At 42.0% G+C, this 72089-nt stretch overlaps 1 protein-coding gene across 1 annotated transcript; it reads left to right on the top strand.

The window, feature by feature from the left end:
• Positions 1-45367: 45367 nt before the first annotated feature.
• Positions 45368-50040, top strand: GMNC (geminin coiled-coil domain containing). The gene is made up of 3 exons (XM_034063792.1): positions 45368-45739; positions 47744-47860; positions 49399-50040. Exons 1-3 carry the CDS (start codon positions 45368-45370, stop codon positions 50038-50040), a joined length of 1131 nt encoding a protein of 376 aa, XP_033919683.1.
• The last annotated feature ends 22049 nt before the right edge of the window (positions 50041-72089 follow it).

The following is a 72089-nucleotide window of genomic DNA, read 5'->3' as shown; positions in this document are numbered from 1 at the left end:
ATACCTCATCTGATAGCTTTCCCTTAGGCTTAGCAGTTCAGTGAGAAAATACACTCAAGAGAGGTTCTTCTAAAATATGAAATTAAAGTCCTTTTTAATTTAAATATACTGATTCTTCAAGCAAAATAGCTGAAAAAGAAAAATGTTTCTTTTTTTTTGTGAGAAAAACTGTGCTGACCGTTACACATCTCAACAGAGCAACTCTGAGACAGGCCTTGTTTTCTGCAGAAATTCCTGTGCTGGCAATGGGGAGTGCCTGGTACACAATATCCTTTCTCTGTTCCATAGGAAGAAAGACAGGATAAGGTTTTACTCAGCACTTCCAACAAGACTCGTCTTCTTCCCACTGGTGTTGAAGAAAGCTCTGGGCCTCCAAGACACTGATCCTGCTGTATCCAAGAATCTCAGGAGCACAGTGCCATCTGCACCTCAGACCCATCAGAACTTCCTCACCAGCAGGGATCTGCCAGTAAAGCTCACTGTCATGAGTTAACCCTAAAGTGTAACAGCATGGGAAACACCTGACACATCAGTCTTAAAGCAAAAGAAAATCAAGCTAATGGAGAATAAGGAGGGATTATTGTGGCCAACAGAGAGAGTTCAATTTGGCACAACAGGCACAAGGAGCAGCTTTGTGTGATAGAGAATAATGGAGTTTTCCCCAAACCAGTGATACATGAGCAGCCCCTGGAGCCAGATCTAGGGAAGGTGCAGTTTCAAAATTAAGTCCTTGAATTCCTGGCTCAGAAAGGGGACATTAACTTGGGGCTGCACATCACAGGGATAAGACCAGGTAACATGACATGGACCAGCTCAAGCCAGCACTATCTCCAGCTGTTGAGCTCCCCCATACACTGCAGAAACCTGCAAACTGAAGAAAGGGCTCAGTGAACGCAGTAAAGAGAATCAGAGTCACGAGCTGAATCCCATAGAGCTGTAGACAGATAGAGACTTGAGGAAGTCATACAGCACTTTACATCCATGGATCTCACAACATTTTGCAAACATTCGTTAGCCCTCCATGCTGCTGGGCTGCACTTTCAGGTGCTCATTGCCTTTGAAATTCAGGGATAAGGAGCCTGCTGGCAGAACAAACCACTGGCAGAAGCCAGGAGACAAACAGCAGTTCAACTCTGTGCTGACCAAATGCCTTTCATCAGAATATCATGAGGTAGAATGCAGCTTACTGCCAGCCTGGAAAGGAAGCTAAAAAGGTTTCCAGTGCCTCTGCTGCTTAAGAGAAGCAAATGCAAAGGGCTGGCAGATGCACCAGGCAGTGGGCAAGTGTAATTAATAGCAAAAAACATCCCTCTATATGGAGATGGGCCTGAGTGTGCTCCTTCCTGACAAAAGGCCACAAACTGCCTTCAAACATTTCAGGAACAGTTAACAGAGTTTCTGCTTCCATTTGCAAATTTTTCATTTTTTTTTCTGGCTTATCTTCTTTTAGACTGTAAACTTGTGAAGCAAGAACCAAATTAAGACTAACTGTGGAATTCAGTGTATCAGGGGGATTAACAACAGTGATCAAGGTAGTCCCAAACAGCAGCTCATTTATATTCTGGACAAAAAAAATCCTATAAACTCAGCAATGAACACCCAGTAACTTAGAATAAAATGCCTTAGAGACATGGTAATGGTCACCTAACCAGGTGCCAAAACAACAGAAGAAGTGGTATAGTGGAAAAAAAAACAAAACCTCCAAATGTATGGAAAGCTGAAATGTGTGGGTCAGGGGAAAACCCCCCCAAACATACCACATTAGATTAAATGGCAAACGAATCATCATTTTTCCTTTTACTGATGCTGTAATTTAAAAAGGCCTGTGGATCGAAAGGGAACTGACTAGCCAAATTTTGGAAACAAAATTTAATAGAGGCAAATTGACCACAAAAATGGCCAAGACTCAGTGAGGCTTAAAGAGAAAAAGCAAAAGTGGCATATTTTAGTCATACAGGTTAGGAATGTTAATGTAGATATAGATCTCCAAACTAAACATATAATGCTTTTTCTCATTGACAGCCTCTGTGTAAAGATAACTTTACGCCTATTAGCCAAAGGTTTGGATAAGCATTATTTGGCCCTGTAAGTCACATTACAGAAACAAACCATACTCTTTTGGGTTACTTGGTGCACATGACAGTACACATGCGATTTTAGCAAGGCTGGCTCTATCTTTCTAACTACTCTCTCCAGTGCAAAGCTGACATCTGCTAGTGCCAGTCCTCCTTAATGTTGGTCAAATCCCTCTCAGAGCAAATGCTGACAAGCAGCAAATTCTTATCTTGGTGTTCCCCTCTTAAAATGTTTCTTTCCTCTGCCTGATAGGCTTAAGTTTCACCTATGAGCAAAGGGAGAAACCTAAACCTTCCAGCTTCCTTGATCTTGCTGATCTGGTAAAGTGCTCCATCACTCTTAAGCACCAGCAGATCTAACAAGCAAAGCAACACCAACCCCCCAGTGCCATAGTAACCATTTTTCATGTAGACATTTTCCAAGACTAGTTTTTCCATTAGGTCCTTGATCCCTTTAGCATGAATTGTTAAGACTTACAAAATCTGAAATACACTGCCTCTTAAGGAAGAAAAACATTCTGCACACAACACTAAGCATTGTTCCTAAGTGGTACATGTGGGTATCTGTATGCATATGCACCATTTCCCTCTGCCAGATGGTATTGGGCATCCAGCAGGTAGTAACAAAGAGAAATATCCAAGCTATCTACACACTTTCTGCAGCTGAAGAACCTGTATTTTACTCTCTCTACCCCACTGAAGTTTTAGGTGTAATATCAACATGCACAGATGCGCAGAAGCAAAGGTACCTTTTGGAGCCTGAGTAGCAGCTTTGAGAGGAAGATCACAAAGGACTGTCCCAGCTTTCTGCAGGGTGGTGATCTGGGAACTCCAAAGTGCATTCCTGGATATGGTAGGAAAGGAGTTGGAACCAGAGCCAAGAGCACCAGGGCTCCCAATTGTTTGGTGTTGGCACCTTCTTGTAAGAAAAGCAGGAATTACCAGATCTGATCATTTAAAGGGCTAAATTCAAACATAACTAACAAGCTGGGTCAGGGTCCTCTGTTGTGGACAGTGAATCACTAACCAGACTAGAGATATTTCCTTCCATTAGTCAGAGAAAAGCCTGAAGAACAAGAGTTTATTTGCCTTCTGTTTTTCATTTTCACTTTGCGGTTAGCCTTGAAAAACTCATAAACATTTAGCATGTCTACCACATAATTCTATATTTGCCTGCATGTATAGTAGCTGTAGGAAGCAAATACAATCACTCACCACAACAGACCTTAAATCAAAAGACAGTCCTTTGCTTGCACTACAGAAATAACTTCTTTTTCCTCCTGTGACAGTTTTAAATCCCTAATAAATTACAAATCAATCATATAAACCTGAAACCAGAAAATAAATATATTTGCTAAAATATATGAGTATTCTTATAGATGCAGATTCAATAAAGAGAGGAAATCTTTCCACAGCTAATTCATTCTAAATGTTTTCCAGTTTTTAAGAATGCCCCACATCCTCTCTTCTGGCATCAAGTCCAGCCGCACAGCAGAAGGCTCCTGGCATTACACCAGCCTATTTCTGGTCACTTTACATGTATTGATACTAATACTTTCTTAAATTATTAAGATGCTGCTATTTTAAAGTAGCCTATAGGTCTAAGGCCAGCTTAACAGCCTGCCATTCAAGTGATTTATGCTAAAGCCCATTATCAGCCAAAAGCCCAGGACACGGTTTCCCTTTGCTTAAAACCCTTTCTCATTTCCAGCACTTCTCCTCCTCCATCACTCACAAGCCTAAATAATGCATGGCAGTTCACATTAAGCTGCCTTTGTGTGACAGTCCTGAGACAATTTGTCACAAAGCTGCAAGCTGCAACTCGCTTTGTGCAGCAGGCTCTTAATGAGCTTTAGGAAGGGCTTTATAACTTCTCAGAATGAATCTGAGCCTTTATAAGCACTCCTCAGTGACCTGCTTTTCAAATAAAAGCTTTTGCTTTTTTGGCTAGGAAGATACAGGGCCGTGTCAGTTATCCAAGCATTTGCTGCAGACAGAGAGGAGGGCATATAAACACTGCCCCAGCCTCAGCCAGAAGCTGTGCTCCCTGAAAGGAACACCAGGCAAACCAGGCTGATACAGAGGACTCTGCAGGGTATAAGGCCTGAACAAGGATGAGCACATGAAGGAATGTTACTTGGCAGAGATGTTGCTGTTACCTCCAGTTTCTATTGAAGAGGTGCTGTGTTTGTACATTGAAGGATATTCCAAAATTATGACACATGCTGCATGGGGAGAGGGGCTGGCACAGGAGATGAGTAATGGGATGCAGAACAGTTTGTTCTAGAGTCCTGGTTTGTGTCTATCACATCTTGTTGGGGGATTTGGGTGAAATTACTACTTTGCTGATGTCAATGGCAAAACTCCCACTGCTGTTAGCCTGGGCCAGGATTCCCCCCCACAGGCATTTCTGGCACATGGGAAAAACTTACTAACCACACAGGTGGGCCTCTGCAGACAGTTCACTATCATACCCAGTGTGACATAACCCTTTGCTAGCTGCTGTATGTGTAAAAGGCTGAGGTGCAAGGCTAAACTGCACTATGGTACACCAGAGGGGACAGAGCATGATAAAGTGCATACAGACAACAAAACTGCACTGTTGATGTTATTGTGAGGAGGACATTCTCTAGAGCTGGTTAGAGGAAAAATCTGAACAAAACCCAGTGCCAGCTGAGTGAAAAATACCACCAAAGGAGCTTGGTTGAATAAACACTGTGTTTTATGCACTTGCAAGAACTAGCATTCAAACATTTCCCCAGTAAATGACCCTTCCCCCTCTTTTGAGCAACATTAACCCTCTAAAGCACCTAAGCAAATGTGTACTTTCATCTGATTTGGGGCATTCCTGCAAACATAAAGAACAGAGGAGTCAACAAATGAACCTGCATGGTCCTACACTGTGTGGTGCTGCACTGCTGTTTTTCCTTGGTCTTGTAGAAGGGAGAGATGCCTGGTAGAAAACTGGCTGATTCCTAACTAGATAAAAGGTATTGAACCTCAATACCCATGCCTTAGTATCGTAGGTCTTGGCTTAGAGGTCACTATCAGGAAAAAAAAAAAAAAAAAAAAGAAAAAAAATCACAATTAGACCAAGCTCCTTGTCTTTCTGTAGTGAGCTGCATAGGGATGTGGCAAGGAAATGGGCATGGAGCTTTTTCAGTGACACTTTTCCAAGCGAGACAAGCAAACCAAAGCCACTCCAGCAACTTTGACAACAAACCTGTTGTGCTTCTGTTTCCCACATTGTTACACTAACTGTTTGCTTGCTACTATGTGCTTCAAGATCTAAGGTGCAAAAAAGCAACCCGAATGTTAACACCAATTTGTAACACTTGACCAGGTTTATAGTAAGTCACTGTAACAACCTAAATATAATTACAATAATAGAAACCAACATAATTGTAAATGATGTTGCACATTTACCAACTAAACATGCAATAAAGCATCTGCACCCCGTCCTGGTGCTCATATCCTGCCATTCACTGGAGCTGGGTGCCAGCAAAATCTTGATTACTCTGTTGAATTAGACAATCTGCAGGTGCCTATTTTGCCAAGAACACGCATTATGCTTTGTGCTATTGAAACTCATACAAGAGACACAAATTATAACAGACTATTGCCACATAGAGAAAGGCCAAGTTACTCACAGCTGTAATGACTATTCCATTCTGGAGTAGGCTGTCTAGCAATGCAGCAGGAAAATAGGGCTGGATATTTAACCAGTCCCCAGTTGGATATATTTACATGATAAAATACCCCAAATATTGCTTGCAGTGTTAAAGCCACAGTCTCCTTCCCACAACTCTGATGATTACTGTTGGTCTGCATTAATACACAACTGACGTGTGCCCCTGGCTCAGCCTTCCTCAGTGAGACAGCTAATAGTAATGAAGCTTCTTATAGACAAAATAACAGTGTATGTATTCAATTGTTGCCTGATATTTGTGTAAGCTTTAACACTATGAATATCTGAAATCAGTTCCCAAAACAAACCTGTGCATTTATGTTGCATGAGATTACTCACTGCCTGGAATTTTTCTTTATGTTATGTATGCTTTATGTTATATGTATGCAAAAGGAGTACAAGTTAAGGACATAGTTTGAAAGGTTGCAAAACTGTTAAATGTAAAGCAAAATGATCCCTGAAGTATGCTTTTCCTACAGAAGGTAGTTACAAGAAAAAATGATTCAGGTTTGAGTACCAAGAACATCTAACACAGTTTAAACCCGTAGGCAGCTCTCAGCCCCATAGGATTCTCTCCACCCCTTTCATGCACACATACTCTTTACCATGGAACTGCACAGTAAATTTCAGCCCCTGGATTTCCACTTTCAGAGTTACTATCTGAGATCACTTTCAAAAGATATACAGAGGAATTAAACTACACTTGGTGGGCTGCTCCAGGAATGTTTCTTTCCTGACAGCTTCCTGTGAACTAATTGAAAACCTGGGATAACCATGTCTGGTCTTGTCACACTCGGATGTGGCAGATTTAACTGTTACTGCACATGGTCCCATTGGCTGGGGGATGGTGAATCCCAGGGCTCTCAGTTTGGATTCTGATGGCGAAATGCACCTGAACTAGCAGCAGAGTCTCTGCAACCTCTCTGGGATTACACAATTCCTGCATTTCTGATTCCCAGATTACATCAATTGGAAATACATGAACCTCGGTACTCTACGCCCAGTAAAGAATAAGCATCGGAAGAAACACAGCAAGGGCAATGGACAGGAGCTGCGCAGAGCAAGGTGATCTTCACACTTACATCAGACAATTACATAAATAGATATCTTATTCCACTGCAGCTCTGCCACTCTCAGAGAGCCCTGGTGATGTGTTCAAGAGTAGTCAAAAGTAATATAAAATAACAGCAGAAATTAATGCAACAAAGCATGTTTGATAGCTAGCACACTGAGGCAAGAGCAGCAGGAAACAACCTACATCAATAGACTTCCAGCATTCAAATGCATTTATTCTGTCCCACTAGATTAAACAATTACATTATGTAGCACTCCAACAAGAAGGCGTCAGTGTTCCATAGTTGTTACAGTGTCCACTAGGACTCACATGTATTTCAGTCATTCCTGTTGATACTTAATGATCCAGCATCATCCAGACTGCTTCCAGAAAACACATTTCTGTTTCCCTAACTGCCCACAAATTAAAATCGGGTCCCAGAACAAAAGAAACCTGATTTATGAAGAAGTTCAGTTTGAGATCCAGATTTGGATCTGCACATCACATCTGTCAACGGGAAAAAAAAAAGAAACAAAAACAAACAAAAACCAAAACAAACAAAACCCCAAACAAACAAAAAGAAACCAAACAAAAAACACTAAAAACACAATAAAAAATAAAACCAAACCCAAAACTCTCAAAAACCCCAACAAAAACAAGCACACCAAAAATAACCCCACAAAACTAAATAAAATAATCGTGCACTCATTAAATGCTAACAGATCTGTGCTCATAGGGTTCCGTACCAGTGGCTAGAATCTATTTTATCTTCAACCAGTGGTCGTCTTGGATAATATATTGTCTATTCATTTCGTTCTTTACTCACAATGTTTTCAAAGAGAATGGGATGTGTGTTACTTGGGGAAGCAGCACAAAGCCATAGTGGGAGAACTCATTACGCTACAGCAAGGGCTTCCCCCGCTCCATGCGCTGCTGCCGGGGTCCGAGGCGGGATCATTGCTCCCAAGACCGGCAGCGCTGTTCCCGGGAGCGCTGCTGCTGACTGCGGCGCGGGCTCCCGGTGCGGGCCGCGAGGTGGCGCTGTCGGCGCGCTGACGGCGCAGGCCGGGGCTCGCCCAAGGGAGCCGCTGCTACATGCCTGCCAGCCGTGCAGCCTCGCTGCCCAGGAACGGGGCACAGCGCCAGAGCTGCCGCTGGGAGACCCGCAAGCGCCCCCTCCGTGATGAAGCTGTGACCAGGGAGGCAAGGTTCACCTCGGAGGAGAGGTAGACCTTCCCGCCGAGACCCTGGCAAGAGGTGGGATGCTGAGCCGGCAGAGGTGCGCAAGGGCGTGCATCAGTCCGTGACTCACAGCAGAGAGCTGAGCACGAACCTTGCCTGGGTGTGTTTCGAAACAAGAGAGAGCTTCTCGCTTTAGAAACAGAAGAGCATATTCATCCGTAGCGAATCTTTGACCGCCAGTGAGGGTGCAGCTGGAGTGAAAGGAGATAGAGACTGAAGAGCCCTGCAACAAACAGTAGCACAACAGAAAATTCAGCAAGAGAGACACAGTATTTTCTCACACCGAGGTTGAGCCAGTAGATGCCTCCCCAAGGAGAGAGGGGAGGACTAGTCAGGGTGCTCCTTTTCCCTTGGCAGCAGAGCAAGCACATCTGCTAATGAATAGAACCCTTACAAAAAGCAAGGAATTTTTTCCTCCCTACACATATTCAGAGAAGCAGAGAAGGGTGTTTTTTCGGTTTTTTGTTTTTTGTTTTTCTTCTCCCTCCCCTCCCCCCTTTGGGATTCTTTCATTTGTGATTTCTAATCATCATTCCACTCTTCTTTCACCCTTTTTCTTCACTCCCCATTCTCAAGCTGCCCCCCCAGGTCTGGCGACACTCCAGACGAAATGAATTCCAGGAAGTTTTTTTCCCCCTCTCCTTTCCCCACCACCACCACCTTCCCTTCCCTATTTAAACTGAACTTGTGGACAAAATAAACGCTGGCAGTAGGTCATTGTCCTTCCCCTCCCCGTCAGAATACTCTGAGAGAGGATTAAAATAATCTCATGCATTGACTCACTTCTGGGTGCTGGCCTGGACTCCCGCCATGCAACAAGATGGCATAAAGTGCAACGTCCCAGCAACATGTTTCTGCAGCAACTTCCTATGCAAGAGGCAGTGAAAGGCCCTGATACAGGAGCGGGTGGTTCTATATTGTGCAATGTCAACACAGTCACCACAGTTAACACATTGCCTTGATTTAAAAGAAAAAAAGAAAAGAAAGAAGGGGGGGGAAAAACCAACTGAAAAACCTAGAAGCCTTGATGGAATGGGCAGTCCAACCAAGCCAATTATTTAAGTGTTTTTTAACTAATACTTAAGCAAAGAGTATTGGAAGTTGTGCCATGATGGGAAGGAGGCTACTGGGAGTGGGCCTGCCTGGGATTTCTTGGACTCCTCTCCCATTTCTGATGCACGTACATGATCAGTACCTGCAGAGACCTCCTGGGAGCTGGCAGTGCCTGCCTGCAGGGAGCATCAGTGGTTTCTGAGGGTTTCACAAAAGAAGACAACCACTGTCACTGCCATTCAGTAAGTGAGGAAACTGAGGCACTGAAAGATGCAGTGATTCCTGCAAGACCACACTAGTAAAAAAATTGGTTTGGTGGTTTAGTTGCTGAAAATACCAGCTTGCTGCTGGCACCTTTGGAAAGATACTGCTAAGGTTCATCTGTTTGGATTGCTTTAATGGAATAAATCTGCTGAGCTGTGTGCGCAGCTTCACTGACTGGCACAAAGCTGGTCCTTTCCAAAGATGTCTATACGTTCAGTAGATATCAAGGCACCAGCTCAACAGAGCACTGAAACATGCCTTTGAGTCCTATGAGACAACATGGCTTGACTTTGATGCAGCACATTTTTTAAGTGCTAGCGATTTTTAATTTGTAAAATTAACTCAAGTTCAAGGCTTCCAAAGAAGCAGGTAAGAATTAAAGACAGAAATGTACAGTGATTGAGGATCATATTTTGCTGTCAAGTATACATAACCTATTTCTGGCATACAGTGACATTCATTCAAGGCTTGGAACACCAAGGTGTATGGATATTTATGAGTTATCCTCAATAGCTACAGTGGATGTGGTAACAGCAAAATACACAGGGGTATAGACTTGAGAGAAAGCTGTAAAGCTCTGGGAGGCAGGTTATGTTGTAGCTGTGTTGCTGCTGAGCTAGCTAGCATAAAGCTCAGGTGCATGGCCAAGCCACCCTGGTGCCTCCAAGTCAGGGACTGTGGCTGTTTCTCCTTCTGTCACAGATTATCTCTGCATTCTCCAGCAAGACACTAAACCTCTCAGTGCTACAGCTTCTCATTTTAGGTGAAGCTAATTCAGTACATCTGCCTACCCCATCCACCGCTACCCTTCACAAACAGGCTGGCAGAAGAGGAAAAGTTAATGGGAAGAAATAACTGGAGAAAAAGAATGGAAGAGGCAAGACATGACCAGAAGGTAAAACCTGTCCTGACCCATCTCAGACAGCAGGTGCCAAAGGAACAAATTCTCATTCCTGCCTCAAACTCTTGGTTGACAGCTGAACAGCTCTGAAACAACACACAGATAGCAAACAATTCCAGGCACAAACACCCAGGCACAAATGTCTAGGTGGTTTGTCTGTGAGCAATTAAATCTTGTGCTGAGCAAAAATGTTAAAAATGCATCACATTGTGGCTTTAAATAGCCTTTTGTTGGAGAGACTGCTCTCACTGCCAACTTGCGCTTGGGTAAACTCTGTTTTTGCCACTGCTGGGGTTCTCTGAATGTCCATCAGGCAGTTGCATCACACACTAAATAGTTCGGCATTACCTTATGCCTTATGGGAAAGGCAGAAGAAAATGAGCTAGCAGCTTGTTTTCTCTGTCTACTTATTTATTTACTTTGGTGAGGGGCTTTATATTTGCTTTTGTTTGGGGGTGATTTTTTTTTTGTCTTTTTCCTTCTGAGCTAAGGGTAACTTGAGTGCACTGTAGTAAAAAAAGAAGTGGTGAGGAAAGTACTTTGGGAAGTGTAAGTGGGGATGAGGAAAGCAGGGAGAGAAGCACAAATGTGAGTCAAAGGATCAAATCCAAATTCCAGTCTGGGACTTTTTAAATGAAGACAGAATACTGACTAGTTGAGCAAATTAGGCTTTTTTCATGCGGGTCTGGGGAAGTGATTGGTTTCTGTCCAAGCAGAAAATGTCATTCTTCCCCATCGATACCACTGAAAATGAGAAAAAAAGAGACAAAACACCCCAAACCCTGCTCTGGGAAATCTGAAAGGGTGGGATAATAGACAAGGACAAACAACCAATTAAAAGGAAATTGCTTCTCCCACACCCACAAAATCTTTTCTTTCTTCCCAAATGAAAGTGGAAAAAATTGATTAGGGGGTCAAAAAGAGGAAGGACTGAAGAGCTGCATCAGATGCAGTGCCATGAGAAACAGTCATTCTGCTCCAACATGTGGGCAGGAATATACTGCAGTGATGGGGCCAAAGACCTGCAGGAACAGACAAAAACTCCCATCTCAACCTATTTTGGTTGAACCTTCTTCCTGTCTCTGAGCTTTACTTTGACAGTTACAGTTTCTCTGACTAAACCAACCTTGTGAAGACATTGAAAAAATACTTTCATACATGTTGTTACTGTCTCATGAAGCCACCAGGCCGGTGGTTTATTCTTTGTCCTCTACCACCTTTCTCCCTGTGGTTTCCCAGAGGACAGCCGCTGTCCCAGCAGAGGTAGCACACACTGACCTGCAGCTACTCAGGTCTTCTGCTGGAAGTCACTGCCTGCATAGCAGGTCAGCACAGGGGAAATGTGCCCTCACCTCTGTCACTGCAATAGGTAGTCAGGTGTTCTACTCAAATATGGCTCAATCAGTGGGTTAATTAATACTAGGCTGGCAAGTGGCTGAAAGAAATGTTGAACACTTGTTATCTACTGCCCTTCTACTGTGCACAGTAGTTTTGTTAACTGTTGCTGTAGAGTTCATACTTAGAGCCCAAGGCATAGCAGCCACAGAGGAGAGAGGGGAAGTAATTCATGGCACAGTAAGTACAAACACTGGTTTTTGCATTAATACAGTACCCTTATAAAGTAAAAAACTTGCATTAAATCCAGATTCACTTGCATGCCCAATGGTTTTCATTCAGCTGGAGATGATAGCACTATCCTGCTGAGATGAAAATATCTCAAGCCATACCACATCACCTGAGAATTCACTAAAACTAAATATCATGGCTAAGAAAAATAAATGGTTATGAGAAAAAAATGGTTAATAGAAAGAAGTTTTATACAAAAACCTAGTAAACCCTGTTGCATTGGATCAGAATGAATAACTATCTTAGCAAGCACATAGCCTCAGTAGTGACCATGACAGTTACTAGACAGAGCACATAGATGTATGATACTTCTCCCTTGAATTCTTCCAACTATTTCGAGCCCATGAACTTTGTGAGTCAGAGGAATGCTTTCTGTGGTTAGTATGGCTAGTAACACTGGCTGTATTTCTCTTTTCTGCACTTCTCCAGTCTTCCCTTGAATACAAGTTTAGCCTCTACAATATCTTTTATCAAGGAGACCTTCAGTCTCTAACATGTAAGGTCTTTCAGGTAGTAATGTGCAAAATAATTTGGTGGTTTGTGGGGCCAGCAGAATTCTCAGCTTATCTCTGTTAAAAACAGTCCTTAACACTTTACATGCAGGGAAATTGGAACCATCTCTCCTGAATATTCAAGCTGTCTCATACAGTGAGCTGCAGCAACACATATTAGGCAGCTCAGATAAGCAAAACATGTTATCAGAGCTCACAGAGTGTATTTTGCTGGAGGAGCTGTAATCCCTCTCTAGACACCTCCTAACTCCACTTTACACTAAAATAAACAGCTAGGCAGAGCTTGGACCATGATATCCACACAAACAAGTCAACTGAAAATTTCAGCAAAACACTATGAGAAATCACATCAAACCCACCAGATTTCTTTATAAACATGAAGTTACATGTCTGTAACTGTTTGGTAAAGGTTGGCACATTTCCAAGGAAACCTGAAAGTAACTTTGATTTGAAATACAACCACTTAGAATTTTGTTGAAAGTGAGAAATTCAAGGCATTTCGTCAAGCTCCACTTCAATATTTCAAACTCGTGTGAATCCAAAACTGAAGTGACAAATTTGTTGTGAGAAACACACAGGTAACACAAAGTGAAAAGCCAGATTAATTTCTACAAAGCATGAAGGATGTTTCTAACATCTCTCCTGTTTGACACATTTAACCAGAAAAGCTTTCCATAGTAATTTAAACTGAGCCAGAAGACCTATATCCAGCAGCAGGGCCCCATCTTTCTGACCCTTTTCTCCCCACTCACTCTCTACACACATTGGTGCTGGGAGATTTATCCTGATAAATTCTTCAGACATAAGACATTACTGACACCAAATGTTTACAGGAGTTCTTGCATAGAGTAAAACACAAATGTATTTTTATATTAGACAAAACAAACTCTTAAAAAGACCTAACTGCCTGTGTGCCAGAACAAGCTGAGCACTCATTACCTCCAACTGAAACTTCCCTTGAGGATGTTTGAGACCACATTATATTTGATTGCATTCTTAACTAAAGCATTTGTTATTGATCTTTGCAGGAGGTAATACATTTATCCACCTGAGATATTCATCCTGTATATTACCGATGTATATAATTAAGTAATGTCATTAAATACAAATGGCTTCACAATTCATTTGCAACTGCCATTCCAGGACAGGTTTACAGAAAGGTAGGACTGTCAGTCTACACTTGCCTTTCATTTTGCCCTGCAAGCCTTCTGCTCAGAAGGGCCAGCTTCAGTAACCCAGAGGTCCTGGGTAACCCAGAACAATGATGCCACGTTCAGATGGCCCAGGCTTTGACTGGTACTACGGCAACAGCTAAGCCTGGCAGGGACATTTTTGTTATACTCTCAGTGCTTGAAAACAAACAAATTTGTACAATGCACACAAACAGCCTTTTCTAATCTCTATTAATGGCAATCTGAAGACCAGACCATCAATTGTCCACTGTGTTCTCAACAATTTACTAATGATAATTGAAAATGCTCAAAGTTTGCCAACTATTTCAACTCTCTATTTAACCAAGGAGATAATGGTTCATAAGGAAAGCAAATGAAATTAATTTGATCCAAAAAAGAAGTGTTATCTATGGAGGAGACCATAGGGGTATAAAAATAGCAAAGACAGAGTAAAATGTTCTCTAAGATGCACAACAGATACACAGAGAGATGATGCCAAATCCCTGGAATAAGATTACAAAAGTAGGAGTGTGAGTGGATTCTTTTTTCTTTCTCCATATAAGATTCCATCCCAATGAAGTTGCTTAGACAACAGCAACCCCCTACCATGCAATCTGTGTACGGAGAAGAACAAATCTGTGCTGTAGTAAAAGGGGAAGATCAAAATCTGCTTGGTCTGGGTTTTTTTTTTTTTCCACTGAGAGAAGTGAAATGCTCCTTGAGTGCCCCTTTCTGCAGGGAAGGGCCATATTTCCTCCACAGACTGGGAGATATCAGGCATGCAGCACTCAGGAAACAGAAGAGAAAACAAAGAGTAATCAGCTGTAACTGGAAGCACAATGGGAATTGCTGCTTTTAAGTTCTGCTGAATTAAGTGTCCTGTATAAAGTCTTGATTCCAGAGAATCATGTGAGACCAGTCAGCCACCAAAGCCATAATTCTGTGTGTTCATTTTTAGTAAGTTCTACTGTGGCAAATGATTGGGGCTATAAACCAATAATAGGAGACTCTTTTTAAGTGTTGACTTTATGTCTGGCCATATTAATACTCAATAAGCTCCTGCAATTTGAACTACTACTATAAAATACATTCCTAATAAATTTCAGATAATAACCATATTTTTTAAATAATTCATTTTTTTTGTAGAAAGTCCTAATCAAATAGCACAAATATGAAGCAACAGTTGAAAGTAGGGGAAAGTCTACTGCCTGTAAATGTACATTTCCAATGTGGTTCCATTTCTGGTGTCATTTTAAAAATCTTTATATTTATTGTGCAAATTTTCAAATTGGCAACACTTGCCTAAGCTGTTTTACATTTACAAACTTTATCTCATCTACTAATAACCCAGGAAGTGTTTTGTGTAAATATTCACAGATTTGAAGACTTGCAATATTACATTCACAGAGTTTGATGTTAGTGGTTTGGGGCTGAAACTTCTTTGGCTTTGGTTTGGTTTTTTTCCTGCTTTGATGCTGCCAAACTCATCCAAAGTAGGAGCCAAATATCTACCAACACACCAAACATTACACACTCATTCTTGCTGACCAAGTGCAAGTAACTCCAGAAAGCAGGGGGAACTCACTCCACAGCGCTCCTTGCTCATAAGGCATTTGATCCGAACCAATCAGGCTCAGCAGTGACAAATCAGGACATAAGGTGGCATTATTTCCCTTCCTTAACTGTCTGCAGGGCCGGAATCCAGATCTGCATGTCAGTAGGGCTACAATTTTGCTACAAACAAGCTGTTTGGTATTCTAGAAACAAACAAAAAAACCAATAAAAAGGGAGAAAATCAAGTCTGGACCATGATGCATTCAGAATACTAGACAAAACAAAATCCTGATTCCTCTTTTTCCCTAAACACTGTGTGTAAAGTGGTCTGATGGAAACTTCACTATTGGACTAATAGTGCATTAACTGTAGAGAACTTTCAAAATAACATGTTGGAAATCTGGACTTCATTTGTATTCTTGCCTCAGCATTCATCTGTGATTGCCCACAGCAGGAGCTCCTATCACATTTATACAGCTGCTGGGAAAAAGAAATGAGAAAACAGTTGCAAAGAATACAAGAAATACAAGAAAATGCACAAAAAAAAAGAATACAAAAACCAAAGAAATTGTTTTTCACGTTCTTCTACTTTCAGTTCACATGAAGGATTTGAAACTTTTGGGTTTGGTTTTGTTTTTAAGAGAGCACATAGCTGTGCATTTCAGGTACAGACCTGAAACTACAAAACAGAAAACCAATCTTTCCTGTGTCTTGCCCAGCATTTGTGCTGTATTTGGACTGAGAACCATCTTTTTTGTCTAATAACACACTTGTAGTCTGATGTGACTTAGTTCAAACCTAGAAACTAGAGGAATAAGCCTAAAAGAGATACAAGAATGCAAACAGCAGTTCAAGCACTGACTGCTGGGTTTGCAAAGAATACACCATCCCAAAACCTGGCAATGCACACGTATTTGAGAGTATCCTAGCATCCTGTAGAGCATAGGATCAGTACTCAGCATTTTTATCAATAACCTGGTAATAAACATAAAAGCTCTGATAATAAAACTTACAGATCCATCTAAATAAAAAACATTAGGAAGTGGCCTAAACTCTCTGGGAGCTGGGCTCATTCAAACAGAATTAATTTTACTACCTGCATATGCAAAACTGAAGAAGGGTACAATACTCTGGACAGCAGCAGTGCTTAGAAGGAGCTGGAGAACACAATGGGCAAGAAACTCAACATAATTCCTCCCAGTATGTTGAGACAAAAGGGAAGAAGGTTAACATAAAGGATGTGTGGAGAGAAGGAGGGTGAGCTGTGTAAAAACAAGGGGGCTGTGGTTTGTAGAGACACTGGTGGGTTAAGTATGAAAGTAATACCAAGTGGTTAAAGACACAGGGGACTGAGACCTGGTGGAGGCGGAGGGGTCAGTCTGGTCAGTCTACATAAAAAAAAGAGCACTGGGATAAGACCAGTAGCCGTGTGTGAACATGCTTCCAGCTCCAGGTACATACAGGACTTTTCATTCAACATTTGGAAACTGCCTCTCACAATGGAAAGAAGGTGAAAACTTTAAATAACAATGGTGGTTAAACACGGAACTGCCTTGCTCACAGTGACCCCCACCCCTAGTAACTGAAAATCAGGGCAGATGCCTCTTGGGAGATGGTTAATCATATACAAAACCTTTGTGTAGAGAGAGTTGACACAAAAACTGACAGATTTTTGTCTGATATGGTGTCAGAGGCAGGAGAGTCTCTTTTGGTTTTAAAGCTCTGTAAACGTGATTTGACAAACCACAAAATTTGCTGCAATGTCCCCAAGTATCCAGACACTTTCAATCATTTCTCCTGATAAAATCCTCTCATGTTTAAGTTTTTTAATTATGTATTTGGCAGGAAATTCATAAATGTAAGGTCCACGTGTGCATGAATACAGGCTTAAAGAGGAACAAGCTTGCCAGGTGTAACAAACTGCTCTCATCTGCAAATCTTGTGCACTTGAACACTGAGCCATGGAGTCCAGAAGTTAGCTAAAGTGGGAAATACTTAGTGAAAAACCATCAGAAATTCAAGAAAGCTCTGAAAAGGGTTTGTTTGTGTCTGGTTACCGGGGTGGTGGCAGTTGGGGTAAGCTCTAATTGCATCTGAGCCATTTCATCACTTCACTGAAAAGGGGCTCATCATGGTCCAAGAAATGCCAAACACAAAGGCAAATTTAAACAAATACCTATGTCTTGTTCCATTAATCATGAGCTACTGACAACTTCTGGATCCTCCTCTCCTCTTCCCCCATCTTGCACAACTCTGAAGGGCATCTTTTATCAGGTTCATTCAGCCAGGACTACCATCTCCATGAAAGCACTCTGTGTGGCACTGGCTCACTGTCAGACATGGCTCGATTTCATTTCATTCCATCACCAGAGTCCCCTGACATGGTTATTAATCATGGCCTCACTGACAGGGCGCTGTACTGTCTGGAGATGAAACTTCACATTCCCATCCAGGACTCCCCAGGTAGGACATGGAATTTGTTTCATCTTTGTGTAATCAAGAAATGGAGCACATTAGGGGAGTGAATTAACCCCAACTTTAGGTTCATAAAGGTGTCCCTACTCTGTTTAATTAAATCTGTCTTAAAAACTCCTAATCCCAAACTAAAGACTTAATAATGTTCAGGAACCTCTTTTCCCTTGCAATATATTGCTATAATCTGCTGACAGCTTAATATTGAAATAAACATGCTGCTCCTCTACCTGACCTGGCCAGTACAAAGACCAAAACCCACATGACTAAGACCAGCTCCTCCTAGAATAGCAAGTGCACAGCTCACCATGGCTGTTGCATGCCATTAATCTAAAAACCTTCTAAGTTAATGCCACAAAGTAAGTGCCAAAGATGGCCCACAAAAACAAAACACAAAAAAAAAAAAAAAACAAAAAAACCCAAGCAAACAAACAAACAAAAAAAAAAAAACCCAAAAAACAAAACCACCACAGAATGGAAGAAAAACAGGGTGGGAGGTTTTATTCTTTCTGAACATACAGAGATCTGTTCTTTGAGACTGAAGATGGCAAACCCTTATCCATGTGTTTTACACATTCTTTGAGAGAGTCCAGAGGCATCAAGTATCCCCCAGTTCTGTGTTTCATAGCAGCCAGAGAGAAACTCCTCTCAGGCTCTTCAAATTGGTGAGAAACCTGCTTTTGTAATTCCTTCTTTTAAAAAGTGAAAAATATTTGTTTCAGATTACAATTAGTAAAATTCAAACCTAGATCACAGTTTCCTTGCTTCCATCAAAACACAGGTGGCTGGATTCAGGATTTTGGTACCAGAACTGAAATATCCTGGAATACTGATCTTGGCATTTTTTTTTTTACCCAAAGAGATGTGAAATAATCACCAGAAGTGTAGAAGTCAGCTTGTGGCAAACAAAGTGACTCTGCGTGAGATCTTTAAGGAGGCAATCATATCAAGAGGAAAGCAGTGTGATCCAGCATTGGAAGAGAAAGACAGGATGAATAACACACAAGTGTACAGAGGCAGCAAGGCAGGCTGCAAGGGTTGCCAGCCCATACTCAAAATGATTAATGGAATGTAGACCAGTTCCTATTGTTCTCTTTCCCATATCCAGGTCCAAATGAGGCACACTACAACTTCCAGTGCTTCTCCCTTCCAAAGATTGCCTACTATGCCTCAGAGACAGAAGACAGGGAGAAACACAGAAGACTTGGACACTGCAAACGCTGCATCCAAAGAGAACGTGCAGCAGATGGAAACGCTTTCTACTCTTTCTTTCCATAAGAGGATTATTTCAGCAGGGCCTGGCTGGCGTCTACACCAGAGCTAAGCACCAGTGACCACGCCAGCCAGCCTTACCCTCCTGTCAAAGGGCTTCATTAAGGCTTTGGTTCCCTGTTGCTCTCATGGCGGCTTGCACGTGCTCACTAAATATCTTGCATCCACTTCTAAGGTATTTGCTGATACAGAAATCTCTTCCTTCCCCCTTGCCCCTCCTCCCAAGAACCTGGGGCCACAGCACAAGTCACCATCCTGCTGAGAAATTTTCATTACACAGGGATGGGACAGAGACCTCAAGCTGAATGTGTATTATCAAAGAGGCAAAGACCTTACAACTGTACATCGTGTCTATCCCTCTGACCATGCCAGGGTGCATGTAAGCCACACATAGGAGAGCAAACAGCAGTGAACCCCTTCTTCTCATGCATTACTCATGTGGTGGAATAACCAGATGAATTGCTGCTCTTGGTCAGCTCTGGGTGCTACTGTACCAGCTGCAGAGCTACACAGTGGTTGGCACCTTGGAGGCCACTCTCTGGGTTTTCCTCCTTGCTGAAGAGGTGTTTCAGACCTTAGAACTAAAAAAAAAATCCCATATCGCAAATACTAAAGACAGACATTTTGGTGAGGCCCTGGCATAGATTGCCCAGAGAAGTTGTGGTTGCCCCATCCCTGCAGGACTTAAAACCAGGTAGGACGGGGCTTGGAGCAACCTGGTCTAGTTGGAACTGGATGAGCTTTAAGGTCCCTTCCAATCCCAAACATTTTATGATTCCTACTCTTCCAATCCTATCTTGCCTCCAGGCCTGCCTCTGCCCTGCTCTCAGACAGCTAGAACAGCAGACCTGAGAAGGTGAGATCCATTTGGCTCAAGACAAGGAAGTTAGTAAACAGACCCACCAATTTTAAGTAACACTACAAATATTTAACCTAGTTTTGAGATGAAAGTGGGGGATTTTTTATCATTAAGCTCAGAGAGGAAAAAAGTCAGGATGCTTCAGTCACACAAGTAAATCCACTCAGCTGCAGAGAATAACATTCTGTGGTTAGAATCATTTAATCAGGATCATTCCATGAATCTACGTGTAAAACAACTCATTCCTTTAATCTCATTTCTGTTACCAGCTTACATAAAACCAGGGGAAAGTCTTGTCTCTGACTGTACAGATAACTTAAAGGCACTTACATTACAAAATGCAGCATATAAAAATCCACATGCTCTTTCAGTATAATCATAATTTCCCAAAAATCACTTCCAAATCTCATTCAATTAAAAGCATAGATTCTGGCTTCAATTTTATGCTCCCAGTTTCTACAGCAGCAACTACAACTTGAGGCAGGAACCAAAGCATGTGAAATGTGAAGACACCATCTGATGTGAAACTTCCAGTGTTGGGGTTTTTGAAGTATTTCACAGCCTGCCTCTTCTACAGATACTCAGTAAGAGTTCCAAAGGTAAATAATATATTGTGATATTTTGAAAGACTGTTTTTTCTAAAAAGGAACATTTGATTTATTTTTGTGTGTGTGTGAAAACCTCTCAATCATTTGGAAAAGAAGAACTAGCTATACTTCAGTGTCTTCCTTTTCTTCTGTCCCAATTTGCATTCTGTTACTGAAGAAGCCATACTTTATTGCTTTTTATTTTGAGGACTCTTTTAGTCTTTTTTTTAACTTCCTTCCAAAGATTAAAAAACTTGAAGAACCCAAAAAAACTTTAGCAAAACTGTTAATTTTGGGGAGAGATGAGGAAAAGTGGTAGCCTGTAAATGCTGGATCAAGTCCAGTAAGATAGCTTTGAGTTTCTATGTTGCAATACACATGTGGAAGTTAAAGAGACTGTAAAAATATTTACATTTCTTATTTGAAAGTCAGAATATTGAAAAAAAAAACAACCCACCTTCTTTTCATTTAAACCAGTTTATATTATATCGTACTTTTCACTTGAGTCTTCTCAAAGGTTTAAAATTTTTTATTTGCCAAAATGTTCAAAGAATAAACCCTTCTAGAATAACTTAGGAAAGTATATATTTGTAAACCCAACACTGCTGAACTGTCACAGCAGTTACGCCACTTACACTGTTGCATATCAATGGGCTAACTTAAGTGTTGCTTGCTTCCATAACAATTCAGTCCTTTACTAAAGGAACATAAAGACTAAATAAGCTAATGCTTGCAAGCTAGGATGCAAATTCTGAACTCCAGAGTTAAATTCAGAATCCAACATTCAGCAAAAACAAGAAACCAAGCAACAGGAATATATATGATAATCTGAAATATTTATATACCTATACATGAACATACATTCTGTGGATAAGCATATGATACAAACTGCCAACATAAACTGTAATTCAGAAATGACTGTATGTTGCATGCCTGTAATCTAAGTCTTAAATACAAGAATATCGCAGTGACAAAAAGGTATTTTGTGACTAGTGACTGCCTACAACAGCTTAAGGCACATTTTACTTGTGTCTCAGATGGCACAGAACATTTTTAGAGAGCTCAGATTAATTCTATCATCTCTTTTGGATGTCCTCATCTGCCCCAGATGGCAAGAAGCCCAAGCAGAGTCAATCAGGACTCAGTCTGGATGGGTTCCATAAGCACAACAGGTCTAGCCACAGGGTTGGGGCAGAGCACATCACTAACATTTGTGAATGCTGGCCCCTGAGCTCTTCTGAGACTCAGACCATTAATTCCTGAGCATCCCAGCTCCCCAACTCTAAAAAAACAGACAGTAAATAATATTTAGAAAGGTCACCTTAAAATCAGCACTTGTCATTAAAGAGTTGTTTTCTGATAAAATCTTGAGATGCAAAACTATTAATGTAACTCAGACATTCTTCCAGCCCTCTCCTTATGTATGTCACAGCATCTTAACTTCCTGAAAATCATTTTTATGACCTCACATCCACCTCTCCTTAAACATTTATTTTGTAAAGTCACTATGAAAATCGCCCTGGAATATGGTTGGCCAGTCTAATAACATTTAAGAAACAACCACAACAGCTGCTCCTAATTACAGCTCAACCCCACAATGGGGATAATTTTAATACAAAGTCATATATGGTTATATGTGTGCAATATATGTATAACACCTTTGTCTAATTCCATTGTATTGTAAACAAGTACCTGGGCCTTAATGGAAAGTCACCACTATAAGCCCTATATTCTGCTTTATATGCACAAATCCCAGCATAAAGGCAGATGGAGGGGGCAGTTGTGTTAAGCCCAGGTGATTATGTCACAGGTTTGGGGTTTTGTTTTGTGTTTCCTTTACCAGCAAACTGTCCATTAACTCTTCTGAACGCAGAAAGCAAAAGGAGAGGAATTTATGAAGTTGGTAGTCCATATGGCTGGTAGTGAGTTAATCTGCGTCTGAGCAGCAGGTAGCATGAGCCAGGCTGTCTGTTGGAGTTGTTAGTAACCTTGGGGCAGATCATGGAACAGCAGGGAAGAGGATAAGCTCGGCCTACAAATACAGTCAGGAATGTGGCAGGAAATTATTTTTGAAAACATACTCTGAAGCGTAATAGCAACAATCAGATGGTCAATGCATGTGTATGAAACCTATCTGGACTTAAGACACACAACAGGAGTGCACACAAATGTGTGATAAAGCAGACTGGGTATATACACCTGTGTCCATGTGTGTGTATATATATCTAAAACATAAACTGATCAAATAAAAAGTATATGCACATCAGAGTATAATTAAACATTGTTTCCCCCTACAATGCTAAGCAAACCAAGAATAATTTATTTGCTTATGCTTTATGCAAGCCATCTGCTAAAAAGCTTTATAAAATTATTAATTTTGCCAACACCAAAGAACAAAAGGTTGAATTAGCAGAAACTGAGACATTCAGGCAGTGAGATAAATAATTTAAAGAAAAAAAAAATAAAAGAGGAAACAAGGCACAGGTCACAAAAGCAGCACAGGAGAAAGCCTTTGAACCCCCAGTACTCTGACACTGGGCAGGGAGTAACGTGAGAGATAGCCAAGAACCAGGTCGCAGAGAAGACATAGATTAAGACAACCTAAAGCAGATTTGTAGGGTAGAGCAAACCAAAGCAAATAAATTTTCTAATTTAATTTTGAAAATGTCATTCAATAAGAATTTTGATACTTTACGTTTTTTCACCATTCACGATGACAATAAGATAGCAAACATCTGCCTAGGCTAGAATATTTTACTCTAGTCATTTTTTCTAACCCATCATTGGCAAAACCCCAGATAACATTAACCATCCATCTAGCATCACCTTTAGGAACAGAAGTGGCAAATGTTGGACAAATTAAACAGCATGATACCACACAACTGGATAATCTGTCCTTATTTTGAGAAGGGGTAAAATTTAATCAATTAACCTTTATGAATCTGTAGATACAACAGTACCAATGGACCATTTAGCTCTAGAACCTGTCTTCTATGGCCAGTAGAGGATACCGAGGAACAAATGAAAGATCAGGGTGATATATCAGCCATATATTTTTCTAGATACAATGAGTTTGTAGCTCAGGAACTTATAGAAGCATTGCCTTTGTATTTAGAACTAGCAAATAGTGCATCAGTGGGGCTTCTGTTTCGCTTCAGTGAAGAATGGCTGTCTTTACTGACTGTAACAAATTTGCAAGATAGTCCAACATGGAGTGAGATACGCAAACTTCCCATCACAAGTGAGAGCTGTTCTTCCCCAGACGTAAGCACCAGAACAAATCAAACATGAAAGATGTCATTTGTATTACGTTTTAGTGCCCTACAGGAAAGAAAGCCAGAGCCACTAGTAATGTGTGCCTTATAAAAAGCTTCAGCACAGACTGTGTAGTTAATAGAAAAGGAAGGAAGAGATAATGAATTGTTTTAATCCAGTGATTCTGATTGTCTGTACAGCCATTTGGAAATACAGCATTTTTCTGCAAGTGGCAAAATTTTGAAGCGTGGGTACAAAAGAAAGTTGCTCTTTTAAACAGGAAAAGTGTCACCTTATCTGCAAGATATCTGATCCCTGAAAATGGATGCTTCTGGCTCAGGTGAGCACCAGAACACTGTGCAGGTCCACACACATAGTCACGTAGCAGGGAAGTTTTGACAGAAATAATATAGGAATTAACTCATGTCCCTAGAATTGCAGGATGACAGCAAAAAGGGAGAGAGAAGAGCTTCTCTCAAGAATATAGATGGGCTTTGGAGGGGCATTAGGTGTACGCCAAATCTTAAGGGGAAAACCAGGTCAACCTAAGTGTGAAATAGTATCAAAAAAGGTTCTCCTATGAGAGGCTTGAAGTCAGGAAATTACTGTATTTTACTTAAAGCAAATAGTCAGTAGAATAAAGAGTCATAAAAGTTGGGCAGAAATACTGCATGCTCAGTGTGGTACTTCTGCCCTGGAATGGTATCTCTATCTGGCTACCATGTTTCAGAAGTGCTTGTTCTAGCACAGAAAGACCTTATCAGGCATTTTATTGCATCTCAGCCACCACTTCTCTCTTAAGAGTGGAAGTTCTGCTTAGTGGGTAAGAATCTTATCACAGATATCCTAGTGAAACTCAAGAGGAGAAATCTGTCTTTAGTGGATGGAGTAGATCCAAGGTCTGTACACCCTGAACCCTAGCAGCTACAGCACATTGCCATGTCTTTCACTGCCATAGACCTGCAAGCACTGCCAGTCCTGTTGTAAAGATCAGTGTCACCAGTGATACAAGTTTCATGAGTGGAGCATCTCAGCAGCTAATTAGCACAACTACACACTGTCTGAGGGTGAACACAAATCCTTTTCCTCATCCTCAACCACCAGGCTCCACTTCTGTCACATGGACAACATGCCCTCAGAAGACTACATATTAAGTCCCACCTGAATTTCATGTGGGACTCAGAGTAAATAAACTGTTGCTGAACATTCGTTGTTTCAAAAAGGCTTTCCACTAGTCATGAAGTTCTGCTTTTCTCCACTTCTTCAGATTCAAATGTCCTACATACACCTTCATACAGCCTCTGCAGCTGGTTGTCTTAAATTTGTACAGTCTTTCTCCAGCTGCATCCTAGACTTGCAGAGTTGATCTGAAAGATGCCAGCTCTTACAATTACTGCTATATTGGTCTTAGATTCAATGCAAGATTTATTCTAACACTTTAGCTCATGTATGAGAAAATTCCTTCCCTCCTGCATTTGCTCCTCCCCCTTAACTCTCAGGTCCTGCAACAGGTCAAAATATTTCTCTCTACTGAGGTACATTTGTTTAATGTAAGGAGGAGAAAAAGCAGAAGCAGCTCTTCATAGGGCTGATCACAACTCTGTGTGCTGGTCCTGGTATCACTCAGGCATACACAGGCAATTCAGGGGCAGAGTTTAACCTTGTAGAGAAATTATTTCATCAGACATCTCAGCTGAACAGCTGGCACTGCCCAAAGGGAGACAATGTTGAGATCAACAAAACTTCCATACTGACTGCACAGCTCCCATCTCTGATGGGCAGAGAGCACTTTGCACTGCTCAATTCTTTAAAGAACAAATGGAAAACTGCCCAGTTAATGGGGAGGTTTTGTGAGTGCTAATTATAGCACACAAAACCCCATTGTCTGTGTCCTAGGCTGGGTCACACTCTATTGCTACAAAGCTTTTGTAACTCTACTAATGCCTTTAATATAAGCTGCTATTAATTGTATATTCAACTTAATTCCTAAACTCAGTGCTACTGGATTGCACTAGCCAGGCAGCTGACCGTAATTATAGTGCGCTTACAGTGTGCTTAACCCACATTTATAAAGCATGTTAATTCTCCTGATTCTGTTTTAATTTCATGCAGGATTGACAGCCTTTTGATTTTGCTCCACAGATCAGATCTAGCATGAGCAGCAGCCAGGTAAATACAACATGCTACCCAGCTAACATGGCTTTCTTGCTCTGGAAGGTGACATAATGCTTCATTCTCCCTTGGGTAACTGGAATTACACTATTCCTTCAGCTCTCTGTAAGTTGTTGGGTTATTTCAAGGTTTCTTATGAGCCACTATGTGAAAGATAATCTCCAAAACAGTCAACCTGTTAGAAGGCATAAACAGGGTCCAGGGCAAAAAGGATTTTCTATGACTGTCACAGCCACTGAGGGATCTACTGTCTTCAAAATAGAACTTCCCTTGCCATGAAGTCCTATACTTCCAGGCCACTATGCAGTATTTCAGCAATTCTAGAAACTAGATGAAGTATTTCCTCAACTACTTCAGAACAGCTTTGGGCTATCTAGACATGACTACATCAAGGGAAGCATCACTTTGTCAAATTGCTTTTTTGCCTGTACTGAAAACCTCAGAGAAGCACTGATAAAATCCAGCACGTTGCATAAATCTGGAAAGAAGCCAACACCTCATTTACTCAGTTGGCTGTCAGCCTGTATGAATTGCCATTTTTGAACGACTTAAGAGCACTGAGGCATACAGGTCTTCCTGGTGCTATTGCCATGAGTTATAATAGGATCAGGGTGCACACTACTTACGTGCTTTAAAGGACAAGATGAGGGTGGGCCACACAGAACTGAAACATGGTGAAACTCTAGGATGACAGCTGTGGCTTGGCTGTATCCAGCACCACTTCACCAACACTCTAGCAGGTAGCTTCTACCTACAGAAGTTCTCCTGGCTAACAAATTCTCTTTGCAGCAGGTCTTGTTTTATCTCCCTCCCTTCTCCCATGCCTCTCTTCTCTTGATTGTTCAGGAAATATAACTAGCAAATAGGGAAAGTCCTGTGGGAAGACACTACAAAGATCAGTGATCTCAATACCATAAACAAAGAATATGGTGTTTCCTCTGAAGAAGATTTAAGGCAGGCATTAAACATGGAAAAGATTACTGAAGGAGGAAAAGAAATTAATTTTTATGTTCAAGGAGCATAGGACATGAAGCAACGGACTTCTGTTGCAACAAGGATGGTTTAAACATCAAGATAAATCTCTGCAGGTAAGAACAGTGGCCTGCTAGAAGTGGTTGGCAAGGGATCTTCCATTCTTCTCTTTTTTTTTAGAGCTGGCTAGGCAAACACCCATCAAGCACAGCGCAGATAAAGTGCAGCTTTTAGGGCACACATTCAGGCCTAATGACTTCCCAGAATTTATTAGGGCCACCTTTTCTTTTAACCTTTATAGTACCTTTCTTTAGTGTCTGACCACTTCTTTCTCTCACTCGTGTTGCCATAACAAAGATATAAATGAAAATCCCTCTATTCATGTAACTACATTTTCAATCAAAATGTTTTTTGAAATAACATGAACTTGTACAGAATGCTAACTTCCAAAAGACTTCACTTTTTTTTTAATGTTAGGTTCTCAATGAAAAGATGATCTTAGAAAACAGTTTTCAGCAAGATGGACTTTCGTTGGCTTATATTTTCACAACAAAAAAGTCTTCTAACTTGAAGTAGTGGCTGCAGTGTTCGTTTTTGCCATTTCCTGAGTGAAACTCTCCATTAATATTTCATTTTGATTTTACTTTTAAAAGATTATGTATTTTTCAGGAAAAAAAAAAAAGCAACCAAAATATACAGACTGAAGGTGTTTATATTGCATACTAGTCCACTGCCCATGCACACGAGCACATGCTTAGATACACACAAACCAAGAGTAGTATCTTAATTTCACAAATTAGAAACTTGCTTAATCTCCGCTTAATGAAACCCAAAGAGGGAAGCCCTCAGTTCCCAAATGCTGCTCTGCCTTTATCCCAACAGGCAGGCTCTGGGCTCCTCTGTAGATGTGATTATTGCTGTCCAAATCTTTGCCTTTCTCTCAGGGCCGTTTCCTTTATGTGGGATGGCTCATTAGCCTCCAACCCCGGCAGGGAGCTGACATCCAATTAGCTACCTGATAGTCCTCCGGTGACTCCCACCACTCCTCTTAGGCTCTGTTTACAAACACAGGTTGCTGCGCCCATAAGGGAGGGGAAGTTGAAAGTCCCCCTGCCAAGCCAGTTTGTTCAAAATCTCCAGAGCTCTTTAAACAATACCTTTGTAGGGTAAAGATCAGACATATTGCTTGCAGCAGGATGCAAGTCATCCTAATGGCCACATCTGCGTTTGGCGGGAAAGGGAGCAGCAATCGGTGTCACAACGGGAGCATCGTCACACAGATCTGGGTTTCAGCTGGGAAGCCAAAGGAAATCAGCAGATGGGGAAATACCATTGAATTCTGTATGGGAACACATCCTAAGAGTTTGTAATGATGCAAAGCTCTCCGGAAAGAAATAGGGTTTTGAGTATAAAATTAGAGGTGTAAAACGTTTGTACAACATCTGCACCTGCGGACAAGTAATTTCATTAACTGAGCAGTAAAGAAGCTCCAAGTCCCCAACAGGCTTCTGCAGGAACACAGTGTTACTTGCAGAGAACACAGATTTTCACTTGTAACAGCTCATTACAGTCTCTGCCTTTGGTCTGTATGTCTCATTCATTAGCGATAGGACTTCTGCTCACTTTTTTCCCCTTTCAGCCAACTCCAGAGAAAATAAGGTGTCCAGAAAAATATGATCACTGCTACCCAATTCCCATTTGGCACCAGCTAAACCAACAAACTGTTCCTACTCAGATACAGATGTGTCTTGTAGCAATAACTTCAAATTAAAGCCACAAAAACTCCTCCTAACTGGGGAAATGCATCTCCCTGACAGCAAATCTGAAATTGGACTCAAATTCACATGTTCCTGAGTGTTTACAGGATTTTTGGATCATCATCTAAATCTGCACCCACATGTCTCTTTTGGACTTCGGTATAAAACCACCAGCTGATCCAGACAGCCTAGTTTGTTTGAATTTTCGAGAACATGGTCTCATCTTCTGAAATGACCTACACTTGCCACAGACCAAAGCAGTGTCTGCTTTCTGAAGTGAGGAGGGTCGACACTGCTTTATAAAGGTCTCCACTGGTCCATGCTGCTTTGCTGGATAAAGAATGGATCAGAAATGGATCCTGAGAAGAAACAGGGAAGCACCAAATCTGCACCATACAGACAGGCTTATAAGGTGCTGCACTGGGCTTAAGTGCTGCTTCCTTCAGATCTCTCTCATAAACTATTATGGTGACACAAATGAGAATTTAAGCCTAAATATTTCATCTCAGTTCTTTGTTTAATATGTATATCACAACAGAGATGCTGACATAGGGATATCATTAAAAAGTCACTATCCCTATTTGGTTCCATAGCAGGCAAAGCTTTCATAGAAGATCCCCACAGGCAAACAAAAAGCAAGGCTTTAGTCAGAAATCAACTGTAAAAGCAGCTTTAATAGCCTGAGAATTTATCCTTCCACCTTGTTTAGGTGACTTAACTAGAGATTAACATCTCAACATCCTGAACTTCAGTACAAGTTACATCAGTGCTTCCAACCTGCAGTGTAGTCAACCAGGTGAGTTCAAACCACCTGCAGCTGCAGCATGAGGTCTCACAGGGCCCCTCACATTCTGATTCCCAACTCACATGCAACTGCAACATCTTCTCACAGGAGGCAATAAAAAAATAGCTGAGGGACAGGCACTTAGCCTCAAAAGTCATTTCTGCTCTAATCAGCCAACCACAGCTTAAAGCACAGCCTCCTCTAAGCAAAGCTATTGCTTTATCTGGGTGATAATGTTACAGACTGTTGTGTGCAGATCAACTTTACCCGCTAATCAACTGTCCTAACTCATTTCATTATAGGAGAGACAATGATAATTGCCATGCGCATCATGGTATGACACTGGAGCTGTGAGCCAGCCAGCACAGCAGTGCATGACAGGATGACTGCAGCCTGGTCATAGAAAAATTCAGAGTCCCTTTCAAATTTACATCACACTACCCAGGATCTAACCAAGGCAAGTTATGAAAACTTCCAGGGACAGCTATTCCATAGCCTCTCTAGCTTATCATGTTTAGCAGGTTGGGGGGCGGGTGGTGGGATGTGATTGAGGTGGGTTTTTTTCCTCACCTCATATCTAGTTGGAATATAACTTGTGTCAGATTTTGACCATTCCAAGTTCTTTCAGTCTGCATGTCTGAAGAGCTGTCCTGTCCTCTCTATACTCCCCATGTCAGTGGAAGATTGCCATCTAACTCCCTTAGCTCTTTCCTCCAAGCTCCCCAGCCCTTACGTGCTCCAGCCTCCTGACCAGCATTGTGACCCTCTTGATAGATTCTCCAGTTTGTCAACGACTTTCTTGCACTGTGAAGACCAGAACTAGATGCAGTATTTCAGACACAGCTTCACCAGTGCCTAGTAGAAGTCGCTAAACATCTCCCTCAACCTCCTGACTGTGGCCTTGCCAATATATCTCAGTATAGAGATAACCAAATTTTGCTTTGTCTAGACAGTCAGAAAATAACCCATTCATTAATTTTGTCAAATCACTCATCCCCGGAGTTCTTTCTGCTGCGTATTATTTAAATTGCTACCTCTCTATGCTCAGCATTTCCAGTTAAGCAAACTGTAAGAACCCAAAAGAGTCCAGACAGCAATAAGCTCGTTCCTCCTGGAGACAATGTCTGTCCATGAAAAAAAATAGCCTCTAACTACACTGTTTTGAATCCTGTGCATAGCTCAATTCATTTGTGAAAGACCAACAGATGGACAGAAAGAGACACCCTCCTCCCCCCTTTAGATGGTATCAATTCCCATTAAATACTCTCCTGTGTCCAGACAATGCATGCTGACCACTCAATGCAAACAAAATTGCAATCTACCTTGATAACTTCCTAACAAGTTCTGTGTGTCTCCCTCCTTGTTCTTCCATCTCCCTCTCTCTCTCTCTAGATTTTCCTCTAATTAATTCCATATTAATCACTGAAAATCTGCAGGGTCCTCTCAGATATCCCTTGTCCCTTTCTGTATGGACCCTCCGGGTCCCCAGTGGTAAGTCCACCAGTAAAAAGCTGACATCTGTGCAGCAACTCACAAGCTGCAATTTCAGGTATAGCATGTGTTGCACCTTGAACTACCGTCTCATTTCAGACCCCACCATTGAGACCAATTAAGTACAGAGCATACAAGGAGCTGACCGAGTGTCGCATGCTGACTATAACCACAAGGACTTAGAGGCCACAAATCTGTTATTACCAAGCTGTTCCTGACAGCAACATGCTGCCTCCTAACAAAAAAAGAATAGATTAGGATCAATCAAGTCTCCCTCTGGCTTGCCAGTGGGACTTTGGACCACACCTTCCACCCAAAACTTTCCTCTTCTCCTGCTCCTGAACACCTAGGCAGCTGCAGGCTAACAAGGTGGCTGCTGAGTCAAGCATGAGTTGAACCATATGTTCATAATTAGTTAACTTCTTGCTTTGTTACTAGAGGCACTATCAATAAATCAGTGACAGCCCGTAGTGGCCTTAGGAGATGCAACGACCCACCCCCAGCCAGCACGAAGCCCTCCCCTCCACATGGGCAACTGGCTGTATTTCATTCCAGCTGCGGCATTGTGTGGTGAATTAACTTTATCCTCAATTTAAAAAGCCAGCATGAAATCAAAAGAGATTTGGGAAAGAGAATAAAGAGGGAAAAAGAGAAGAGGAAGGGGTGGGAGAAAAGGGAAAAATCCTAGCAGGTCAACTCAAAAATACGTCTGATGAGTGACAGTCTAAGGGATGGCCCTGCTTAACCCATTGCTGCAAGGCTTGTTGTTGGCAGCACATTGACTTTCAAAGACATTCTGCCTCTTATTCCCCAGTGTTGTGGTCAAAGGTTACACACTTAAGGTGGGACCAGTGGTATAATTGTTTTTAAACCAGTCAAACATATTGAGTGACGGCTTAAATAGTGGGTAAAGTGGAGCAAAAACCAACAGTGCCAGGGTGAGACAGGCTAGCTAAAACACCATTTCAAAGTGAGCATGCTCCACATAGCACTGGGTTCAAATGCATACTTTAGCAGATAGTGGCATGACTAGGGTATATCTCGCAAACAACCCAATCTCCAGAAGAGGACATGGTGGTCACCTCTGCTCCCTGCTCCACTGAACCTCAGGAGATGCAGCTACTAAAAAATTACAAAGAAGCAAACAAAAAAGCCCCAGCCAAAAAAGAAAACCCTACTACATTTGGGGCTGGTTTTCAGGGTTATGTTTTGGGGGGGTTTCTGATATGTTGTGGGTTTTTTTTGGTTTTTTTTTCTTTTAAACATGAGTGAAAAGAGCAAGTTGGAGTAAGTCCAGCAATGGTCCAGACCTGGGTATGTCACACTAAAAAAAAGTTCTTGTGTTTTCAGTTTGCTGATACCAGATTGAGATCAGATTATTTCCCCTTACTTGGGAAAGGACATGGCAATAGTCACACTGCCTGGTATTAAACCAGGCTCCCTACAGGCAATGGAGAGTGCTGGAGACCCCTACAAGGTGATCCACAACACATGAATCCAGAGCTAGCCCATCCTAAGGTCTTGCACCTCCATGGAACTACAGAGTTACTCAGGCAACCTGAGTATCACCTACAACTAAATGCTGAAATACTTGTAGTTAACTGCTAGTGCAATCACTCTGCCTGGAGGTTTAACTGGAACAAAATCTGTGTTTGCAGTGCCTCCTCTGGCAACTTTTATTTGGTTATAGATGCACCTGAAAAGGTTGTTGCTGTAAGTTGGAGGAAGTGCTGCTGTCCTCCTGGAGCCAATGGAAACTGTGAGAACGCATCTAAGAAACAATTCCTTTCCCGTGTTTTTCTGCTCTTCCTGCACCAGCCTCTTGCCTCTGCCAGCCCTGGCCCTTCAGCAGCCTTCTCAGGCTGCTTCACTGCTGTGCTTATCCCTCGTGCTTTCTTGCTACCTCCCTTAATGCTCCATCCTCTAAGAAAATTTGTTGTTGCCCTGGCTCCTCTACTCCCCTTTGCAAGAGGAACTGGCTGCTCTGGCTAGCAAGCTTCTCTCTTCTCAGCCTACTCTCCATCACTGTGGAGTCACTTTGCCACTGCACCTCTGCAACAGAGATGCTCAGGTTTGCCATTCTCTACTATGTATGTGCAGACACAAATCCTATGAAATCAAAACATGCCTGAAGAGCAACTGAGGCTCAGAAGTCTGTATGAAGGATGTGATGACCAGTCCAGCCTGTATTCTGAAAGGGCTTGAGAGCTGCTGCCTAATCTTGGAAATATTCAACTCCACAAGTACATTTTCAGGATTCATTAGTGCTCCTAGCTGCAAAGCTACACTCATGCCTCGAATCTCTCGCAGAGGCTGTAGAAAAAGGAATTAAAGATGCTTTACAGCAAAAAGAGAGCAAGAATAATTTCACAGCCCAGTGGTCAGGATACAACTCCCACAGGAAGAGAGCGAGACAGAACTCCTGTCCTCTGTCCAGTTGTTTTGGATTTTATAGTGAACTTTAACTCAATAAAACCTACAAACTGCTGCTACTTCAGAAAAAAAGCCCAGTCCCTCTCTCGGAGACAGGTGCTCTGAGAGCACAGGCTGGAGCCCTGGTCCTAGTTTGAGTATTCACTCTTTCTTCTTCTACTTCATTTTGATGCATTCAAAAAGCCCCCCAAAACTCCCACCCTAAACCTACACAATTTTAGCAAAAACTTCTAAATCTTAGATCATCTGTCAAATATAGCTACTGAAATTTCCAGTTCAGTCCAAGGAAAGGTAAAAATTATTTCAGAACTTTTTTCTTCACTGCTTCCCGTTGCCACCTCACTAACACCAATTCCTTCTCTAACCCAATCTCTTCTGTCACTTACATGCCCAAATTCAAATCAAACAGATTTTTTTCCTGAAAAAGGTTGAATTTTAGAAACTTGGACATAACTAAAAATCAAGTCTTCTAAAAACCACAAGAAAATGTAAGAGACACTGTTGATTATAATGGGGTTCCTTATCTTTTTGTTACATATTAAGCAGTCTTGTCAAAGGTCTCTTGCCCCTGTAGGTAAAACAAAACACAGCCCCAAAGAGAAACAACGATGAGGGAAAATGTTAAACCTGATTATCACAGGCAAAATCCCATGCTCAAAAAAAAAAAAAAAAAAATTCAGTTTCAATGCGTACATATTCCAGCAGTAGATGTTCTGCTTTCCTGCCCTGTGGTACAGTGTTTGCTTGCTCTTCAGCAATAAACACCATTTTTTTTTCTTCTCCAGAGAAAAATTCATCTAGACCACAGAGTTTGGAAAGCATGTGGAAAGGGATGCTGATATCTCAAGAGTACCTGACTCCTAATAATGATCTTTAAGGAAGGGGTAGCTTGGCATCTCCATCCTCCTCAGTCTGAACGATAGCTCAGCAGGTATATCAGGGCTAACATGGCCAAATGACTACATTAATGTACAGCAGCTGTAAACAAGCGATATTAACATCACAGTTGCAAAGTAATCATTAATTGCTGACTCTAAACCAATCTTTAAATGGAAGGAGAGATCCTGGTATAAAACCACACACACACAAAAGAAAAAAAAAACAACCACAAACAACAAAATAAAACAAAAAACCAACACAAAACCCAACCACCCTCTTAGCCTTTTCCTTTATTTTTCTATGTCATACATAAATGAACCGTTAATGTTTTTAATAGTAACAGCTAGTAGCTTCAGAAGACAGTGAAATGTAGATGCAGACTTCCATGGAGTTGTTTTTCAGAACGTGATTGAAAGGTAGTAAATCTTTATTATCAAAATAACACATTTCAGAACCTAGTTTTAGAAACCAAGGCTGCAGAATCTGAGTACACAGCTCTGTGCTACCTCCATGCTACAGTGGTTTTATACTGTCGTAGAGATACTTCGGAGTATTAAAGAGCTGTCTTAAAGCTCTGGTTTCTGAAACAATACTTTCCTAAGAATGCCACCTCAAAAGGTCTCAGAGATGCAGGAAAAAAAATCCAATCTTTTAAAATTTGAACCTTCATAAATCTAACAATAGTTTCATGTATATTATTCTATAATAATAAAATTTAAACCATATATATTGTTTTACAGTATTCAAAATTCAGGGACTATGATTTCTACTATTTTAACTCCTTACATAGACAATACTGATTTTAGTGTGTGCATATATACATATAAAACAAAACAATTCAAACAAACAAAAAAAACACAACCCACTTTAAATCACTTTTCTGGTTTTGATTCAAAAAATAAGCTGACAGCAACACTGAGAGCAAATGCACAGATCTACACCATCAGACAAAATTAACCAATTCTTTTGGATTTGGAAAATGCTGGTGAAAGAACATAAGCTGGGGAGAAATGGGAGGAAATAAAAAAATAGTAAAAAGTATAGTCCTGGACTTATTAAGGGCAATAATCTGGTGAATAGCTGTGTTTGTGAATAAATTAAGATAATTGTGTGCTGTTCCCAAAACCAAACTTTCTCCCAGCTTTAGTATTTGGAATTACCTGAATTTTCTTACCCAGCACCATCTGAGATGGAGGGTGAGCAGAGCCTTATGCCTCTGTTTCTCAGTACCCCTCTCCAAACTTAATACAATTGTAAGAACCTGAGTGAAGGCTCCCTGATTTACTCTGCTGAACAATCTCCTGCATGCTTCTATAAAACACACTGACATCCAGGAATGCATGAAAACCAAAATGTTTTCAGCAGTAAGCTACCCCTCCAAATTCATGGCACCAAACCGTATCTTTGAAAGAACAGTCTACAATCAGTGTTACTCTTGAAACTAAAACCACCAGCAACCACTGAGGACAACTTCTAACACAGTATCTTCATCACACATTTGGGGTAAACAAAGAGATAAGTGAATTACTGAAGGCCATTTTGCAGGGCAGCAGCCAACCCAGAAATGAGGACTGTAGAGCCTTTCAGTTTCCCAGTGTTTTGTTCCATGGGGTAACAGCTCCTTTCTGCCTGATGTATCAATGTGCTTCCCCAGAATCTTCCTTGTAGATTTGCATCTCCTGATACAAATGCTGATTACAGGGTGCTGCAGATTACGGGTAGGCCTAAACCCTATCACTGAACACAAGCTCCCTCGAAATGTGAGGAGTCACAAAACAACATCCAATAACTAATAGTGGCATCCCAGGTTAAATTAGTTAACTTCAGATGAACATGCTGCTTTTTAAGCAAAGGTACACCTTTCCACCTCTAAGAGGGAAGTCAGAGAAGGCTGCATGTCAGGAGACTGCTGAGCTTCAGTGCTAGCCATGGATGACACAGAAGTCATTGGGGTTCTGTGGATGTCAAGAGATCACATTTCTGTCTGACTAGAAAGAGGAAAGAAAGATTAAATGGAAGCCATGGGAGCTTCTGGGCAAATCTATAGCTGTCATTTAAGTTTCTGTTCCTTCCAGTCACACCAGGAGGCTAGGACACAAGAACCTAGAGCCAAGAGAAAATGTCTCCTCTGAAGCCTACTCTGTTGCACTGTACTAACCTCTTCTTTCTTCCCCTGCTGTCCTATTAAGAGTTTGCAATGGAATTGTAAAAATACAGTAAGGCATCGATGAATCCTGGTCTCTTATCCAGGGGCAGTTAAAAACCAAAGACTTCTCCTGTTTCTTATTCACTCCAAGACCTTTTTACACTGCTTTGGCACAGCACAAGGCTACCAAATGGATGTAAACCTCCCCCCAACCCCTTTTACCTCCAGGATAGCATACAATATGTGACCCAAAAAAATCCTGTTCACAGTTATTCTCCACTGCATATCATTGCTGCAAGGGAACCCACACTGCCACTGAAGTGTGTAAACTTTTGCTTAAAATTAAATTCCAGCAAAAATTCAGGGGAGAAAACAGCTCTGATGTGTTTTGAATGGAATTCTTCTTTTAAAAGGCTTTGGGATTTGGAAGACATTTACTCTTTTAATCCATTATATCAAAATCATTGACAAAATCACAATGAAACATTTTGTTCCTTCCTAAAAACAAAAACCAAAGAGGGGGTGAAAAAAATCTCTCACAAAGAATTAAAAAGCATTCAGGTTTCATTCCAACGAGCTGGGCGTCAGGACCTCAGCATTCTTCGAGAAAAGAGATTATTGTCACCAGCCAGCTCTGGTGTAAGCCTGCAAAATCCTCTGCCAATCTTTTAGATGAATTACCAGCCAACTAATTCCTTTCATCAACAGTTCATCGAACACTACCTGCATGGACTAGGAGCTGGAAATTTTACGTACACAGACAGATCTGTTTTATTAGAATATCACCCTAGTGACTTACTGTTTTAATTCAATCTTTCAATAGTGTGCACAAAAATCCTGATGTCTTTCTCAGCTTCTGACAACAACATCCTTCACCTTCTGACCCCTGACACATTTCCACACATCCTACAATCTTTCTTTATTGATTAGGGAAAGAAATGCCATACAGCTCTGCAACGGAGAGATGCCCTCACATATATTTACTCAGATCAGAGATCTCTGCCAAAGCTCCCAACTGCCAGCCAAGAATGGAAAGTGCACAGCTCTACACCCAAAGAGAGATGGAGAGGAGCCAGACTGCCAACTCCTGAGCACCAGCCAAGAGGAAAAGCACTATTAAATAGGTGAAGCCCAGTACATAGGTACTGGTAGCAGAGTGTACATTCAAGAAGCTCACAGGACAGGTTACAAAGCAGCAGATGCTTACATCAGGGGCTCACTAGACATAGGACCCCATTCAGCTCTGTATTGGGTCCCACGAAAATTCGTCCTAATTTGGACGAAACCTGTGAGCTAAGCTTTTCTGGCAGGTCTCCCTGCAAAATAGTTTGACTTAAACAGAAAACACCATGGAGAAAAACATGGCTTTTTAGCACATCGGTCTTTCGCTCATAGAGTCAGCAATTTCCCTCAAACCATGATGGTCAACATTAATAACATAGTCAAGTGAAACTGTTTTTATCATTTGCTATTTAACCACGGGACTACCTCAGTGCATTTGTTTACACAACTGAATCACTATTCCGTGATGAAAAGGTTTCTTAGCTGCAGCATGCCGACTCAGTTGGCTGGTAACCTCTGGATGGAAGAAAATCAATGTAGAAGCGTGCTGACCAAGAATAAGCTCTGGTTCCAAAACAACACCAAGGTTTATGTTAAATATCCCATCCAATTAGCCCATAAAACTCATGGAAAGCTTTCTGGTCACAATTAGTATTGTTTTTGTGGAGCCCAGTGGTCACAGACAAGAACAAAGGGATGCATTTGACCAGAGGCTATGCAAGTGCATTTTTGATTATAGCAATGTGAAATCTAAGCAGACACACCACTCCTGATTAACAGATGAGGAACTGAAACACAAAGATGCAGAGACCAGTTTGGGCCTATATAGTAAATAGGTGACATTCTGAGGTTTCAGACCTTATATTTAAGTGCTGCTATAAAACTGAAAAACATCAGACCCAGGAGGAGAACACATTTCTCTTCCACACACCAATCAGATTGCAATAGTAAGATTCCCACCTGAAGTTTTAAAAAGAAACCATAATCTTGTTAAAAGCCAGACCTGAGATCCGTATCTCCTTAGGACCTCAATATTTTTTATGATACAATTCCAGCCACTCAAAAGGAAAGGGCAAGACACATGTGGGCACAGGACTAGGATGCGTTCTGCGATGACATGCCCATAAACCAGTGCAATTGGCGTCCTCATCAGACAGAGGATCAAATACCCAGTAGAATTAACAAAAATATTCAAAATAAAAGCCCAGAATGATAAATAACATTAATACTCCAATATTCTCACTCTCAATGGCATTCTGTAGTGAATTCCATAAACATAGTCTGTGCTACATAAACACATCGCTTTCTCTATTTGTGGATTCCTTTTCAGATGACTCCTTATTACTGTATCTAGAGCCGTAATGAACTGCAATATAGAGGGCTGTGAAAAAAAAAGTCACCCACACTGATGAAAGGCAAGGTTTATCTACCAGTGGTGTGTTAAATGCTCCTCAGGTAGTCAGAAAAATAGAAATTACAAAATTTGTAATTACAAAACCAGACAAAACCAGCATAGATTGTTTTTATATCAAAATTGTAAGCACACAGGATAAAACGAAAAAGCTAAAATCCAAAAATGGCACAAAGCCCCCATCTCTTCATGAATAAATTTAGATCAGAATTTAGAGTAATACTTTAAACATTCAAGGAGTAGGAAGCAGTGGTATCAGTGTCACTAGAGAAAGCATTGGAGGTCTGGCATTGACGTTTTATGAACCGACTGCCTAACTAAAGTAGAAGATAGGACAAGACAACTCAGAAGTCCCTTTTAGTCCTAGATCTTCATGAGTAATTATTTGTGCTTTACCTAGCAAATTTCTCTTTGAAGAAGGAATCTTCTGTCCTTTGTGAAACAATGGTTACATCTATAGGAGAGAACCAAGTTTAGCTGTTAAAGGAACAAGGGTAATGACAGATGGGTGAGCACCTGTGCACAAAACACATGGCACACATACTGGCCACACAAATTATTCAACCATACTCCTTACATATTTTGTCTACAAGGATATTCTAGGGTCACTATTTATGTATAAAACAAACATCTTCACGCAAATCAGAAGCATGTCTGCAAACCTATGGTACTCCATTTTCACACAAAAAATATAATTTTAACATGATACACCAATTCAAAATTAATCATGTCCAATAAAGAATACCTCTTCAAAATCTTAATGGCTGCATGGGGAGATAATGAGTTCCTTGCACAGTTGCTACCCAGAGGATAAATGTGGAAGATGACCACAGATCTGAAGGAATATAACATCTCCGCACCCTGAACACCTTAAGACATTTTCTGAAACCCCACAAATAGTTTCAAAGCAACTCAAGATTAAATGGATGTGACAGATTGTGACAGATACTAATTTCTATCTACACTATTTAATTTGAGCCTATATAGTACCACACACACAAATCCAACAGGCAATATTCACTACTCAAATTAAGTTTCCAGATCACTATAAAATATTACCCTTTTCCATACTGCTGCTAAACCACAACTTATTTCCTTGAAAAAAAACAACTCTTTTCTGAACACAGACTATTGAGCGCTAGTAACGCCAAATTCCCTTCTAGATGTCCGTGAGGGATAAATCTCATCCAGTGTGTAACAGAAAACACAGAAACAAAATCACATATACTTAACTACACTGCATGCCTTCACTGCAGGTCAAAAGAAAATACTGAAGTCACCATGAGAATCACACCCAGGAAGGATGTCCTCTATCCATTGACTCACCACTTTTGCATTGAGAAACTGCAGTTAAACACAGAAAGGTCTAGAATAGTTTTTCCAGCTTGAAGTCATCTTTTTCTTTGCTCCTTAATACCTCTGAAACTCCACAGTACTAGACAGTATCAGCATTAGAAAGCTGGAGCCCAACAGCATTGAAGACTCAGTTTGACTAATTGCATTTCACAGCAAATGAAGTCCACAGGTGTATTCACTGCCAGTTGACAATGATTTCAAAACTAGTAGCTGGTGTGACAGAGTGATGGAAAAGGTAAACATTACCCTAAAATGTACTAGGAAAAGATAAAAGATAAAAAGATTGGCCAGTGCTTTTCTCTAAAACACTGGTTCACTACACAGCAAATCCAGTAATTATGGTCATCCATCTGAGAAACGGGTTAATGTCAGGTGAAATATTCTCTGAGATGGGTTCCTGTAGTCCTTATGTTAGGGAAGACTGAAAAAGAATCTGCCTTTTTTGACCTAAAAAGCAAAGGAAAAGACAATATGTGACAACATTCTGCAAGGACATCAAGGCTAAATGCTTCAGAGGGAGAAGAAGTATCTAAAGTAAAACAAGAGTTTGGCACAATGACAAAAGGGATTATACCTGCTATGAATACAGTCAGACTGGAAACTAGAAAGTGTGAGAGTCTAGCTGTCAGAGCTCAGAGTATGGTGTAGCCTCACAGTAGGGATAACAGAAGGAAAATAACCTAATTAGTTTTAAGAGGGAGACTGAAAAGTTTAAGAATGTCTCAACAGCAGGGGACTGGATTTGGGAAGTGCCTTTTTAGTCCTGCATTCAAGCAGGAAGACTATCAGAGAAAATCAGAACCTCTATCTGCATGAATTTCCATTCAGAAGCATTCTGGCAAATTAGTCTCATCAAATTTAACTAATCACACCTTTAGATCACAAATGTTATTAGAGACTTATGCAAGTGGCAGATACCTGTGTGTGCCAGACTATGGATTAATATCTGGAGTTATTAAGTAAGCCTCTATTTTACCACTGATATACTAATCTTTATTAAGAGGGGTAAGAAGCAATGCAACAGCAATATGGCAGGGTAAGTGAAGAGGATTTGGGGTGGGTTTGGACACCTGTGGCAGTGTTAGCATGAAAAGTAACACATTGTAGTAAGTCTGGTATAAAAATTGAATTCAACTATTTGTAAATATTATTTTCCTTCTGTGTGCCATCTCTTTTGACAGCCAGTTCACAATGGTTCAAATACAATTTTAGGGCCATTTCTACATAAAAATAAATCAAACAAAAAAAAAATCCAAGTTTGATATTTGGTTGGTTTAGGTTTTTTTTTTTTTAATCTGAAGGATTAGCTTCACCACTGTCATTTAAACATGAAAAATCATTGATATGACAAAACATAGGTACAAAGAACACATGGGAATTGACACACTGCAGTGCATGTTAGTGTGTTCTCAAAACTTCAGAACGAAGCTCCTATAACACTGAAGTGAAATCCTGTCTCCACTGAAGCAATACTGTAGTCTTGATAAATACTTCATCCCTGAACTTTATTTCCAATGAAAGTGCATCAATGACTATAATAAGTAAGAGTTCTGAGAGGGGCTGACTCAGATGAACAGGAAAAGGATTATCAGATGCTTGATGTGTAATTGCTACTATGACTTGAAGACTTTCTACCACTGTGTGTGACATCCATGCATGATTTTGCAAAATTAACCCTCCTACGTAAGTAGTATTTGTCTTTCCTTGATAGGGACCCAAAAGTCCCCAAACCTACAAGGTTCATGGGCTTTGATTTGGTGGCCTTTTACCCATGTGCCTTCTTTCACTCCCCCAACACAAACCACGGTACAGTGAGCTGACATGAATTCCTTAAGCTCAGCAAGCAAAGCTCTCTCAAAACCCAAACCAACACAGCACCAACTGTGCAAAAGCAACAATGGAGTGACCACAGGGGTTTTTCATACCTGCTTTCACTCCAAGAGCGTGCCCATACTCCTCCCACCACCTCTCAGAGGCAAACAGCATGCCTGAGCATACAGCTCTCTGCCAAGAGGAAGCAGAGACAAAGCCACCAGCATTGTACCAGGCAAAGGGCCCTGTCTAGGAGCAGCCAGGAGCCAGCAATGCTTCTCTCCACGCCCACATTCACACAAAGTGGGAATGAAACCTTGCCCACCCGTTGTCCCTCCCTAAAGGTGTTTTTAGATGCTCGACCCTGCTCTCTCTGCAGGTACCCTCTGTCCCGAGACACAATCCATGAGATGATCCAGGGGTTCCACAAGGGGCAGCCTGGCACCCCGTGCACCCACCAGGCCTCCCCACTGCTCCTGCCTACCCCAGGGTTCCTGCCTATCCCCAGGGCTGCCTGGGGATGCCAGGAGCGGGACCATGTGTCCAGGTAACGACGCTCAGGACAACCACGGCCCAAGCGGGACAGACAGTTCAGACTATCCCCTCCCCGCAGCCACCATTCCCTCCTGCGGCTGGCGCGGCGTGATGACGTCGCCGTGGCCGCTCACCTCCCCCAATGGCCGGGCTCAGCGCTCCCGCGCCTCTGAGGCAGTTCAAAGATGGCCGCTATGTCGGGAAGCCCAAGGCCGAGGCCGCTCTGTCCGGAGGGGCTTTTGGGGCTGGGAGGGTGCCGTGGGGATCTTGTATCTGTAGGGTGTTGCTCCGGGCTCTGAGGGCTTCTTCAGCCTACGCCGGATTGTCTGCCTCACACCGCACAACCCTACAGAGGCTGCCCGGCCCTGAGCCTCTGCTGGCAGGCGCCTGCAGCCTCGGGGCTGTGGCCTCTCCCGGGCCCTTCCTTGGTGAGATACGGACGCTCACGGTAGCAGTGCTTGCGTGGAGTGTGTGTCCTGGGTGAGGGAGCCGCTGCTGCCACAGCACCCTGGAAAGCACCCTGAGACTGCCCAGTAAAGGGCGAAGAGACTAAACCAAGCCAAGGATGACTGTGCTGGGGCTTGGCATTTGCTGAAAGTGTTTCATGGGGCTTGTGTTTCATGCTAGCCAGCAAGTGTCCCCCTATGCTCCATGAAGGAGACAGATTGGCAGCTGGAGAGTATAGGTTGTCACAGCAGTTGTCAAATGTACTGCACAGTGCTGGTGTTTGGAGAGCTAAAGGGTGACATAAAGCTGGGTGTAGGGTTAGGGTTAGGGTTTACCCTAACCCTAAGCCCTTTCTAAAATGTCTCTGTTGGAAAAAAAGGTAATGCAAGAGGGAAAGGGCACTGATTTAATTTGGTATAGCTGCAAGTTTACTTTGGGCAGCAACCTAGGAAAATACTCCAGTAACAAAAGAATGGAAGGAAAATGGATCTCTTCGTTTGTATTGTCCCTCAGCCTTGCTAATGGAGTAACAGCACTGAACATCCTCTGAGAGGGAAATAAAAGACCATCCCATATGCCAGCACGGCCTGCCTTCGGCCCAGCCTCACCCTTGGCTGGCTGCAGATTGTGTCTGCAGGCAGGTCAGGTTACCTCCTTGTATAGCCCTTGCCATGGCAGGAGGCAGGATCTTGGCTGAACAACTGCTCTGCTGTTAGATTTAGTCCCACCATCCCCTACACTATTAAAAAATGGACCCTTAGTGAAGAGTTGTTTAGATTTTATTTCCCTGAGAAAAAACTGAAGCCTATCTATGGATTTTAATTGCTGTGGAGATCTGATGCAAATTAGAGGTGAATATATGCAATCTGCATCTTTCATTCACTTGCTTATGGCTTTTGCAACATTACCCTTTATGATAGTAAGTCTGTCACAGCATTTATATCCTGAGATATTTTTCTGGAAGCCTGGGGCTTGACAGGAAACCAGTTCCCAACATTGTGAGACATTTGCAGGAACTTGTTGTTGCACACTGTATTGTTCTGAAACCTGCACTTTCTTCCACAGAACTGTCCACAGAAGTGCTCTGAATCATATTTGCCTCTACACACTCCTGGGAAGCTGTGGAAAACCCACTCCCTCAGCCAGGCATATTGGGGAAACCTGCCTCTTCCTGCTGGATTTTACAAGCTCAGACAAGGCTTGAAAACAAAACAAAAAATTCATCAGCAACACCAGCAGCCCTGCTCTGAACATGTGGGATGCTTCCCTGGATCCCTGCTCATTTTCTGGAGGGAAACCCAGACACACCATTTCAGGGCTGTCCTGAAGTGTGTGGAGGCTTTTATTTTTCCCCTCTCTCTCCTTCTTTTCTTTTCCCTCCTTCCTTGTGTTGATTTGTGGGGCCAGAATGACTTTGATTTCAGCAAGTTTGCTGTTTATTCACGTCACAAGTTTGACAGCTTTACACCAAATCAGATTGCTGGGTTTCAGGAGAGCTCTGAGGCGTCACTGGGAGCTCCTTTAGATTAAACTCGCCTCCCTGGTTTCCCCCCTCTCCCCCTCCTTCAGAGCCATTTAAACCTCTCTGGGGCTTTAACAGAAACGTGCTCCCAAGACCTGCATTTCATTCTGCCACTAACATGGTAAGTGCTCTTTGCATTTCTCTCGACCTGGAGGCAGGAAAGGAGATGGTCTCTTTGCCTTGTGGGCTTGCAGTAGGTTTTGTGCCTTCTTTAAGATGGTGAAGGAAGACGGTTCTCCTCTACCTGCAAGAGCAGTTTCTGCTGCTGTGCCTTCCCATGGGTGAGCAGATTCCCTGCTTGAGGTTCCAGGCTCTGCCGTTGCCTTGCAGAGATTTAGAGCTGGTGCAGATCGGGTTTATAGGGAGGAGGGAAAAGCGTGAATCCAGAGACAACTCAGGGTTTGCCACTGTACGGGCTGGGACTCCTGCAGAACTGCAGGGGCAGAAGAGAGTACGAGCAGCCTTAGAGGTGACACTGCTGGCTTTGTGCTGCTTCAGAGCTGAATCAAGCCCCCAAGGTGGGAGGAACGCCCTGGCCGAGGACAGCCTGGGTCCTCCCTTCCTCTTAAACCCACTCAAGACTGTAGTATTTCCCAAGGGATTGCAGGAAACTCAGCCACCTTCCTGGCATACCTTTGCTTGGAGCCCTTCTGTGGCGAGGGGTTGCGGCGTGGGAGCACTGGCCAGCGCAGGCAACAGGGAGATACGGTGCCACCGGGCGGAGGGTGCGGGGGGAGAGCGGGCACCCGGGTCAGGGCTGGGAGCTCCCGCGCCTGGCAGAGGCAGCCGGAGCGGCGGGGCTGTCCTGCGGCAGGTACCCGAGTAAACCCCGGCTGGGACAGGAACAGGCGGGGAGCAGGGACCAGCCCGCAGCGCAGGGGTGCCTCTGGCCGGGATGCGGCGGGGCAGGAGAGGGGCTGACACCGCCTCCCATCTGGGCCCGCTGCAGCCCGGGGGCTGGCCGGGCGGGAGGGAATAACCGTCTGCCGAGCGCCCCGTCGCCATGGTCCCTTGCCTCCCCAGAGCACCGGCCGGCCGTGCCCGGAGCCAGGGTTCGCCGGGGTCCCGGGCAGCGCCTGCCCCTGGTCCGTTCCAGCCGGTGTTTCCAAGGAGACCTGGGCTGCCGCCTGCACCGCGGAGCGGGCCCCGAGCCGGGGCCGGGGGGAAACGCGGCCGCCGGGTAAGTGCGCTCCCGCCGCCGGAAAGGGGGGTGGGCCCGGCCACGGCCCCGCTGCCGGGCTGGGCGAGGAAGTGGGAGCGGGCTAACCCCTCGGTGTGCCCCGCTCCAGGGCAGTTCTGCAGCTCGCAGCTCGGTGCTCAGGACGCGGCATGGCAGGGAGACCAGCTGTCCTCCCAGCTCTACAGGAACAAACAGGTAAAGGCTCCGCGCTCCTCAGAAACTTCGCTTTCACCCCACGAGGTTCATGAACTTTGTGTTATGCATTGCGCTTTCTGGGTTGGTTTATGGCATCTCTCATTGGTACAGGTAGAAGAAACGGTGGCAAACTGCTTATATGTTGGTGGGTTTTGTGGAAAGTATTTGTCCCACACGAACTTGGTTCCCTGTTCATCCTTCTAACAGAATATTGCACCAGCTGCCTTGGCAGTAGAGAGGACCCAGGGGCATGACCAGGGAGTCCCTCAGTTTCTGATGATGCAGAGCCTCATGCTGTTGACAAAAAATACATAGTACGTTTCCTCCTGAGTCCTGAGAAATGATTCCACCTGAATTACCTACTTATATGAATGATCAACCATTTTGACCAACAAACATTTCCTTGTTTACTTTGTTTTCTCTCTTCTTTCTTTTTTTTTTTCCTTGTAAATCCCACCAAAGGGGAAGGAGAAACTCTGAACAGTCCTGGATGAAGGAACCCCAGAAAGATCACTCCAATCAAGTACTTGAAATCATAGAATCATAGAATAGTTAGGATTGGAAAGGACCTTAAGATCATCTAGTTCCAACTCCCCTGCAATGGGCAGGAACACCTCACACTAAACCATGTCACCCAAGGCTTTGTCCAGCCTGGCCATGAATACCTCCAGGGATGGAGCATTCACAGCTTCCCTGGGCAGCCCATCCCAGCACCTCACCACCCTAAGAGTAATGAACTTCCTCCTTATATCCAGTCTAAACTTCCCTGTTTAAGTTTCAACCCGTTACCCCTTGTCCTGTCACTACGGTACCTAATGAATAGTCCCTCCCCAGCACCCTTATAGGCCCCCTTCAGATACTGGAAGGCTGCTATGAGGTCTCCATGCAACCTTCTCTTTCCAGGCTGAACAGCCCCAACTTTCTCAGCCTGTCTTCATATGGGAGGTGCTCCAGTCCCTGATCATCCTCATGGCCCTCCTCTGAACTTGTTCCAACAGTACCATGTCCTTTTTACGTTGAGGACACCAGAATTGCAGACAATACTCCAAGTGAGACCTCATGAGAGCAGAGCAGAGGGTGAGGATCACCTCCTTCGACCTGCTGGTCACACTCATTTTGATGGGAGTCCAGGATACAGTTGGCTTTCTGGGCTGCGATTGTGAAATGACATTTTAACACAGTGGAGTTGATAGAAATTCACTTACTAACTTCAAGGTCCCTGGAATCTATCCCTAGTTCCAGACATCAGTGTATTTCTTCCTTTAGCTCTACCTCAGTCATTTAAATCTCTGCTTGTCAGCCTGTGGTCAGCAGATGCCTGAGATCTTTGGGAAAAGATTCTTTGTCCCTCTAAAGGAGTCTTCAGAATTATGATCAGGAGGCAAAAATCTCTCTGCATATACATAGAACTTCCCACAAAAAAAGTGTCAGGTGTAGACAAATCAAAACCTACCTGTTCAGCTCTTGGGACCAGGGATTATAACAGCTCTATACTTGTGCTGGGACTGTCACAGTAAATCCTAGGACTGAAGAGGTCACCAAGTACTTCTTTATCATGAAGAATGGCAGGTTCATTTTCCTTCTTCACACTACTGCCATAAATTGTTAAGCCTGCAGTTCCACCTTCTCCTTTTCCCTACCAGCCAACAAAAAATTGGAATGAGAGGAGTGCAAAGGGATGCTTACTGCTGCTCTGGAGATCTGGTAGCTGCTGCCATGCCCGTATTGGTTTCTGGCTTTTCACAGGGCTACCTGTAATTCTGGTCTGTTATTATTCCATGGTTATTTTTTTTTCAGACTAATCTCAAACACTCACTAAAGAATAAAAGAAGTCAAAAGTGAAAAGTGAACAGTCGTGCCACTTAGGTTTACAGAGACAAGAGGTTGGAGGGCTAGGTTGAGTTCACAAAGCAAACACCCAGATCATCAAGCAGCCTGCACCATAGGGCAATTGCTATTAAGTTACAGAGTCAACATCTATTCATCAATATCTCTATTTCACAGCTTCAAGATACTTTGCTTCAGAAGGAAGAGGAACTTGCTAGGTTACATGAAGAAAATAATAACCTCCGACAATACCTGAATTCTGCCCTGATTAAGTGTTTAGAAGAAAAAGCCAAGGTATTGTGTCCAAACCTGTTGTATAGACGTGCAAAAGAAACAGGTTGAATAGGTTGAAACAGGCACATGCTATTAAAATACATGTAAAGTCTGAGAGTGTAGACAACCTGCAGTGTGAGATCTGTTTAACTTCATAGAGCTGCCAAATTGCTAGTCATGGATCTAAGGTGACAGTTTCCCCCAGGAATGACATCGTATCAAGTTCTGATTGTGGAGACAGTATAGCCCATGGCATAATTAAATTTAGTTAATGAGTAAGTAAGCAAGTTAATTTTACAAGCAAGGCAAAAGTTATCCCATCTATCATTTTTCAGTGAAAAATTCAAATTTTAACATATATTTCTCTAATGTGTCCGTTTTGTCAGTTACCCCTTTTGATAAGGATTAATTTTTCTTTTTTTATGTTTTGGATGCTTTCTGGTTTATGTTTTGTTTTGTCATCTTCCAATGGTACATTTTGTTCATTTACGTTAGAGTACTGATCTCATTTTTTCAAAGTTATTTAATTAAAGAGTTGTGTGGTTTTTGGCTTTGGGTTTTTTCCTTTCTTTAAGATGAAATACAAAATCAAGCACTTCAGGTTGGATGAAACATTTTGTTAAACTACATGTGAATAGGTTGGGGTTTTTTATTAAATATTTTGATTTTCTGTTTCTAGCCCAGAAGATAATTGTTTCTTGTTGGCTTAAAGATATTTTTTGCTATTCCAGCCTCATGAAGCTGAACTATTTATTTCCTCAGCTCTGTAGATTGGGCATGAAGTAAAAAAGCCTATGAAAAATAGCAGACTTTCCTTTTCCATCCTATTCTGTATTGACACTATGACATGTCCTTCCATGCCAAAACCTGGCTCCTGAAGTAGAAAATGTCTCCTTCACTGGGCACAGCAGGCAGACATGGCCACCCCTTTGTGTCACGTGGAAGAGGGTCCAGTATGAAACCATCATAGGAAGTGTCTGAGCAATGAATTCATGAGATGGTGGGGAAGCTTCCTTGTTATTCCTTTGACTGTCCCTGGATGCCTGAAGGGCCCCTGTTCTGGGATAATGACAACTGAGGTGGATTAATGGGCTTAACCCTCTCAGTCTGCTGCTCTGAGCACTCCTGGGCCAGGATTACAGCTGCCCCAGTATGTCTTACCTTCATAGCCTCCCTTTGTCCCAGGTTGCCACATTTCCCCCTCATACCCTGCTCACCTGCCAAATGCTGCTGGCAGCAGCAGCACAGAGGAGTGCCATACAGCCAGGCAGGAGCTCTCATTTCATGCTGTACTGAGTGAGAATGAGATCAAAGCACAGGCCTTGCTGACATTGTCAGATTCTTCTTTCTCAAGGACTTGACTGGTGCAGACACTGTAAGACACGAAATAGTCATATCCATGTGACTTCCACAGGGTGGAAGAAAAAGTATCATTTGTAAGGACAGTAGTAACAATCTTTCCCATCTAAAAGCCAAGCTCAGAAACATATTGCTTCCAGATAACTGGAAATTCAGATTTTAATCTTCTCTCTCACATTTTTTATTTTTTTCCCTGATAGAAACTGCTTTCCTGCCATGGCCAAAAAACCTGTGCTATTCTCAAAAGCACCAAGAGGAGATTAAAAGAGTACCACTGCTTTGCTCCTCAAGAATCTCCTCATGCTTCCAAAGCCAGAAGGAACCTCTTTAATGAATTCACTGCCTGTGAAGAGCAAGCCAGCCCTGCTGTAGACAGCTGGGTCTTGCAGACTTTAGGATTAAAAGATGTGAACACCATTGATGAAACTTCAGCTAACTACAGTGCCCTCTCCTCAGACCTTGGAAAAGACACATACTGCCTAAGTGCTGGTGAAGCAACAGACTATGACCACAGTGAAGGAGTGTCAGCAGCATATAGCTGCAGCCACCTGCCTTCAGCTAACAACAGTACCCATCCATGCAGTGAGGACTCTCCCTTCCTTCCTCAGTTTTCTTCAGCTGAATGTGTCTCATCAGTGCCAAGCGTTTCCTCCCTCCCAGCCTGTGGGTTGCCTTATTTGACTGGCAGTTTGTCACCCAACAAAACAGAAATGGCCTTCACAACATCATTAAGTCCTCACCGCAATGTGAGAACACACACCTTCCACCAAGGACAAGCCTTTGTGTGCAGGGATGATGATGGAGGATGGAGATTCACCTGGGTGCCCAAACAGGCTGAATAACACACCTGCACTGGGTGTCAGCCATAGGGGATGAAGAAGACAGACACTTCATCTTGTGCTTGAGACAGATTCAGACATCAAAAATGAGCCTTTCTGGGCTCTGATAAATGCTCCTCTATCATGTACCCACTCCTCATTCCCTTCCAGATACTTACAGGTGTGGGTCAATATTGCACTTGGGCAATTATCTGTCCCAGGCCAGATATACACTTCTCTTGTGCCTGTGTTGAGATACCTGGTTTTACTTGCTTCATGTTTTTTCTATCATCCGATACTCCTTGTTAACTGGTAGCTAACAAGGTTGGAGTGCTTTCAGCTTTGATGATTGAAAGCATTTGGGAATACAGTTTGGAAATAGCACTTTTCTCAGATATCCACAGATGACAAAGGAGGCATAGGTTGAGGATCAGCAGTTTCTAAGTGATTTGTGTCTCTCCTGGCTACACAGATTGCCCTGGATTAAGGCAATCATGGGTATTTGTTAATGTGCTACACTAGGCTGGCCTACCTGCGATTGCATGATGCTGTCACATTCTTTGATGATGCCTTAAAATAAACAGGATTTGCTTCTATTGCCTGAAGGCTACTAAATTACAAGTGATTCAGCAAGTTCAGGGGATTTTCTTAAAGTGTGATCAAGAGATTAATGTTTACTGCATTGTGTTTTAAAGGTATTTTACCTGTCAGATTAAAAGAGTTTAAAAAGTTTGAGCCCTGGAACAGGAACTGGAATTGGAGATTCCATAATGACACTATCACCACCAGCCAAATACCTGGCCCAGTGTATTTGTGGCAGAAATTGTCTCATCTGTGGATAATGTACACTTAAAGCTCTTCCTTTTCTGCGAAGGATTCATTCCTGTCGTCTCCAGCATCCTGCTAATATTTTGATGGATTTTAGTCTGTGTTCACCTGCCTATTTACGAGGGATTTTGGAAGCCCTCATTAAAGAGAACCACTCCTGGGTTCGTAAGCAATTTCTGTGGCTCCAGTGGGGCTTTTTTTACAACATCAAGAGCGGCACTTGTGAAACTAGAAATTTTCTTTCTAGGGAACAACTTCTTGACCTCTTTGTCCTGATCTCTGAGATCACACACAGATCTATCTGCAATCAACATCAGCCCAGAGTCAGGGCTGCTTCTTCCTCCTCCCATAACCCCACACGTCTATGGGAATGTTTCTTCTGGTTGGGGAGGCAGTATCACTTGAGGGCAGAGTGAGCATTTCAGAACCACAGCCTTCAACACTGGCTCTTCCTTACCCATGTCTCTGCCAGGCAGTGGTGGGCTGAAGCTAAGACCATTGCTAGCTTGAGAATGCTTTAAAAACCTCTGCAGAGAAGGTGCTCTAGCACTGCACAGGACTTGAGTTTTAGTAGCACTACTAATGATATGAAGTTACTTGACATGAAGTAAACTCACTAGTGATGTTTTATGTTACCTTTGTTCTGTCCTTTACAGTAGTTTGATGCCTAAGTATTGGAAATACAGTGATTTGGTTATTTTTTCTTTCAGAATTGTTCCAGGGACATTAAGGAAGTACTTAAGTAAAAAATACTGTAATAGAGGATTTCCTTCAAGTGACTTATTTTCCTATAGAAAACTGGATATTCCTTTCTTTTTAGAGGATAAAAATATCTCCTGAATAGCCTCCTGTGCCTTAGAATTACAATATTTGGGATTCTGTATTTAATACTTATTTAATATAGAATCTACACTTACTATGGAATTACAATATTTGGGATTCTATATATAATATTTAGATTTCCCAGAAGACTTTTAAATAAACAAACTCTGTATTTCTTGGTAGTTAGTTTAAAGTCATTCATGGGGCAGACTTCCAGAACAGGCAATTTGAAAGCACTGATTGTAGGCATTATTGCACTGGATATAAAAAAACCCTCACAAAACCAAAACAAACAAAACCAATGCACATAGAATAAATGCACGTGTTTGGAGTTTTTGTTGTGATCAATAAAAATGTGGGCAGCTGATGAAGACTGGTCAGACAACACCATTGTTTCTGTAGTACTTTTCAGCTTTTCAATGAGAACAGAAGACAAATCCTGTCCTAAAAACAGCTAATTTATTTCTCAAGGCATTTCTTTTCTATTAATCTTCCCATGCCCTACTATATAAGATAGCATTGAAGAAAATACTCCTGTCACTGGAATGTATATTGATGCATGTGGTAGTGTAGAAAATGCTTGACTTTAACATGGATACCTGATGTAAGACTCTGGAGAGTGTGGTGAGTGAGATGAACAGCATGCCAGAAGTAGGCAGTGTGGCCAGAAGATTACACCCATCACAGCTGTAGATGCCACATCTTTCAAAAAAGCTGCAGAACATAAGCAGAAGATCTGTCTGTGTTTTCTATCACTCTTGAGTGCTATTACTTATGTTTTTCAATGCTATGGAGTCAGGAACAGTAACAAGTACATTTGTCTTATCAGGAAATTACTATTTTTTTTTCTCTGAAAAGATTTCCACATATTTGATATTTTCTTTCCTCATTTTTATATCACTGCATGCAGGAACTTCCCCTGCGGAGAGCCAGGACAAAAGTGTCAGATCTTTGGTACAATCTCAAAGGGGTTTCAGTAGGAACACAGTGATGCTTGAACCTTCACCAGCCTTTTGTAAAGGGATGGCTGGGACCCTTCTCTCATAGCAAATAATTTATTTAAAAAAAATAGTATTTCTTGAGTTATTATGAAGAACAATAGAAACAAGCTATTCTATGTCTGACACCAACCCACAGCAAGCAAGTTAGCCCCAAGGTGAGAAATGAGACTCTTCTGCTTTTTAGTTTCTCTGTAATATTCCTGATAAATTCAGTAGTGCAATTCTCATTGAGGACAAGTCCCAGTGACCAAACCATTCCTTTAGAAAAATGTTGCTCCTATTGCCAGAAGCAAGCCTTTACTCAGCATACCACACTCTAAAACTGCCTGGTTCTTCTGAAAATCATGCATCCATGCAGATATAATAGATGTGGAAATCTTAGTGTAGATTGCTGTCAAATGGTGGGATATGGAGGATGATTACTGCCTGGACTGGTGCTGGTGTGACATGTTGATTTGACATGCTCTGTCCCCGTGACTTCCTTGAGTCTGAAAGCAGTAAAGCTGCTTTAATAAGACACTGCTTACAGCTCATTTGCCTTTACCTCCTAGAAGGGCCTATGACCTTAGGTGCAGGCTGGGGCTGCAGCAGCAAAACTGCTACTTAGTGAGCCTGAATCCAGCTCCTCAGTGTGTAGGCACACAGTAGATGCACCCTACATTGAACTTTTAAAAGTCAGCCATAAAACTGAAGCCTAAACACACAATTTTTTTTTATTTTTTCATAGAATAAAATTCTGGAAATGCCTCTTTGCTTTTAATTACTGTCCAGTTTGCACAGTTCTTTGGCCTGCAAAGACATGGGAGGGCAGATCTTGCCTGTCCAAAGTTTAAAGTAGGTTTTGAGATGGGGGTTCAGTCCTGATTCGTGCCTGGTGCTTCCTGTTTGTCCTTTTGTATCCCATTCTCAGTACTGAAACAGGGCTGAAGCCACGCTGCTGTTCATGGAAAGCGTGAGGTAAAGCGCGGGGAAGCCTGTGTCACATTACCATGCCACAGAGGTAACTAGACATCAATAGGAATGAAAACGAAAACTGAAATACAGTTCTTCACAAAGCCATCACAACTAGGTAACCAGGGGATTGGAGAAATAAAGAGTTTCAGCTTAGTACTGTACTTCTAATTTCAAAAGCAAATCAAGCAGCTGGAATAGAAGAGCAGGAGGCAGAAGTTCTGAGTTCCAATGTTGCCTCTGGTATTATACTTTGTTTCTGTACTTTTGTTTCTATGGAACTCACCACTAGACAAGTTCATAGCAATTTAACCAGAAAACATGATTCTTGCTGCTGTAAATTGTGTGAGAAGTTCCCTTTTACCAAGGATCAGTACCAGGCCCATATACATCCAGGATGGGGAAGTACTACTTGAATGGCCCAGGGGCCCTAGGAAGTTCTTTGAGCAGCAGTGAACTTCATTGTTTGTAAATATCTACCTGGTATTAACATATTTGTTTTATTTTTTTTTATTTGATGTTTGCTTGCTTTATTATGTCAATGTAACACGAGCAACTACACACCTTAAAACAATCCATGTTTTTAGAAAGACATGCTAGTAGAAATGGAAGTTTAACACTTAATATGTTGACATTCATGATTTTTGTGACTAAAAATGCCATGATTATGTGTAAATGTCAATCTTACCAGTGGCATTATGTCTAATAAAACTTAACATCTAATTGATGCAATTATTTCTGCCCACTTCAGCATCTCTTAAAAAATGCAGCTGTTTCTCAGCATCATACCTGGCAGCCACACACCTCTCCAGAGGCCTGAAAGGGACCTTTATTTCTTGCAAGCACAGGCATCTATCCACAAAAGGAGGTGCAATGTGTGGTCATAATATAACAGAGGTAAAGGTATAACAGCCACAGGAATGCTCATTTCAGGCTTGCACAGCATATTGCAGTGATCCATTATTGTTTTAACTTAGAAATAGATCCCATACTATAAAATTACTAGGACAGAGGTATTGTGTGTTTCTTCTGTTACTTTTGCAACATCAGTTTCTCTTAATAGACATATGCCTTTTTAATTAGGCAGATGAGCATCCTCATTCATCATAGTACTCTGAGTACTTCTAAATATGACTCTGAAATATTGAACTGTAAAATAGCACTGAAGTGTTGTGTAAAGAAAGTGAAGATAAGTAAAGACTTCATATCTATTTAATCAGCTATATTTGACAACAGAAGTAAAGCTGTGCTACTGCACTTTTTTTCTGATCACAGCCAGGTTTATTAGTTAACCATGCATCAACTGGGACCAGATAAATCTCTTTTTCATTGGACTGTTTATTGCTTATTAAAAGATACAAAGTGAGCCTTCCTTAATCTCTTTTGCCCTCCTCTGAAAGCCATAACAACTGTATTAGATGATTCAGAAGCACTCTGGCTTGTTGCCAGGTAGCTGACATCCAGTCATAAAGAGACAGTAGTCTATAAATAATTTGTGGAATAAGCTGTGATTCACCTAAAATGCCACCTCTCCAGTCATGCCTCCAATTCATTAGTTGTGCATCATTAAATTATTTCAAGGCTAAGTATTTACATGCAGTGCAGCCCAAAAAAATCAGTATAATAATGGTGCATGACCAATAGATTATAAAAATCAGTAGGACATGAAGACATGGGAGGTCTGAGGTCCTTATTTTTCCCCAATTTGTTAAAATATCCCATTCTCAAGCTGTAGCTGTAATAGGGGTATGGTTAACTGAAACTCCCAAGAACTGCCTCAGAAGCTGTTACTAGTCAAAGAACACTAAATATTCATTTACTAAGCAGTGTTTGCACATATAACATCTTGCATCATCACATTATTCCTTGTTAATGATCACAGAACACAGGGTCAGGAACTGGGAGTGTGGAACGGTATGACACTTTCAGAGGTACAATACATGTCATTAGATGAGCTGGAATGCAGGCCAGGAATCCTAGCCCACAGCTGTGCAGGCTGAAGCCCATCAGAGAGCCAACATGCACGGTCAATGCCCAAAATGTGCCACCATCGCTTCACCTGTGCAAATAGCACAGGCACCGGTAATGCCCACTGGCGAGGCAGAGCCCCATGCTCTCAGAGCTGAGGGGCTCAGCTGCGGCCCCGCCGCGGGGCCCTGGCCAGGGTGCTGAAGTGGCCGCGGCGCCCCGGCTCATGAGAGCAGTGCGGGCGCGAAGGTGCCAGGGTACCAGGGCGGGCGAGCGAGCGAGAAAGCGTCCTCCAGTACAGAGAGATCCTGCAACATCGGAACCGAGCTAAGGTGGGCAGAACATCTTTGTTCCGTTACCAGCGCTCGAAAGACCCTGTCACACATGATGGCCTTTGGTTAGAAAAATGACCTTTCTTAAATCTTGGAGTAATATCTGCTTGATGACATGAGTGGGGTTAAGTAACAGGAGAGAAATACTGTGTGCCCAGGACTGTAACCCTGATAAACTTAACTGACAGTTTATAGGTACAAACAGTGCAAGGCTCCTCTGTCCAGGCTACAAGGTAGCTGGGTCACAGGCAGGTGCATTCCAGAAACCGCATGAATGGCCAAGTATCCTACTACATATACTGCAAGTAGAGAAACTGTAAACTGGAAAGCTCCCCCTACCAGTCATGAACTGCAGTTTATTCCAGATACAGAAGGAAGATATCAACTACCTCTCATCTAGGTCAGAGAATCCAAGAAATCCCCAAGACCTTTGAGCAGTAACATCCTTCGTAACCTCTGAAGCCTTGCATGTCTGTTGAGTATAAAGCTCCAGGTATTAAGCTTGATACTACAGAAACATTTATTACTAAATAATTAGAATAATCATTACTCTGTTACAGGATTATGTAGACTATCCTGATAGAGATACGGGTTCTATTATATTGGAAATTGTATTCAAAAATCTTAACAGCTCTGCAGTGAGTGTAATGAATTCTGTTTTCATTTCCACTGTCTAGGATCCCAAATAGTCTCCCTCTTTCCTAAAGAGATTTGTTGGTTGGTTTTTTTTTTTGTTGTTTTTTTTTTTTTTTTTTAAATCACACCGTTATAAGTGGGACTGATATATACAGTGTTTCTATTTTTCCCAACATTCACTCTGGAATTACATTACAGATCTGCTAAAATGATTTTCAGTAATCAAGAGATAGAAAAGCATGAAAATTGTCCTGCTGCTGCTCTCCTATTCATTGCCTGTCTAGTCCCATTCAAAACCCAGCAGTACAAAATTATCTGACAATTTCAAACAATAATTAAAAAAAAAAAGAGAAAATGAAAAAAGAAAAAATCTATGCCAATAGAAAGCTTTATAAGATTTGTTTTTTAAGAAAAGTTGACATCTCTTTTGGTTATAAAACCACACAGTTCCAAGAAAAAAGAAACTCCTCTAAGAAATACACACCCTGGCCAGGCCTAAACAAAACCCAAACTTGACAATAGTGTAACCCAGGTCAGCTCAGTTACAAGCTTCAAATATCACTGCAGGAAAGATTTCAGCTCAATAGTATTCACTGTCAGTTATACCTGTTGCACCTACTTTGAATTCAAGTTACATCAGCTGGACAAAGAATTAATGAGAATAAGTAGGAATGACAGGATTCCTTCTTGCTTCAGGAAACAGGGCTAATTTTGATTACCTATGGGTCATGAAATATTTAATGGTACCTTTCTGCAAGTGAATGGAGAAGTCTTGATTTAAAACTGGTAGGTATTGTTTAAACCTGCCAGCTTCAGTTTCCTTCAAAGATTGATATTAACCTGGTATTTTTTCTTACCCAAAGCAATCAACAATACTGCTGTGTGCAAGATATTGTGTTCCTCCACAGCAGTTGCTTCATTTCAACAAGAGTATTCTTCTGAAATGGTCATTTCTGTAATCTATAAAATTGAACTAACCCACTGAAGTCAGCATGAGTTGAGTTAGTACTACCCCTGAGAACAAAATGGAGCTGAAAGAGCTTTAAGTTTCTTCTTACTGAAAGATCTTTTATCAGAATGAAGTGTCATTGCCTCAGTGGCCCTGTGGCCATTTCAGAAATATATAAACATTTGCTACTTATCTGTTAGCCATTCAATTACTAAGATCTTGATACTGTGTAAATATTTAACTACAATAGAGGATATAAATCAGAGAAAGTGATTCTGTTTCATTCCACTGGTGGCAGTAAATCACAGGCTATTCAGACTACTGGGCTACACCCAAAGAACTGAGCTGTGAACACAAGCAGGCATTATCTAAATTTTCCTGTAAAGCAAGTCATAATTAATTCATAATTCATAGGGGGAATACTCTGGAGCAGTATACCACAGCTCCAGAAACCAGGAGCACTGTCAGACATTTTTACTGTATCAGCCAGGAAGGGAGAAGCTACTGGCATGCAACCTTTAGATTAGTTCTCCAGAAGATGTGACCAGGACACATGAAAGACCTGGAAAAGCAGGTACAGTTCAGTTTGAACCCCTGGACATTAATGACACAGGCAACAGAGAAAAGGATTGACCAGTAAATTCTGGTCTTATTCATTTTCTGGAATAGGCAATCAGGCCTGAGTATAATTAGAGGCAGCATGATGAAACACAAGACCAGTTAGCCCTCTAGACTCAGGTTTCCATGCTGTAACAAAGGTTCACAGGAGCCACCATGGGAACAGTAGTTGTGTGCTGCTACTCCAGAGATGCAGTGCTGGGCTCCACATCACAACAGAAGCATGAGTTTTATTATACCTCACACCCTAAATGCACTGCAAATTGAAAGTCAAAGTCTCCAAGTACATGTTTTCCTCTACAAAAGTAATAACTGCAAATGGGTAGGCTTATGCACAGCTTTAGCAGCTGCCACCAGGGACTGAGGCACCATCACCATTCCCCAGCAAGGCCTTCTGTCGTACAAATCTTTGTGCCAGACATGGAGCCAGGACAATGGGTCACACTACCTCACTTTTAAGAGGTATCTAATACTATTGTTGGGAGGTACTCTCTGTCAAGACTTTATTCTCACATCCTCATTTTTGCTGTGTCATCCTCTGCCATCAAAACACTTTAGCCAGAGAAACAATTAGTGTCACCCCAGTATCTTACAGAGCCTTGCTGCAGCCTGGTAAAGGACACTAAGGAGCCAACAAATCAGCTGTCTTCAGAAAGCAGAGTAGAAATAAGATGCTCCTCCCAGAAAAGCATGTCCTACCAGCAATATGTTGCTCCAGGGCACCTCACTCAGGGCCTCTGCTTATCCTTTATTTCACTCTGGAATAGGCACTTCAACAGAAACAAGGCTTCCTCACAAAAAAAAAAGATGAGAAACGAGGTTATTTCCATCTTCTTATGGCTTGGGGTTTATCCTCCCTGCTTGCAGGATCCTTCATCTCGCCAGTGCCACCTGGTGGGCCCTGGCTCTACGGGTCTGCACCCATGAGGAGGAAGAGGAGGGTGCACCCAGAGGGCCTGGAACAGTCGAAATCTGCAAGAGAGCATGACTGCAGATATGGTAGGTGCAACCCCACTTTTCTTCAAAACCTTTCCAAGCTGCATGACTCACCTGGGGCTCCTTCACAGTGGAAGTTAATCTGCTTCTGCAAGGGCTGATTAGAAAGAAAATTCCCTTTGCCTGCCCTCCTTTTCCACTTGGCCCACGTGCAGGTACAAGTTTAGCAAGTGCCTGCAAGCCCCAGTGCATACAAACAAGCCTTGCGCAGCATTATATTTTGGTTTTCTCTACCCCTCTTACGGCCTCCCCTGGCTAAAGTCAAAGAAACACTGAAAGCATCCAAGTAAATCAGCCTATTGCATTTTCTCATCAGCTTAAAATGCTCCCCTTGGTGCCAAAAAAATGACAATTCTCTGCAGAACCAGGCCTGCAGGATGGTTGTATTGAAGCTATTTCTTTTTGCCTTGCCTTCTGGAAAAGCATGTTGGCAAGGGAACATGTCTCCAAACTCTCAAGTTCAGTGCACCATAATGAGCACACAAAAATATACACATGCACATGACAGAGTGCAGAGGGTGACCCAGCATGAACTTGCTCCATGGACACTCATCTACTGTCATGGTCATCCTAAAACAGATCAAATTCATTGCACTATAACTGACAGCTTCTAAATAAAACCCTGTCAGAAGACAGGAGCCCAAAGGAGTTTGCATGTTAGCCACTCTGAAGCACAGGGCTGAGCATCAACCACCCTGGGCTGAAGACCTTTAGGGCTGAGTGAGTCACAGCAGCCAGAGCCCTGGGCTGATTACAATGATACAGGGGGTTGAGCAGAGGGGAGAGATGCTGCAGTATGACTGGGGCAGTGGGAGTTCCTAGGATGACACAGCTGCTCCTTAGTACAGGATGGAGCAAAGAAGCAATCCCAGTGCCCCCAGCAACCATGCACTGCAATGCTGCAGTCTTCTGTCAAGCATCTGAGCAGTTAAACCCTTCACAACTGCTTCTGTCACTAGAAAAGCTCAGGCTCTCTATGAATAACTACAGCCCTTCACCCTGCTTTCCTCATCCAGGCAACAGACACATATGCAGCAACAGGGAGCAAATACCGAACCCCAAAGATAAGAAGAGAGCAAGAACTGGGTTATCCAGTGATGGCAACAACCAGTATTTATCATAATAATTTGTAATATATTATTTGAGTAGTTTAAACCCTCCTGTAAAAGGCAAAAAGCATAGTATGAACATCAGTAAGAGGAAGGAACTAATTAATAAGTTGCTTAGGAATAGTTCAGAAGCACATGTTTACAGCAGTCTGGGGAAGCTTTATGTTGGAACAGAAAAGAAATAACCTTGCTCTGGCTGTTGCCTGAATCCAAGTCAGGAGAGATAACATGTGCAAAGGAAAGCAGCAGTCAAAACTGGAGTGAAAGGGGAGCAACATTTTATGTGTTTCTTATTGATTTAATTTTTAGCCCACTCTGGAATTGGCTGTTCATTTCAGCATGGATGCACTCAGCAGTTTGTGACACACTGTGCTGTTTTGCTCTGCCAGCTGTGTTGTGCCTGCCAACATTTGTTGAGAAATAACAGGAGGTCACACATGGTGTCAAAAAAAATACCCCTGGCACAGCACATAGAAAAAGGCATTGTATTAGTGGCAATGAATTCAGACCTACTGATGGTGGAATTAATGAAATTTGTGGCTGGCACTCTCTTTGCATCCCAATGGAGGCTATAATGAACAAAGCAAATGTACTGGCCACTAGCCCATAAGATCAGCAAACCATGCTTGTCCAAGGCAACTGGAGGCTCATTGCCTTCCCTGGCAGGCCCTGAAGTAGAGAAAGGAATTGCAGTGCTTACCCAAGATCTCTCTTCTCTGACTCTCAGGCAACAGGAAACCAAGAGACAGGGAAGCAAGGGGGTAATGCTCATGGGGGAAAAAGGACAATAAATGGTGAGAAGCATATGATGATTATTTTACTTTGGCTTTCTTGGTTTCTTAAGATCTCTTTGATCTAGCTACAAGAGACAAACATCTTTCCCTTTGGTTCTTATTTGCCCTGAAATTAAAGCTTACTTCCTGAGCACCACCATTCAGGCATCAGTTGTCTTTCCCCTCCTGAGTGGTTTCCAGTCTCTTTTAGGAAACCCTCAGATACATTTATGTTGGCTTTTGTCTTTCCATTATCTTTATGTTAAGTGGAGACAACTAAGGATATATACATTTCTAGATAAGGACACAGCTCCTTACAGTCAAAGCAAACACTGCTGCAAGGACTCATGTAGGTGATGTCCATCTTCAGATACTTCTAGCCACCTTCTGATTAAGCAACCCAATTCAACTTCAAAGTCATCCCTGCTTTGAGCTAGAGGTTGAACCAGAAAACCTTTAAAGGTCATCTTCTACCTCCGATTTTCAATATCTCAGTGATTCCAAATCCATATGTGTTCAGCCATCTCTTCGTGTACTATCTACCTGCAGGTAAAAATCAGTCAGTACTTGGACTAGCCATCATTAGCTAAAACATGCTCATCACTTTCCTTTTTCCCCCTATAATACAGGGTTATGGATTTTTCCTTATAACCTGACACTGTTCCTCCTGTCCCAATGAATCTAGAAGCAGAATACAGAAATTGCATCTATCCACTCTAACCTTTCCCCTAGGAATATCAAAGAATAGACATTTATGGCAGTTTCTGTATTAACCCTAGATGTGTGCTCATTCTCTTTCAAAACAATAATTCAGTCCCTATTGTTTAAAATATAACTAGGGCACCAAGTCAGACACATGCCAAGGCCAAATCTTCTAGAAGAAATACCCTCAGATCAAAAAGACTCAATTAATTCATTTCTCCTAAGGCATTTTAATGCAACTCATTCATGTTTAATGTTTAATATGAGTGGAATAATTGTTTGTCTCTTGTTATCCCTCATTAACACAGATCAGAGCTGCTTAGATTTCACTTAATACTTCCCAACTGGTCATTCAACCAATAGGTCCAGCCTGTACAAGTGGAAGCATCTCCTCTCACACTGTTTCTAACAGGCCACTAACTAAGCACAGATGCAATCCCCTCTTGAGACTGCATCATAGTTCAGAGTCCCAGGGCAGGAATTTGCTTTCTCCTGGTTAGCCCTGTGTAAAAAGTTTGCATAAAGGCTCTATATTGCAACTTTTACAACAACATGGTATGTCACTTAGCCCAGACAGCATGCTGGATCTTTGCTCTGGAGCAGAAGCCCCTTGAGGCTGTTATGTCCATGCTTGCCTTCAAGTAGGCTGAGTCCAACATGAACTTACACCATTACATTTCAGAGGAGAAATTCCAAGTGAAAACCTGAGGAGAGAAAACAGCTTGGCACTGGGGCTCAGCTACATGGGCACAGGCACTGCTTTGGACACAAGCTTCTATCCTTCCCAGATAGATGGGAAGAGCTGCAGCTCAAGGAGATGGTGCTCAGATTGCTGCTACAGCAGGGGTAGTAAGTTTTCCTTAGCAGAGGATGAAATGAGAGGGAGAGATGTCACAACCAGCACTTCCCAAACCACCTTTCATTCATTACACTTTATTACTAGAATCAAGCTCTTATTAATATTGGCAAATAACTATTCCAACAATATCCCCCTTAGCTACTCCCACCCTCACATTCCCTCACAGTTACATGAGCAGAGCAAGAGGTGGGAAACCAATTTCAGCTCTTTGCTCAGGAGTGGAGAGTTGCACTTAATCTTACTAAGAACAGTTTTACACCCTAACTTGAAATTCAATTTAAAAATCAACTGTAAGAGATTGCTTTACATTTCCAAAGTAATTCATCCCTTATATCAAACTGAGAAGTCTGATCACAATCTTTGCAACTACAGTTTGAGTCTTCCTAAAGCTAAGCTGAAAACTGACAATCCATTTTGTTGAGTGCTGATATTATAGTCTTAGTTTTCCTTTTGGAAAAATAGGAAAGTAAACTTAAAAAGTTACCTCCCAAACTTTGAAGTACAACACATTTAGATGCATTTTCTGACTGAAGTGTAAATCTCCTCAAAATCACTAGTATTTATTGAAATATTTTAATTTGAGAACTGCATTTTCTGATGGAAAAGAGTTCTACTCAGATTTTTCCTGGAAAGCCTCTTGCAGCTTTGAAGTCCAAGACGGAACAAGGAAAACAGAACCATCCACTGCAAACTTTCTCAGTGTGGGAGATCAAGCTGCCCACAGAGGCCCTGGTGAAATCAGTTCTGCACCAAAATTAAGCTTAAGCTTAACAAAGAGGTAGACAGGGAGACAGTAATTAATGATTTATTGATGTTCAGACATTCTTCTGTGCTCATAACTAGCTTGAGGCGGGGAAGCATTACTCATCAGCTGCAAGAAAGCCAGTTGTCTATAACTAGCAAATGAAGAGGGATTTGCCAGATAGCACCAATAATCAGATTTTGGGGTTACAACAGCTTTTTGAAGATGGAGGAGGCAACCATAATGTGCCCTGATAAAGCCAAAGAACTTGGGGTCCAGGTCTTTTGTTTTCTTTCCTCTGATGCCAAGGAGAGGAGCAGGCCTGGGTCTGCACAGAGTGTTCCCACTGAACAATGTCAGGCACACGCCAATTTGGAGGTCTGCCAGTCCAGGGCCACCTCAGTGAACTCATACTGTGAGGCAGAAGGAACACACACACAAAGACCAGATCCAGGTTATCACAGTCTTCCCAGAGAAGGCCAAAGTAACCATTAGTCATTATTATGTTCATTCTCTATTCTTGTTTCTGTGCTCCCAAGAAAATAAAGTAATTCTTAAAAAGAAATAAAAGGAGGGAAAGAACAACTTGAATACCTGACACTGGCTAAACTGATGGAGATGATGAATAACCAGCACAGCCAGCATAGCTCTCATTCTTCCTTTCAGAAATGTTGCACAACCTACTGCTTAAAATATCAGAGCCTTGATTTATTACTTGCAATGGTGTAAGAAGGTTTTGATTGCTTGGCACCTCTTCTTCTGTCATAAAACACACAACCAAAAATGCAGCTGAAAAGAGCATCTAGCTGTGATGCTTCTCTGTATGCCTTATACATCTAAATCTCCAGATACTCACTTTTGCAGACTCAACTTTAGGCAGCCTAGCAGTCCCAGCAGGTGCCCTGCTAGACTGAGACTAATGTCAGATTGGAGTCTCTATGCCTACTGCCAAAACACGTTTTGCATATGAAAGGCTAGAACTAGGTATATAAGCAGAAACTAGAGAGAAAAAAAAAAACAACAAAAAAAACCACAACAACAACAAAAAAAACCCAAACAAAAAATCCAATCAACCTCCCCAAAAAAGCCAACCTAAAAAAACAACCAACCAAAAGAAAAGACCCTAGGAGAAGATGATGAGGAAGAACTGATTATTTTGCCTTTCTGTTGTATTTTGCTATCAAAAAAACTTTGAGCTTTGCATCCTGCACTTGCTTCTGATTTTGCTCACTTCTCTTTAGCAGAGAAATTCCATGATCAGATTTCTCTCCTCACTGTAGCCTCAAGCTAGGAAAGTGGTAGCCCACTGGCACACAATCTACAGCTAAATGCACCAAAGTCAAAGATCAGGGGCAATCTTTGTCCATGCAGAAGCACACAGGATCTTGAACAGACATGTTAAAAATACACAAGCCTCTGATTTTACATTCTTGTCCAACTGTTACCCCCATTCCAACCACAGAGCCCTGAGCAGAGGCAGGGAGGATGGTCATCCTTTCCACTAATGCAGAGGGACAGGTTGGATGGGGCTTTGAGCAACCTGGTTCAGTCTAAGGTGTCCCTGCCTATGGCAGAGGGGTAGGAACTGGATGATCTCTAAGGTCCCTTCTGACTCTAACCATTCTGCCATTCTATGATTGCAGTAAAGGCTTAGCTTCTGCCCCATATCCATCAGCCTGCTGGCTGAGCCCTCACCACAATCAGTTTATTGAGCAGTACATACTGAGTAAGTAGAGTGACAGAATAATTCTAGGTAAATCAAAACTCAACCTGGAGTGACATAGAATGAACTCATTCATGTTGTATCCTGCCATAAGCCACCACAGTCAAACCCACCTGAGCATGAATCAGCATGTCAGAATATGCCCCATGAAAGAAAAACCCAAAGTTGGACTATTTAACCAGACATAGCTTCTGCAAACTGCCTCTTAAGAAAGCCAATTCACAGCTCCAGCAGACAAGAACAAGGAGAGAAAATTATGCACCCAGATACTTCCATGTATGCAGTCTCATCAAATGACAGAGTTGTGATCATCAGCCCATAGAGAAGGAGGATGGCAGTGCCAGGTTAATGCAAAACCAAGGAAAGACAAACAGAGTGAGGAAGGGGCACTTGCGGAGGTATGTGCATTAAATGTTATCATGGATCTGATCATTTACGACAGCAGTTTTTGGTTAGCTGCTTCCTTATTGACGCTAGGTCTGGTTGAGTTGTTAAACATCAGCAGAGGATACTGGAGATTCTTCATTATAATAGCTGAAATGAATACAAACAAGGAAGCCAGAACAAATCACTGGCACACAAATTGCCATCACTGTGCCAAACATACGCCACAGATTTGCCCAATTATCCTACTCTACATTTGAGAGAGAACCTCAAATGCTGTCCTTCCCCAAAAAGGAACTGCAGAATTGCAGGTCCAGAAGCTACATTCAGCCTTTCTAGGTAAGGAGGAAACAAAGAACAGGCTCAGTAAGACTGTGAAATTGTGGAGTATGAGGTCCTTATCTCAAGGGACATCAACTGAGGAATCAGCAGGGGTTAGACAAGTAGGCAAGCTCTCAGCCTGGCTCTGACACTAACTTCTGCCCTTCTTCCCTTCATTTTTTCCTTCATTCCCTTCATTTCCCTTACTTTTCTGTCTGATCTCTTTAGTGTTCAGGCTGTTTCCTGCTGTTTCCTTTCCCACTGGAAATAGATCTCAGTTTCTGGGGATCAGCAAAAGATAGTTAGCAAAGATTCCAAACACTGTTTTTATCAATTTTGTTTCCTGTTTGAAAGTTTGAAAGGACTGATCATTCACACAGGTCAGAGGAACTGCTTAGTTATAAGTTACTTACCACTAGGAAAACCCATACAGAATATCTGTGTACACAATGCACACTGTTTTCAGTCAAAAAAATACTAAAGGAGGAGATTTCTTGTTCCATCACTGTGAGTATGCTTCTGCCATCTCCACTGTGCTGCTTCTGGTGCATATTAGGAATCAGTGTGATAAAAACAACAGACTAGTGGGAAACAGTTTTGAAGATTCCCAGAAGTTTCCCATCCTGTGCCAAGAATCAGGGCTTTCCAAAAGTGAGAGTAAAACCAAAGAAACAGCACAAAGTGATCTGGGGGGTTACATCTAGTGATGGAGTCGGAGCTCAGACCAGATTCACAGCCATACAGAAAACAACACCCTCATGTCCCTGAAGCAGGTGAGAAATAGGTCTTCCATGTATACAGCTGCTGAAGGGTGACCACACAGCTTTGTTTTCAGTTGTACCGAGGAACCTGTGACAAAGAACCCTGTGTTAGAACAGGTATATTCCTGTTGAATGCCAGAAACTTAAGAAATTAAACATTTTTAAACAAATCCTCCTTGCACTATTAAAAATTCCCAGCAAACACCTGGGAAACAAGACGGTGAAACCCTGAGGCAGGTGGTACACTGGGGCCTCAGTGCCCATGTGAACCTTTACCTATTAGATGTTCCTAAGCACCTCAAAAATCAGCTGCTGAACACCTCTGGGTTTTTCAACCACTGTGCAGTCCATGGAAACCAGCTATGAAAAAGTAATTATGGGAAAATTGATTTTAAACTGCCACCTACATCCCTACTGCTGGATGTCCCCAGCCACAACCCACTGACAGCTCATACATGTAGAGGTAAAACTGCTTTTGTTTAATTATTCAAAAAATCTTTCTGAAAGCCTTTGATACATGAACTGTGATAAGCTCGAAGCATCCCTGATCAATGCTTGATACAGTTTAAAACCTCATTTCTCATTGCCATCTTCTGGTCAGAATTGTGTACTGTATTTTCTTGCTAAAACAAGTTGCAATAGAGGGCACAGAGATGCAGGTCACAGGTGCAACTCCAGTTAAGCTGCAGTGATGTGCTAGGGTGCAAGGAAGGGCATGAAAATAGCTATCTGGAATCCAGCAGCCATTTGTAACAGCTGCTTGAAAAGTGATTCTGTGAAAGAATATGAAAGCATTTGAAAGCAAAGTTAGCTGAAAGCTTTCTCTTGGAACTTAGAGCATTTATACTCCAAGTTCTATCCCATACTTCAGTTATATTAAAATGGTTATCAATTAAAATTGTTATCAATCATTTAAGCACCCTCATCATGCTTAGTAAAGAAATAACAGTCACTTTATAGTTAGCCTGATCTGTTCCAGACCAGTATCCACAAACTTTAATCTTTGGGGCATGGTAATGCAAACTGAAAATCTAAGTTCAACAGATGATACTTGCATTAACAGATCATATACTTCCAATTCAGATGCAAACTAAACTTGAATATATGCAAGATGTAGCTTGTGGAGATCTGATTGCATACCCATTGCCCCAGTATTCAGAGTTGCAGCCCTGGTCAACCTGTAAATTTATGCTTTTGCATCAAATAGGCACAGATACGAGAAGTTGTGTTCATTGTCAATCTGACCCTGATACCTGGATGGGAAGTGACTGTCCATCTCCTTGATCCTTTCTGCTTTTGGAAACATCTGCACAAAGTGAGGCTCCTTTGTCTAAACTGAAAAGATCCATTTTCTCTGCATCACTGTGGAAAAGCTTTGCTCAAGATCAGCTTTCCCAATATTATCCCCATCCTGAATACAGCATTCCAAGCATCTTCACCTGCAGCTCATTTACACAAAAATTCCTCCAGATTTTCAGAATATTAATCAGCCCATAGAGCTTTTGCCCAACTCTACCTGCAGACTGGAAGGCAAAGGAGAAATCTTGATGCCCTATACTTTCTTTCACCTTTGTCGGGGAGCACCTGCCCTGTGGCCATGAGTCACACTCCAATGAGGAAGGAGTTGAATATTTACACGTCACACCTCTTGAACCTATAATAATTTTGACAACTTTTGGCCAATCCTGAAACTCTGCACTCATTAGCCTTTAGATAAACAAGATGGAAGGTTTAACTATGAATTTAAAACAAAACAACAAGAAAAGAGCAAACAACAAAAATAAGTTTAACCAAAGAGAATAAAATATAATAGGATGAAGAAGAAAAACCACAAATATCATAGCAGTAGGTATTTACAGTAACCAAGTTCCCTGCTCCTCCTGCAGAAATACGCCTGACAAGTGAAGGTGTGGGACAGTGCCAGAGAGCTGCTGCAGGTGTACTTGGGCAGTCTGTATTTCCTCCCCAGAGCAGCACCACATGGGCATTTTGCTCATGATTTCCCAGATCCTTTGCACACTGCTGCATTTTCCCTGTTCTCTCTGGACATGGTTCAAGAGAGTCCTTCCACTGAAGCACCATCACATATAGACAGTGAAGGTGCAGCTACTGCAGGTCTTCTCCAGCTCCTGGGTTATTATTCGTGTGTTACTGTGACAGTGCTGTCTCTCTGACTGCTCTTTTCCCAGTTCTGTTGGTAGTCTGAACAGCCGACTGTTTCTTTTCACCTCCTGTTTGTAATAGCTTCAGAATGTTACATAGTTAACACTAGGATTACAAGGTCTTTTACTGTGACATTTTCAAAGGCTCATTTTCTGAACCTGGGATCTTTACAATATCCAGTTGTATATTCCTGCTTTACAAGCAAGCAGCCTGATAAATCCCTACCCCTTGTTTAAACTGTTTAGTAGACAAAGAGGTGGAGTATCCAAATGCATGATTATGTTTGTTTATAGATTCTGTCTGGCTTACTCAATAAGTATTTCAGAATACTATTAGGGTGTTGAAACCAGGTTGCATCCACAATCAGATTAGTCCTGTCTCTATACATGTTCCTACAGACATCAGTCTTCCATTAAACTTCTTTTTGCCCACTAGTACCCCTGCTTTTCTGGATAAGCATTGGTATTCATGTCCCATAGAGCAAACACTTGTGATTATATCCATGCTGTTAAAACTTATTCAGAAGATGAAAACATGCAGCAGCTCCCTCACAGGTATCTCAAGAAATGATTGTGTCCAGATTTGATTAGAAGCAATTCCACTTTTCAAGTGGATCAGATCTGTTATGATTGATGACATTGTTTAAGTTTCACAGCCAGTGTTACTGGTCAAAGCATTCAGACCACAACTTAGCCACCACTAATAGGCTTCTGCATGTAGTAAAAGTTTGTATTTTTTAAATTAAAAAAACTCGGACTTTAAATCACTTGCACTAGAAAGAAGGAACAGATCATATCATCTGCATGCTCCTTTTGCAAGCTGTACACTCCACTGAGTCTAAAAGCCAATAAACAGTGGTAAGAAATATGTCTGAAGAAACCAAGAAGCAGTGAGACACCTGTCCAAGAGTTATTCTTGCTTTTTCTACTTATCCCCTGAGCAAGTGAATTTTTTTTCTTGTTCAGCTCTTCCATGGTATGCTATTTAATGGATAGTTCACAATGAAAACATAATTAGCAACAATTAATAAAAGGGAAATGGAAAATGCTTGCATAAAAGCCCACACAGGAGGGTACCTTGCCAGGAGACTACTTACAAAACACCACTTTACAGCACTATAATTATGCCCATCTGCTACTTCCATTGTATTCACATTTTTAGGCTCCATTGTAAAATTTGTGTACAAAACTGCTGTAAGACCAAGTCCAAGCACTTAACAACTAGGTCTAATTCTGTGTCCCGCTAGTAACATTTTGCATCATCGGGTGCTACTGCATGTGCTAGGCGAAGAAAGGAAGGAGCCAAAGAGCTGTGCCTTACAGACAGCAGTGGGTATGGCAAAGATGCAGCACAAAACAGAGTAAACTGAGACACTACAAATTTAGCTGTTAGGCTCTTTGATACTGAATTATGGACTAGAATCCCTTGGATGTCTGCACAAGCATGGCCTGAAGGAGCACACTGAAGAGTTCTGATACCCATGTGTGAACTGTTACCAAAGCCAGCAGACACACTGAAACCCATTATTCATCCCTCTCCATCAAGGCCTACCATCCTTAGGCTTGTGGTCTGATCTCAGACCATTTTAACTGGCTTGTTTCAAACACTCAAACATGAGGGATCATATTCTGGTCGAGTGGTATAAAGGAGTGCATGGACTATTGCAGCTGAGGCAAGGGAGATGCTGGCACTGCAGCCTCTATTGTTTGCACAGCAAAGGCTCTTCTTTTGTCTCAAAACATAATAGGTTGAAATAACTCATCTACATCAATTGACAAAACAGATTTTTGAAACAAAAACTAGTTTTTCAAACCCCACAGCACTTCCAAAAACTAGAAACTTGGCCAACATGTTCTGCAATCTCTGGGCTCTGTTCCCACTCCACCGTGTCTTTCCCACTGGAAAGTTGCTAAAACATCTTCAAATAAATTGCTGTTTATCAGAGGAGGCTCTTGTTCCCTACATTTCTGATTGAGGCTGATATCAAAAGCTTACACATATATACGCACATGCATGTGGTATTCGATCTTGCAAATGCTTATTCATCCAGTGCCATTTACACAAATAGGAAAATATCTGCAACCAAGAGGAAGCACATTTGCAGGGTAATGTCTATGTATATATTGTGGTGAGTATATATAGAAGTAGTGAAATATATTTGACAACATGTACACAGAGATGAAAGTCCCTTCTGTGTGATAATATAGTGAGCACTGTTTAAACAGCTACAAAATACCTATCTGCTTGTACATCAAATTGATCTGAGGCTTTTCCTCAGAAGGAGTAGTCAAGGAACAAATTTCTACTTCAAAACCCAAATGCCAGACGTGACCATTTTCAGCTGTAGCAGTCATTAATTACTGATGTTGAACAGCCTCAAAAGACTGCCTGGTGCATTGAGGAGTTGAAGAGAAATTGTACCAGAAAGAGGTAGGAAGCAAAGAATGCTATTTTCTCACCAAAGCCAGGTAATTTTCTAATTCTGAGATGAAAAGTGCAGAGAGCAAGTTCCTCCTGAACTAGTGAATAGTTCTAAGTATTTTCAACAAGCAGGACAGGTACTGTGGGTTAAACAATTCTCCAGGTAGTCACAGAATCAACCCTAGCTAAATACTCCCAAGAGCAACCATGTCTGCTACCTGCCAACATACCTCGCCCGTCTTTATGTACTGCCAATGACAACATATCACTTTTAGAACAGGGTCTATTATTGGTAACTCCTGAATTCCAGCCTTCTCTGGAATGAGAGCTTATGAAAAGCAAAACAAAGGCATCTGCAGGTTGAATATTACTCTAGTAAGTATTTACATTACAGCAGCACCTGGAAATATGACCACGACCACACAAAGGTGGGTGCTGTATACACACTAAAAAGATATTCCTTGCCAAAAAGGGTTTATAGCCTTGGCATACTATGGGGTCTTGGTTAAGCCTATTCAGGTACTATTAACATGTATAAAGACCACAGACCTGATCCTCCTTCTGCCAAGGCTGCCTTCAATGAATGCAGACTGCTGTCAAGGGCCAGATTCCTGCACTACACCCAGCTAAAGAGTATGTGAAGGAGGTAGAAGCTGAGAACAGGCTGCTGCAACTACTTCTTCTTAAAGCAAAGTCTACATGGCATGCAGGATTGGTATATGCCTTAGCCCACTTTTATCACAATAAAAAGGAAATCTTGAAAGTAAAGGCATATCTTTAACACACCCACTTTGAAGACTGCCTGGACAATTCCATGGCTTAAACAGTAGATGTACCCTTTTCAACTACTGCATAGAGATCTCCGCATCCAAGGCATCATGCATATTTGTGAGAACCAGCTGGTAGCACAGGGGTCTCACCAACCAGGACCCCATGAATAACACCAAAGCGAGTCAGGCCATGGAAAACAGCCAGATTCAGGACTTAAAAATCCAGGTCACCAGAGAAATCTAT

The sequence above is a fragment of the Melopsittacus undulatus genome, chromosome 6 (genome assembly GCF_012275295.1).
Source record: "Melopsittacus undulatus isolate bMelUnd1 chromosome 6, bMelUnd1.mat.Z, whole genome shotgun sequence".
Taxonomy (NCBI): Eukaryota; Metazoa; Chordata; class Aves; order Psittaciformes; family Psittaculidae; genus Melopsittacus; species Melopsittacus undulatus.
Note: the sequence above shows the minus strand (reverse complement) of the source record. Positions and strands in the feature narration are given on the sequence as shown.

Coding starts and splice junctions, on each gene's coding strand:
- GMNC (XM_034063792.1), top strand. CDS start 45,368: ATGGTCCCTTGCCTCCCCAGAGCACCGGCCGGCCGTGCCCGGAGCCAG. Junction 45,740..47,743: donor AGCTCTACAGGAACAAACAG/GTAAAGGCTCCG, acceptor TCTATTTCACAG/CTTCAAGATACTTTGCTTCA. Junction 47,861..49,398: donor GTTTAGAAGAAAAAGCCAAG/GTATTGTGTCCA, acceptor TTTCCCTGATAG/AAACTGCTTTCCTGCCATGG.